General features: G+C 32.4%; 7 protein-coding genes and 1 pseudogene across 8 annotated transcripts; 3 read left to right on the top strand and 5 right to left on the bottom strand.

The window, feature by feature from the left end:
• The first annotated feature begins 3684 nt into the window (after positions 1–3684).
• On the top strand, positions 3685–4764 carry LOC146955254 (E3 ubiquitin-protein ligase RMA1H1-like). Its single transcript, XM_085720842.1, has one exon. The coding sequence runs from the start codon at positions 3811–3813 to the stop codon at positions 4438–4440; it is 630 nt and encodes a 209-aa protein (XP_085576968.1). The 5' UTR covers positions 3685–3810; the 3' UTR covers positions 4441–4764.
• Positions 4765–10969: 6205 nt separating this feature from the next.
• Positions 10970–11641, bottom strand: LOC146955255 (agamous-like MADS-box protein AGL29 pseudogene; annotated as a pseudogene).
• Positions 11642–17812: 6171 nt separating this feature from the next.
• Positions 17813–46781, top strand: LOC146955256 (uncharacterized). Its single transcript, XM_085720868.1, has 5 exons — positions 17813–17986; positions 18078–18150; positions 45825–46115; positions 46275–46303; positions 46450–46781. The coding sequence occupies exons 2-5, from the start codon at positions 18081–18083 to the stop codon at positions 46633–46635; spliced, it is 576 nt and encodes a 191-aa protein (XP_085576994.1). The 5' UTR covers positions 17813–17986; positions 18078–18080; the 3' UTR covers positions 46636–46781.
• LOC146955257 (uncharacterized) lies at positions 19985–21725 on the bottom strand. The gene is made up of 5 exons (XM_085720863.1): positions 21694–21725; positions 21558–21602; positions 21257–21329; positions 20629–21168; positions 19985–20522 (listed from the first exon to the last, which is right to left on the bottom strand). Exons 1-5 carry the CDS (start codon positions 21708–21710, stop codon positions 20253–20255), a joined length of 945 nt encoding a protein of 314 aa, XP_085576989.1. The 5' UTR covers positions 21711–21725; the 3' UTR covers positions 19985–20252.
• LOC146955258 (uncharacterized) lies at positions 22653–23905 on the bottom strand. The gene is made up of 3 exons (XM_085741420.1): positions 23834–23905; positions 23333–23689; positions 22653–23223 (listed from the first exon to the last, which is right to left on the bottom strand). The coding sequence occupies exons 1-3, from the start codon at positions 23903–23905 to the stop codon at positions 22972–22974; spliced, it is 681 nt and encodes a 226-aa protein (XP_085597546.1). The 3' UTR covers positions 22653–22971.
• Positions 34773–38977, bottom strand: LOC146955259 (uncharacterized). Its single transcript, XM_085720876.1, has 7 exons — positions 38355–38977; positions 38087–38309; positions 37107–37994; positions 36780–37058; positions 36403–36621; positions 35442–36299; positions 34773–35353 (listed from the first exon to the last, which is right to left on the bottom strand). The coding sequence occupies exons 1-7, from the start codon at positions 38955–38957 to the stop codon at positions 34773–34775; spliced, it is 3651 nt and encodes a 1216-aa protein (XP_085577002.1). The 5' UTR covers positions 38958–38977.
• LOC146955260 (uncharacterized) lies at positions 41560–45709 on the bottom strand. Of its 2 annotated transcripts, none has more exons than XM_085720854.1 (15): positions 45383–45709; positions 45218–45266; positions 45014–45038; positions 44315–44460; positions 43933–44200; positions 43759–43849; positions 43552–43676; positions 43373–43463; positions 43113–43275; positions 42797–42954; positions 42586–42706; positions 42342–42512; positions 42212–42253; positions 42056–42109; positions 41560–41959 (listed from the first exon to the last, which is right to left on the bottom strand). In XM_085720854.1, exons 4-15 carry the CDS (start codon positions 44453–44455, stop codon positions 41786–41788), a joined length of 1599 nt encoding a protein of 532 aa, XP_085576980.1. In that variant the 5' UTR covers positions 44456–44460; positions 45014–45038; positions 45218–45266; positions 45383–45709; the 3' UTR covers positions 41560–41785. The 2 variants fall into 2 exon arrangements, with proteins under 2 accessions (XP_085576980.1, XP_085576983.1); XM_085720857.1 differs by having other exon boundaries at positions 45242–45266; positions 45383–45703.
• Positions 46782–56485: 9704 nt separating the features above from the next.
• On the top strand, positions 56486–58875 carry LOC146955261 (homeobox-leucine zipper protein HAT14-like). Its single transcript, XM_085720884.1, has 4 exons — positions 56486–57036; positions 57411–57706; positions 57802–57881; positions 58418–58875. The coding sequence occupies exons 1-4, from the start codon at positions 56805–56807 to the stop codon at positions 58716–58718; spliced, it is 909 nt and encodes a 302-aa protein (XP_085577010.1). The 5' UTR covers positions 56486–56804; the 3' UTR covers positions 58719–58875.
• Positions 58876–71943: the final 13068 nt, after the last annotated feature.

Here is a 71943-nt window from a genome sequence, read left to right on the forward strand (position 1 = left end):
GTTGTTTTTGTTTTATGACTTTATGAGATTTATCACTCAGTATATTGAGATTGGAGATTTATTTTGGTGATGTATTATGATTATGTGACATGACTACTTTGGAGATTTTATTTAGTTGTTGATGATATGTTATGAGATTATTCCGCTACGATCTTTTGAAAAATTAATTATGCATGTTTTGAACTTATAGAAGAAGTAGCATCTAAATCCTTTATATGATTTGTGTTATCCGCGTGATTATGGCTCAAACTAGTGTTATCTTATGAAATTAGTGTTATCTTATGTTGATTTTCGTGCTAATTAATTATGTTAATTATGGGTATGATGAACTTTGTAAAATTAAGTTGTTTATGTGCTTAAACTTATGCTTGATGTTATAGAATAAGTTGTTTTTGAGATTTTAGAATAAATGTGTGAAAATCATGATGTTGCTGTTGATTATGGCTCAAACTATGTTTTAATTGCTTGCTATGTGTTTGAGTATGTTTGTATATTGAATTTTATGGAATGAGTTATGTTAAATGTTATGTTGTTGATGGTGAACTTGTGAGAAATGGGTGAATATTCATGAAATTGTGTTTTAGTGAATTGAACTTTGTGATTATGTTGGTGTTGTTGTTATGGTGGAATGGGTATGAAATTCTGTTTTGGTTATAAGTTTTGGGTTTGAAATTGAATTTGGGAAAAAACATGTTTTTAATTCAAAAGCCGTTTTAAGTGATTATGCGAAATAATCGATTTTGAGCTAAGTAAATTGAAATGTTTTTGAGTAAGAAGTGAGGTTAAATAGTAGGGTTTAAGTGATTGAAATTGTTTTGGCTCGATCGGGATAGAAAATGGTTTTGAAAACGGACGCCCCTGCGTGAAAACACAAAAATTCAGGAACCTTGTCAAGGCAGCACGATTGTGTGACCTGGGAGTACAGACCGTGGGTATGGTTTGCACTTGGTATGCACGACCATGTGGTCAGTTGGCATGACCGTGTGCCCTATACTGTGTCGGGGAAACTCATTTTTTTTGTCGTTTTTCGATGTTTTGAGCATACCATTAGGTCCCAAATACCTAAACTTAGTTAATTGATGTCTAATTGAGTACTTCAACTTGTTTAACTTGGTTTGGATTGGAATTGAATTGTATGGTGCAAACTTTTGAAAATAGACGAACTTTGACATTTTAAGAAATAGACGGATTTTGAAATTTAATGAATCATGTTAAGATAACTTGAGAATGAATATGTACTATTGTTGTGAAGATGAATGAGAATTGGTTTGATTATGATATGTATTCTTGAAATGTGGATTAGCTATCTTAAATGCTTAATTGTGTTAAAATGCCAATTGTACTAAATGAATGATTGTTGTTTCTTGAGGAGATAAATGGTGTTGATGATTTTGGTAAAGATGATTTATTGAGAATGTTAAATTCATGATGGTGTGAATGTGTATATGTGTATAAATGACGATGAATACATGTATATAAAGTGGTGAAGTTTATGATGGAGATGTTTTGTATGAAAGTATGGATTTAGTGAGTCATATGTTCATGCATTCATGAGTTTTGGAGTATGATATTTCAATATCCAAGTGGAGATTAGGATAATTTTATCCAAGTGATGATTTAGGATATTTCAATATCCAAGTTGAGATATGATTGATCGGTAAAATAACTCCGACATCCGAAAACGGTACCACATACATGTAAAATGGTGTCTAGAGCATTGCATGCATATGAATCCATGTGACATGATTTATACTTGATGTTGGTGAATGATGTGATATAAGGTGATATATGTAAATGGCGTGAATTATGTGCATTAAATGAATTATATGCATTATGTGGTTGTTTGGTCACCGCCTCGCCATTGAAAAATGGTGTAGACGTGCATGTATAAGAACGTTTGAGATGGCGTGAGTATTTGAGGAGTTGCTTGAGGCCTCCTCTTTTCCTTGCTTTTGGAGTCTAGATTAGGGCTCTGATTAGGATTTTTGGGATTCATTCTATTTTTATTCTGTATTGGAATTTTATGGAGACTTTGTTATCTCAATTTGGTGTTACAGACATCACCACATCATGCACTACCATATACCAAAAAAAATTGATAAAAGTATCCTTCAAACCCATCTGGTCTGGGAGCGCCATCAACATTAAGGTCAAACACCGTTGTTTTAATTTCAGAGGTTAACGACAAAATAAGTAACATGTTATTATCCTCTGGTGTCACCAAGGAAGGAATAACCTTGTCTATCAAGAGATTGGCCGTGCAAGCATTCTGATTACCAAATATATTATGAAAGTAATCAAGTATATGTGTTTCAATGGCCTCAGGGGTCCCTGGAACCGTGTCACCATCCATAATTGTAATTTGCTTACATGCCGCTTTGATCTGAGCAACACAATGGAAGTAAGACGTGTTTCTATCCCCGTGAATGAAGCTATTACTGCGAGCTCTCTCCCTCCAGAGTTGGTGCTGACAATTCAAAGCTTCCGTTAGAACCATTTGTGCTTGCAAGTTTTGCCCAAGAAGCGGTTCAGTTGGTCTTTCTGAATCGATAAGGTGCTGATGTTTTTAACTTCATCAATAGCAAGCTTAACTTGTCAATCAATATCACCAAATACCGATTTATTCCACACTTTGAAAGTGGATTTAATTCGCTTTAATTTCTGCTGCAAACACGCCATGCCCATGCCAACTAAAGGTTTCATCCAATTCTCCTGGACAAGTTGTTTACAATCAGCATAAGTTGTCTAAGATTTTAAAAATTTGAAAGGAGTAGCATGTGAAACTGAAGAGAACTCTTGGGAAACTAATAAGGGGTGGTGATCTGATTGGTGTCTAACCAAAGACCAACAAGAAATATTACGCCAAAAATCCAACCAATGATCATTAGAAATTGCCCTATCAAGACGGAGCATCACACTAAATCAATAAAAAGAGTGAAAAGACAGACACATGATGCGGTCACAATGCTAGTATTCAATAAGGGGGATTTCATTAATATTTCAATGGACATTGCTTTTACATTTTTTTTAAGGCTTTGTTTGCAAGTTTTGAGGTGAGGGGAGGGGAAGGGATAAAGGAGGGAAAGCCTTCCCCTTGTTTGGGAGTTAAAGAAACCAACAAGGAAAGGAGATAGAGGGCTTATGTGCTAATTTTACTATTTTACCATTTTTTGTCTTAAAATCAATACATTGTGTTATACTTTGTAATTTATCTTATAAATTATAATTGGAATTTTGAATTATTATGAGGACAAAATTGTCAATTTGTATGTTTAAACCCCCCTCCAATTTGGGGGAACTTTAAAATGGACAAATGAAGCCCTTCAAAACCCCCCCTAAACCTTTCCCTATTTTTTTAAAACTCCCAAACAAGGGTTTACGTCTCCATAAGCCTTTCCCTCCCCTTCCCTCCAAAACCCAACTCGCAAACAAATCCTTAGGGAACTTTTACATTGTTTTTTATTTTTGAAACAACTTTTACATTGTTTTTTTTTTTTGAAGAACTTTTACATTGTTTTTAAAAAACTTTTTTTTTATTTACCACAAAAACTTTTTTTTTTTTAAATTATAAATTGATCTCGGTGTATCCCCTTTTTCTCGTTCCCCAAAACAAACATATTTAACACCTATTGTTTGTTTATTTATTTATTTATTATGGTACATGGTTCTGCTTTCGGACTTAGATTGGCTTCACTCATACGCATGCTACAAGGTTCTGCTTTCTATCTACGCCGAGGTTTTAGTAACTTCTCTGCTCGGTTAGGGTTTCTATTTATTTCTATTTTGTGATCCCTCTTTTCTCAATTTGTGATGATGGAAGAACAAGATTCCGGTCCGATTCCGATGGACATTGATTCGTTTCCTCAACCCTCTGATAGAGTTGGTCGTAGTAATTTTTATGATTCTCGTACCTGGGATCATATTTTGGGTGTTTCTCGCAATGGAGATGCGGTTGCGGTACCAGTAGCTAGTAAAACTAACAAGGTTGGTGTTGCGGCATTGGAAAAGAGTAAGACATCAGAGAAAAAGGAGAATGTTGAAAAGGGTTATTGCAATGATAGAGGTTTCTATGATTGTAATATTTGTCTTGATTTTGCTAAGGACCCTGTAGTTACTTGTTGCGGTCATTTGTTTTGTTGGCCATGCTTATATAGATGGTTGAATACAAAATCACCATTGTCGTTTACAAGATCCTCTCTAGCTAAAGAATGTCCAGTTTGCAAGGGTGAAGTTACTGATAAGACTGTTACTCCAATTTATGGTGGTGGGAATGACGTCGAGGTTCGTGACGAGGATTCAAGTTCTACCACTCTGCAAATCCCTCCTAGGCCTGATGCAAGGCGTGTCTCGAAGGCTTCTGCTTCAAAGGTTCGAGTTACTAATTGGTCGTTTTCTTTTATTATTAACCCTCCGTTTCCTAGGAGAAACAGGATCCAGTAATCAGGAGTTCCGTTATGAGTTAAGGTAAGTCTGAACAATTCGTTATTTGGTTGATGGAGCTAATTAACTATTTGCTTTCAATTGCTTAGTTTCCTAATGTGTGGTTTACAATTGCTTTCTAAGGTGGAGACATTTTATTTGTTATTATTGTATTTGGTTTGCAAATGTAAAGGGCTCGAATGCACATCCAATGTAAATGCATCAAATAGCTGAGTTTCTATGTTAGTTTTAGTCGTTTTGAACTCTCAAAACCCTTGTTTATCGTAATCTTATAATGACTAAATTATTAGTGCATATATTTTAAGATATGTTTGTTGGTTGGTATTTTGTTGATAGTTATGATAATTTCTCTTGATTCATCTAAAGTGAATTTTGAATTTTGCGTAGTTAAAGAAAAGTAATGTTCTTATACTTCTTTATTATTCTATAAGAGTGGTTGTCTAGACATGGATAACGACATTTGCATGTAATTTATCTTTTTTAACACAGTATCCGTCCCACCGACTAATTTGATGGTTCAATCTCATCTTCCATTTGCGATGCCCCATATAAAGTATGTACTAGTCCACCGAAATTGGCACCGTTGGAATCGAATGTGAGTCTTTGAGAGGAACATACTTCAACGTCTCACACCATTAGGCCTCAAATTCATCTTCCATTTGCGATGCCCCATATAAAGTATGTACTAGTCCACCGAAATTGGCACCGTTGGAATCGAATGTGAGTCTTTGAGAGGAACATACTTCAACGTCTCACACCATTAGGCCTCAAATCTGTGTTTACAATCAACCTTTATCGACTAGGCATAACTCTTCAAACTAAAACCCTCTTTCATATATACAGAAATGATTTTTACGCAACCTTTTCTTTCAAAAATTTTAGAAATTTAAGAAATGCTTTCACAAACCAGCTCCACTGAAAACTAGCTCCTCTAACCGTGACCACACTCCAATTTAAATACTTTGCTCAAACCACGGCTCTTGCCGATTTAAGCTGCCACACACATATTCTGAAATCTTAGCCATTGGACACGCAGCACACTGATTTGAGGTCTCCTATGCCAAATTATAACTGCACGTCACAAGCTCGAAATTGTTTGTGTTTATCTCTGATCTGTGAGTTTGATGTAGGTTTTGTTCGTTAAGTTTGAGGTTCCGTTCATTCTAATTTTAATTTGAGTTCAGTAGAATGTGATTCCTCAGATCTCAGGTTCCACGTCTTGTAGGTTTATGTCTTGTGTTTGATCGAACCCTTCATGAATTTGATGTGCTGCACACATGAATTCTAAGCGCCCCACACGTCGATTTCAACCACCACACATACTCTGAAATCTTAGCTATCGGACATTCCGCCCGCTGATTTGAGGTCTCCTATGCCAAATTGTAACAACGCACCTCACAAGCTCGAAATTGTTCGTGTTTATCTCTGATCTGTGAGTTTGATGTAGGTTTTGGTGGTTAAATTTTAGGTTCCATTCATTCTAATTTTAATTTGAGTTCGGTAGAATATGATTCCATGGATCTCAGGTTTTAAGCTCCTTTCATTCCAATTCAGCTGAATTCGATGATGAGTTCATCTGCTTCCATGTCTTACAGGTTTATGATCGATGATTGATTGCATAACTTCGGCTTTTGGCTTTTCTTTGATCGAATCCTTCATGAATTTGATGTGCAGTTATGGTATTAATTTTACAAAAAAACAAAAAAAACATACTAGCTTGTGACAATCATCAAGGTGTTGGTGAAAGTATGCTAGTGGGTACAAACTATTGGTGATATTTTTGAAGTTCTGCGAAAAGGAACAATGTTGTGGCTAATGATCATAACGAACATAAAGGGTCATAATCGGTGACAATGCCTTAAACTAATGTAAGGCTAAGTTTTTCTTATGGCACAAAGAGTACAAGAAGTAGAAGTACTCAAAAGGTAGCACGCAGGACCCAAGCAATGAAATCCGTTTCCGCCATGGCGAGACAGACAACCTAAACCCCAAACACGACCATTTGATTGTTAAGGAACGGTCATTTAACATGATCTGAGAGCTATATGGTTATTGACTAGACACATGTTTGATCTTTGATAATTTCTAGAGATATCCACTGTTGGCTGCTTAAGAAGAAGAGGCTATTGCTGCTACCTTGTTTATTGTTAGATGGGTGCAAGAGTTGGTTTATATTTTAAATCTATCACTAGAAAATCTATGATTTGTCCCGTGAGCAGGGACATGTATTGTTATATGCAGGGGCCGGAGTTCGAACCCCGGACACCTCATTTATTCACTTTGAAAAAGGTAAATTTTAACTACTAGGCTACTTGACCCAAAAAAAAAAAAAATTAAGATTTACTACCATGAATGTGCTAGGAAGTTTGTTACCATTTGACTGAAATAAGTTTTATTTTGATTTTTTTTTGTTTAAATAAATTTATGTAAAAGATCCATTTGTTTAAAAAAATAACGAACCCATTCTCTCTAAAACACACACCGCACCACAATATCCGAAAACTCTCTCACTCCCGATCTTGATCTACACCGCCTCTCCAATCAACACAGTCGTCGTATCTTGCACCGATCATCACCGTCGTCGTAGCATGCACCAATCACCACTGTCCTAGCTTGCACCGATCACCATCGCCTCTCCGATCTACACCACCTATCCGATCACTACCGCCTCTGCGATCGACCATGTTATATCTGTCAAAGCCGACGCTCAATCTGTCGAGTTTACTTTCACTTTAGATTGAATTGAATCATGATCAATTTCTTCGAATTGCAGTAAAAATGTGTTTGTTTAAATGTAATATTCATTGAAATCCATCAAATATCACTTTTGTTTCGAGTTCAATTCATTCCTCTGCATAACTTTAATAACTTTTGGGTGCGTTTGTTTCAGCTTTAAAAAAAAAATAGATTTTGAGTTAAAAGAATCTAGAGATTTTTTTTAGAAATTTTAAAAAAATTTAAAGTTATTTATGTTTGTTTACTATCATAAAAATCATTTTTTTAAGATTTGAAACTCTTACAGTTGAGTTCCTTATGTTTAGAAAAAAAATAGATTTTGGAAAAGATACTTGAAATAGTTTTTCATTTTGAGGCTAAAAATGATTCGTTTAACAAAATGGATTTTTTAAAAATCTAAAACAAACACTACAAAAATAAAAAAAGTGATTTTTTTAGATCAAAAAATATATTTTTTTTAAAAAAAATCCAAAAAAACAGGCCCTTAATTTCGGAAAATCTAGACCATAATATAAATATAAAAGTAACTCTAAGTTGACCTTAATTTCAGAATGCCTGAGTTTAACTTTGTTAATTATTAAGGAGGTTTTGGTTCTTGTCTCCCTCCTTTTGTTTTGCTTTCCCTATTCTTAATATATTTTGGTAGCCTAGCACTTTGCTAGCTACTTGTTTGGTAAACGAAAAAAAATTCGGAAAAGAAAAAACTATACAGATAACTTTAGATTTTTTTCCACGCAAACTTATATTAAGCTTGTTAATGTATGTCTTTCAATTAATTTAATTAATGCAAAATCATAGCTCCATGATCAGCCCAATAATTTTCAATATATAATTAATGAGGTCTAAAACAAGATTTAATATTCCTTAAAAAAAAAATTAATATATGAGGTGATGAGCACTCTTTTGGCCCCCTATTATTTACTCTTTAAGCCTATAAAACAACATTTGAGAGATATCTCTCAATGACTTATAAACACACAATAAGTTGTTTCTGGAGTTACGAACTGAACCGCTATGAAACCAATAAATCGAAATTCTTTATTTTTATCAAAAAAATAAATATATGAAGTCTTTTTGTCTACGAGACACTCTTTTGTTTTTAAAAAACTAATGAAAAAAATTATAGGTTCCCTCAAATAAAAATACTAATGAAAAAAATTAAAGGTGGGTTTTGATAGCTTTATCCTTTGGCTGACAACCTTATATGATCTAATGTCGATCCCTTTCTCTCGTTGCCTATAACAAACTTATTTAACACTTTTTATTTCTCATCGCTTAACTTAATGTGGTTTCTATTCTCCATTAAGAGTTTTTGGAAGGTTTACTCAACAGCTTCTAACAGCTAGTCTGCAACCTCAAATCCACTTCACTTTTACTCAATGCAGGTTTCGAGAATTTTTCATTCAGCTAGGGTTTATATAATTTTTTTTTTGTGACCAACTAGGGTTTATGTATTTTGCCCTCTTTTTTTTGCAGTTTTATTTTAATTTTGTATCCAATTCAAAACCAATCTTATTTTTAATTTTGTGACTCATAAACCCAGGCTTTTTCTGAACACAATTTTGTTTAATAAACTTTTTTGTGATAAAGGCAATTTTTTTTACAGTTTTGTATTATTTGTTTTTTAAATAACAAAGGATAGAATGTTAATTTCTCCTTTGCCTGGGACTTTAACTCTTCAACTAGTTAAATTCGTTAGTTCAACCAATTGAGCTACCAATCCCCCAAAGTGAAAATTCAAAGTTCTGAATTTGGATATTGAATTTGTGATTTGAATATGCTTCTATCCAGAACAGTTATCAGGTGTCATGGCAAATGGAACTATGAACTTGATTGATTTGGTTGATCAACCTTTTGATAGAGTTGGTGAAACTAGCAATGGTGGTGTTGGATTGGATAAGACATCAAAGAAGAGGAAGAATGTCAAAAAGGGTGGTTGCGGTGAAGGAAGTGTTTTTTATTGTAATATGAAGTCAACTCGTTAATTAGATAAACAACAATTGTCTTTAAATACTTGTGCTTGTCATCATCAAAAAGGAAGAGATTTTTGAAACAAAATGGGTTTTGTATAGGAGGAGATCACATTGCTCGCATTGTTTCAGGTTTCTTCCATATCACCGATGTGTTGATTTTCTCAGCAATCACCTTTGTTTGGTAATGCAGGGTCTGGATGATGATGTTAAGCAACGCGTTTGTAGAGGTAATGTTGCTCGTTCCTTCAGTAGGACGAGGTGGAAAAACCATCACGGCCCTGCCGAAAGGAACCACCAATTGTGATATTGGATGTTGGATCTCAACCGTAGGGGTGTCGAGCAGAGACGGAGTGGTGGATAGTCTATTGCGGTTGATGCGGTGAACCTTGCTTCTCAGTTGAGTGGATGCATTGTCATCCATTCTGTAAGTATGATTTTTTTTTTTAATTTGAGTATTGTTGATCTTTAGTGAGCAAAAATATGGTGAGAACTTGGTTTCCCACAAACGCCGCCACAAATCTTGGAATGGATGGGGGTGTGTATCTGCAGGAACTTCAACTATCAACTCTATATATAAGCAAGAAGAGGGGTTAAGGGTAGAAAAATGTCGTACCTTTGGGGAAAGTGTATAGTCCCATTTTATTGAATTGCAGGTTGTTGTGTGGTTTACGTCGTTCATAGTCGTGTGGTTATGATTGCAAGAATCGTAACAATCAAGAGTTACAAAATCAACAGTTATATGGAGCGGTTACGATTCAATGGTTTTTAATTGTCGCTTCGTCTTGTTATGAGCACCCCTTGGGGGGAAGGGTGAAATGTAAGTAATTGGTATAATGTTTGAATTGTGCCTATGTTGTTAGGCCTTAGACCGTTGCGAGCATAGACGTTTGCGCAGTCCAGAACAGTAACATTGATCTATGTTGTTCAAAAACATTGGTGTCACATTACATTGATGTAATTTCATCCCTCATATATATATATATATATATATATATATATATATATATATATATATATATATATATATATATTCCATAAAAAACAGAGAGGGAAAACCACATGTGAGAAGAAAAAGAAATACACGTAGTTCTATTTTATTTTATTTTTTTTGAAATATATATATATTTCCATAAAAAACAGAGAGGGAAAACCACGTGTGAGAAGAAAAAGAAATACACGTAGTTCTATTTTATTTTTTTTTTGAAAGAAAGTTCTAAACTGTATATTGCTAATTGATTTTACCTCGTAAGCATATGTCTAATATGGACTCAGGTCCAAATGGTCAACCTTTTGACATTTTGTCCAAATGGTCAACCTTTTGACATTTTTGAGAGGTCAAACACACTCGTTATTTAATGTTAAATATGTATAATTATTCGATGACTTCCTTGTATGTCTAGAATAAATTTCTGTTGTGCTCGTGAGCTTAGTTCAGTTGGTATGAACAATGCATAATAATATATGCAAGGTCTTGGGTTTAAACCTCGACCACCACCAAAAAAAGAATAAATTCCCTTTTGAAAATGAGGAGTGGAAAAATATATAATTAAAAAGTTTACTTATTCAAATATTTATTATTAGCTTTTAATTTAAATGTTTACTATGAATAATTTTATTATTTTTAAAACTATTTTAGAAAATGTAAAAACTAATTATTTTAAAAGTAATTATGTTCAAGGCAGTAAAAATGTTTACAGATATCTACGATAAAAAAAGAAAACATTTTTAACATCAAAATTATAAGACTACATGATAAAACACTTTATTCAACACTCATATTATTTTTTCTCTTGTCTCTTTTAACTTGGTGGTACATGCACAACAAGGTTTTAAAGAGACAAGGGTACATAAACTATTCAAAAAAAAAAAAAAAAGGAGCATAAGTTGGTTTCATGCTGCAAATCATAAATTTTGTCTTCTTTTCTTTTTGGGTGATTACTCTTTTATTCCCACAACTGGATCCTGAGCTAGAAGAATCAAACATTCTGATATCTCGATATCACTAAGACGCAATTTTATGCAATCTTGAAGCTCTTGATATGAATCTCTCAATTCTTTAAGCTCGAGGAGTTTTGTCACATTGTTTTGCTTCGGAATCTCATCATGATTCTCAGCTTGCTTTTCACCTTCTTGAACTTGTCCCAACACCTCAACAAGTTCTAGATTCAATTTTTCCATATTCGGAGAATCAGAAGAGGAGTTTCCTATGGAATTCATGCGTTTAGGCTTTAGTTTCAAATACTTGGCAGCAACAACATCAACTCCTGGGTGACCAAAAGAATAAGGATTGTTCCCAGGAGAGAACACAACAATAGCAACTTCAGCTCCGCACAAAATGGACAATTCATTTGCTTTCTTGAATAAGCCCGTTCGACGCTTTGAGAAAGTGACCTGCCTCATGTTGGAGTCTTTCACCCTCTCTATTTTAATTTTGCGACGACCCATGATTCCGCAACCTGTTTCATTCAACGACCTACTAAAAAATAAACAAAAGTTTAGAAATGAAGAATGATTGTAAAAGTTGTGTGTATATGTTACACCAACTTCACTATTTATGTGAACATTTTAGAAGAAGGTTCATTGTATCTACCAATAATTTGAAAATATCACACTTTTAGTCATGCACATCATTATCTTTATTATTATTATTATTATTATTATTATTATTATTATTATTATTATTATTATTATTATTATTATTATTGTTATTATTATTATTATTATTATAGAAATATTTATTATCATTCTAACTTTAAATAATTGCCCCTAAAATTTTAGTATATTGTAATTTTTTTAATTTTTAATTCAATTGTACTAATATTGAAAATGCAGACATATCAGAAATATTGGAAAACGAGAAATCTAAATCTTATCTTTATTTGATATTAGAGGGGTGTTATTGTCAAACGCTCAAACACACTATTTTGGTCAAACAATATTTTTTTTTATTAACACTATACATATAGAACCATCCTTGGGAAGAGTACTAGTTCTATTGGCTAAACAAACAACAAAACAAAAAGTAGGAATAAGATCAAAAATTAAATTTAAATCAAACTAATATATATATATATATATATATATATATATATATATATATATATAGAGAGAGAGAGAGAGAGAGGGGGGGGGGGGAGAGTCAGACTCTGTTGACAGGAAATCTCAACCGTATAATTTATTTAATCAAAGGTTACTATGTTTCATGGAGGCCCTGTCGCCCTGTGACCGGGCCTGGTTGGATCACATGGACCTTACTCAGAAGAGGATATTGGTGGCCGACAGCGTCGTTTGTACTTACAAGACTGACGTCCTGTGTACCATGATGGCCGGCTATGACATGGTCCCGGGGGGTGTCTCTGAAAGTCTAGCAGATGAGGCGTCTGGTCTTTGGGAGGAGGAGAGAAGAGGCTTCAGGATATCATTGTTTCCCACCGGGTGGCCCTAAAGGAAGCCAAGGATACGGCAGCGAAGGAGGCGCGGGAAGTGGCCGAGAGGGAAGTACGTGAGCTTAACCAAAAGCTCATCGTTTTTAATTGCAAGTTTGAAGAGGCTCAACAGAAGCTCAGCGAGGTTGCTGCCGGGCTTATGGACGCGGAAAATGAGGCCGGAGATGCGAAGGAATTTCTTTCTTCAAAGACAGCTACCTAAAATTCCAAGCTGAGGAGGTTGATAAAAAGATCTCCCTTTTGGGGAAAGAACTGCAATCCCGTGCTGCGGTCAACAAACTCCTTTCTGGAGACATTGAAGTTCTCACTTATGCGGTTAAATTTCCGACGGGTAAGGAAGCACTGGCTTTGAAACAAGCTTTGGTTAGTAAGACATCGGCGGAGGAGGAGGCTTTGCTTCAACGAGAGTGGGCAGATGAGGTTGTGGCTCTTGCGGAACAGTGTCAGGGGCAGGGCTTTGAGGATTCCCTCGTCCAAGTGGAGTTCTTTCAGGTTCCTTTCAAGGTTGACCGTTCCAATGTTTATCCTGATCAGGAGGTTCATCGGTCTGTGTCACTCGAGGGACAGTTTGCTGAATCGGTGACTTCTAAATGAGTTGATTGTGTTCGCCTCTTCTGCTTCAAGCTTTTTTCTTTTTCTTTTTGGCTGTACTAGATGATGTTCCGCTGTGGCAAACACCCTGTAATAGACTATTGTTTTTGCTTTCCTTCTGCTTCAGATTTTCTCTTGTGCATTTTTAATTCATGCCGCGTTCATAGAAAGACTGCCTTCGATCGCGAGCCTTCTTCTCCCCCTCTATGCGTTATTGCATTTTTAATTCATGCCATGTTCGGAGGAGATTTCCTTCGATCGCGCGCCTTCTTCTCCCCCTCTATACGGATTTGCATTTTTAATCCATGCCGCATTCGGGGGAGATTTCCTTCGATCGCGCGCCTTATTCTCCCCCTCTACGTGAATTTGCATTTTTAATTCATGCCATGTTCGGAGGAGATTGCCTTCAATCGTGCGCCTTCTTCACCCCCTCTACGCGTGTTTGCATTTTATTTCTTGTCGCGTTCAGAGGAGATTTCCTTCGATCGCGCACCTTCTTCTCCCCTTCTACACGTATTTGCATTTTTAATTCATGTCGCATTTGGAGGGGATTTTCTTTGATCGCTCGCCTTCTTCTCCCCCTCAAGGAGTATTTGCTTTTTTAATTTATGCAGTGTTCGGAGGAGATTTCCTTTGACCGATCGCCTTCTTCTCCCCCTCTACGTGTATTTGCATTTTTAATTCATGCCGCGTTCGGAGGAGATTGCCTTCGATCGTGTGCCTTCTTCTCCCAATATACACATGTTTGCATTTTTAGTTAATGTCGCGTTCGGAGGAGATTTCCTTTGATTGCGCGTCTTATTCTCCCCCTCTACCCGTACCTGCATTTTTAATTCATGCCGTGTTCGGAGGAGGTTTCCTTCGATCGTGCGCTTTCTTCTCCCCCTTTACGCGTATTTGCATTTTTAATTCATGCCGTGTTCAGAGGAGATTTCCTTGCTTTATGCATTTTGTTTCATGCAAGATATGCGTTGTCTGCGCACCTCTGTTTGTCTTTATGCTCGGGGGTTCATGACCGGCCAAGGTATAGTCCCTCCTTTACGGGATTTAGGGGGGAGACACTCGTCCTGATGGGTGGCTAGCCTCGAGGTGGATCTTTCATGGTTGTCTAGGTTTTTATTCCACTTAAAAGCAGAAGCCGTAACAACCGTTCGCCATTGCATGCTCTTACGCGCTTTGTTTTCCTATTCCTGTTGGTCAATCATTTAACAACCAAGCAGAATTGTGAGCGGAAGTTTCTCATTTTGTTAATATGTGAAGGTATATTTACAGTGGTATTATTATGGGAAATCGTAGGAAATACTTAGTCGCATATTCGTAAGGAAGTTATTTGTCACCACTATGGTCGTGGGATCCGGGCGAGTCGTTGGTGCTAAGTTATGTCGAGTTCCTAGCGTGGTGGTAGAGTACCTCGGCGGTCCTTACCAGAGGGTGTGCGATACGCTTATACCTTAAATGGCTTTGTAGAGTCTCCGGACGCCGCTTAGGTCTGCGTGAATAGTCACAATCCGCCCTTCTTCGTTATAGTATTTCATTTTTAGATGCACCGTCGAGGCTATCGCGTTAGTGCTGCGAGAGTTGGGCGGATGAATACACGGTTGTAGGTGGAGGCGCCGGGAATTACTAGGAATAGAACTTCCATAATTCTCTTTCCTGCTCCATCTCCGAAAGTGACGTCTAAAGTAACGTATCCCCATGGACGCGGGTTCATACCGTTGAGGCCTATTGCCTCCAACCCGAAGTAGTATTCTAGATTTTCCCTCTTTAGCCCAATGCATTCAAACATGTTTTTGAAGGTGAGAAAAACACAAGAAGGGGGGTTGAATTGTGTTTTGAAAATTTCTTCGTTTCTCCTAAAAACTGAAGCACACTGGTCAGAAGCTAAGTGAGACAACTTCTGAAGTGATAATCAGAATCTGAATGCAGCGGATAAAAACAGAGAGAGAAAAAGAAAGACACAAAGCAATTATACTGGTTCCTTCCACAATCCGGAAGTAGTCCAGTCCTCCTTGCACTTCCAATGAGATTTCACTAAAAATGTAATATCTGATTACAATTGCTCAAGCACACAGCAAGAGACTTCCTTTGCGCAAGCAAACTTTGCAAGAGTCTTCCTATGCTCAAGAACACAATCAAGAGACTTCTATGCTCAAGCACAACTTCAAGAGACTTCTAAACAAACAAAATTACAGAGAAAAATGTTTGACGTTGAACACTTGATATACAATCAAAGGTGCTCACAATACAAATAAGATAAGACTCTAAGACTTTAGAATTTCTAAGATGAGACTTTGAGAAACAGAAATTCTAAGTGAATGCAGAACAATTTCAGCAAAGATTTGGCACTTGTAAAAATATTGAGAGTCTTTCGTTCAGCATTACCAAATCTCTAAGTCTTCACTCCTTAATATAGAGGTGTGAAAGAGACGTTGTGAAATTGCCAGCACATCAAAAGATTCATTGTTGAAGCTTGATCTTTCACCGATGATCTTTTGCCTGATTTGGTTGTTATCCTATGAAGAACCATTTTCAAATCCATTCCAGTTGAGAGGGCACATCTCTGCAGGGCTTGGTTGTACATTCAGAGCTGTTATTTTGTCTTGTAGCAGAGACACAAAACAGAGTAGTGGAGAAGGTGGTTGTACAGTTCGTACAAAGTACAATGTCAACGCTTTTGTTCCTTTTGCAAGCAAATGCCTTCAAACACTTTTGAAATGACCGTTGCAAAGTTCCACTAGTCTTCTGCTATCTTTAGATGAATTTCGATCCATGAAATAACTCTTGAATCCTTGAATTTTGGAAATTCAGTTGATCTTCAGCTTCTGGTGAAAACAGCTTATGACGAGGCAGCTTCTGACGAGGCAGCTTCTGATGACGTTGCACTTCAGGACCTCTAGTCTTCAGGAGCACTAGTCTTCAGGAGCTTCAGGTCTTCAGGAGCTCTCTAGTCTTCAGGAGCGCTTTGCCTTCAGGAGCTTCTAAGCTTCAATTTCGTTGATTTTGCTCTTTATTTGCTCATTCAGAACCTTTAATATAAATTTTTGTTTATGGTCTTGTACACTTGAACAAATATTAGCAATTCCAATTGTCAATATTTAATACCTTGTTATCATCAAAACTCTAAAGGTTTATTGTTAAACACATTTTGTCCCAACAGTTTTGGTATAAGATGTCTACAGGATTACATCCATCTATCTGACATCCTCCTACCCGGTACCCATGGATATTTGCGTTGACGACGAGCGGAAACGTCTTGTTAGGATCCCCGTTGACTTTTTCATCGTAGGTGAACCCCAAGGCCTACCTGGTTCTTGCCTTTTTCACTTTTGTGGTAGCCTCGTTTGGCCCCTATGGTCGACGGCCTCCCTCTTGGTCTTTCGGCGCGGTTGCACTCTTTCCTCTGAAGCATCTCTGCTGAACCGCGCCATCTTACCCTCCGCGATGATTTCTTCTATCGCGGCATGGAGCTTGTAACAATTATATGTATTGTGACCGCGAGACCGGTGATATAGGAAGTATTTTGTTTTGTCCGTTTTCGCAGCTTCTTTCAGCAGTTTTGGCGGGGTGATGCCTGCCTCCTTGAATTCTTTGTCGAGGCATTCCCGGAGGATGATGTCCCGTGAGGAATTTAGGGGAGTGAATTTCCTTCCTCATAGATTGACGCTCTCGTGGCGGGGTTTGCCATTGGGTGCCGCCCTAGACGGTTCCTTCTCTTCGCTGGATTTACAATGTTTGTTGTGACAAGTCGTCCATTGATTTGGAATGGCGCCTTCGGGAGAGTCTTGAGGACTCCCCGGCTTTCTTATTCCATCTGTTCTTCCTCTGACGGCTTTCTCCTTTTCCTTTCCGCTGGTGAGCGGTCCTCGGCATCTTGTTCCCGATTTCGAGAAGAATTTTTCCGCTGTTCGGGCGAGATCGCTTCCGACGGGGCTGAGGTGGTGTCGACGTCCTTCGGTCGTTAGGTATTCCGTTGATTTATCGTGACAGACACGGCGGGGAAGGCGTCTGTCATGTTTTGAGTTTGGACTGTTGCGGAGCATATCGCAATCCCTGCGGCACGAGACCTGAGGAAGCGGTGGTGAAGGGGCGACTTCCTCCCGTTGAGGAGGTGTGGGAAGGATTGTGGTGTCCAATGCGGTAGTAGCAGCGTCAAGGATGGCATCGTCTTTTTTTTGGATTCGCTGGTTCGTGAATCAAGATTGTTCGGTTCTGGAGAATTTGAGTCGTCGAACACGGTGTTCAAGAGGCGGAAGGACGGTCCATGGTAGTTCGGAGGAAGGAACGATAATTGTTAACCGTTGCGGTGGAGGAACGTGTAACTGAAAACAGTTGTGGCGGAAATGCGCGTAGCCAAAACTGCCACAGGTGCAAAACTTAGGGGTTGGTTTTGTAGTTTTTTTCTTAGGGGGCCAAAATCGCAACTTCGTGAAAGTTATGGGGCGAAAACTGCTATTAAGCCTTTTTAAAATTCTAATCCCATAAACCCCCTAAAAATTTCATCACTACACAAAGACAAAAAATACGGGTAGAAGTCCAGATTGTAAATGGGTCGGGTAGTCCGTTTTAAACCAAAAGGGTTGGGGATATTGAAATGCATGAGTGAGTGAGTGCCGTTGTTTCCAAGCAAATACGTTTGTATACCGTTGTGTCACTCACTCGTTACTATAAAGTATAAACCCAATCTAGGTTTTCTTCAATTTCTTCTTAAAATCTCTCTCTCTCTAGAAACGCAAAACGCTCTCTCTCTCAATCAATCGTCTTCAACCGTTCTTTGGTGGCATCTTCGTTTCTAACTCACAGGTAAAGTATCCACATCTTCCTTTGTCAAACAACCAAACCCTTGAAATCTTCTTAATCATGTTTTGTTGATTGATTTTGTTGTTCTAATTAGATAATGGCTTCTAAGTCTGGACGCATAGTGATTAGTGATGAAAGCAGCACCTTGGATCAGAAAAATCCCAAAAGTAAGGGTTTTTGTTGTGTTACCTGCTAATTATTAATGATTATTTAGAATATTAACATCGTTATCTTTATCATTAATCTAAATCATTTCACAGATTTGTCAAACAATGAATGAATTGTTTCACAACAAATTGAATTGACTGTAACATTATCTATCTATCTATAAGATTAGTTTTCAAAATTGTCTGTAACATTAATTAGTCTTTATTTTGATTATCATTATCTTCTAATTGTTATTACAGTTTTAATTAGTTTGTTTCAAAATTTCGTTTTCACTTGGTATCTACCTAGATGTTTACCCTGATGTTGTCAAATTAGAGCTTGTGAGTTCCTATCCAGCTAATTTTGTTTTGCACTATATTTTTGAAATGCTGGTAAAAGATTATCTCTTTTCGAATTCTGGTTAATATCAAATGAATATGGCACTTGTATTTGGGTAGAAAAAGTTTGGTCTCAGTTGCGGCAACAATAGAGTAATTTGGAGTAGTGGTTAAGAAGGTGTAGTATAATTTGAATTTGGCTCAATCAAGGACAATGTGCCTAATTATGTAGGTGGGGTGGTGGATACTGATAGTAGGAATTGATGCCTTGTTAATACCTTTTGGCTGCAATAATAATATCCATGATTTGGATATCTTGAAAGAGTAAGAGGATGTGAGAATATAAGTTTGAAGTGTAGCATGTATATTTGCGGTTGATTTCAAACTACTAGTTTTGGTCGAGTTGAGATCTTCTCCATTTAATGGTTAAAGAGTTGAGATATTGAAGGAGTTTAAAAGGGGTGATTACTAACATTTCTCTTTTCTCTCGAGATATGCTACTAGTACTAACATTTCCCTATAGGAAAACAAACCAACACAGCTGTAACAAAATTTACCTGTAAGGGTAATCTAACTGTAACATTATCTATCTATCTATCTATCTGTCAATTGTTAATCACATAAACTAGTGCTGTACCCGTGCATACGCACGGGTTGCGCCGTTGGCGCATTTTTTTTTGTCAATGTTTATAATTTAATTCAGGAGAGTAATATTGAAAGTATTTATATTTTTAGATGGGCAAAATTTTTAAAAAAAATCACCATTTCATGAGAATTAAAAATATATACTTGTATAATTCGCACGCTTAAGTGGTTATTAAGTTTTATATAATTAATTATGATATAACTGACCCCACTTATTAAGTTTTCCTGGATCCGTCACTGCATATAGATATGGTTTACTACAGACCAAACCACATGCAAGCTCAGTTTCTCTGTCATATCTTAGTCAAAGTATATAAAATAGTTTGACAGGGAGTTAAGAAACATATTACTCATACAAAGTTATAAACAAAATTTGTACATAAAGTCATTTGTATGCTTCAATGAGAAACGACCTAGTATCTAAACACTGAAATATTGTAAATATCATGGCTGGATATAAAGTTCAGCCATGATATATGTAATTGATTAAATAGAGTAAGAAAAAAAATTCAATTCAAGACAATTAATAATAGACAAAGGGACAAAAAAAAGTGAAGGTGGACATTGCATTAACATAACAATCAAAAGACATATCGAATAAAATAGTTAAGCAGGACATGTAATTATTGGAGTTGTGATAACAATTGATGGGAACAACGTTAATTGTTTGAAGATGATGCAGGTAAAACTTGTACTTCAACAACTACATAATATTGAAAAAGATAAACCTAAAAACTGTCCTAATCGTAGCGTGTATAATATTATAATTTACGATATAAGGAGTAAATGGCATTTTATGAGATGCAATGCATAGAGAAACTACAATAAATCTACCATTTATAATGTGAAGTTGGGTAAATCACATGTAATATAATGTCATTGGTAAAAGATCATATTTTTATGATAACTATGTTATAACATGCGGTGCACTTGATTATGGCATATAGTAGACAAAATGATTAAAGGATAGGCACTTCATACAGAAAGTATTTCAGACACAGTCATAGCACATAAAGTCATATATTGGAACACATACGTGATTGTCATGGATTGACATGTCAAAATAAACCAAAGATCAAAAGATAGGTGGTTTCAAAAGCATGTTACAATATAATACATGATAGTCAATAAGCTTCATCTTATTGAACACTATTTTGAAGAGCATTCCTGATAACTCGAACATGAAGATTCAATGGTGGGTGCTCCAGACCAAATAAGAGCTGATCATCCAGATTGAGGTTGAGATCTTTAGCTAGTTGATACCAACCTAATCCTATGGAGTACGCAACAGGCTTCCTTTTAGACCTTTTGACTTTGCATTTTAATCTAAAATTAGTTTCCTCATTAATTAGAATCATGTTATACACATTTGATAACCCAGCAGCTTTGGCAACCCACCTTGGAAAGTGCTGCAAGAAAATATATATGAAATTTGTTATAACATGGTAAGAAAAAGATATATGTGGAGTCATTTAAAAAATGGCAAGGATGACAGGTTAAATTGAAACATGTTACCAGGGTACATTGGCCTTGGGATGTAGCGGTTGACACATTTTGAAACCATTCGAAAGGATATTCAACATGGTCTTTAACATATAAACTTTCCTCTGGTTTATCTGTCGCTTGTTCATCGATAATAGCTTTGCAATTCATATGCTTCATGGCAAAACCTTTTGATATGAATCGTTTTCCATTATTTCTGACCAAACCAACATATATCGGATTGACATGTTTAGTAGGATCAGCCAGTTTGATTGCATGATAGTTAATAGGATGGTGAATACCAAAATAAGGTATATCATTTCCTTCAATATCAATTATCCTCATGTTGTAAACATTACCATGTGGTTGATAATCAAGAATGACTCTTTGTGGTTCTTGAAAACCACAATAGGTTGCAATAATGTTTCCAGGTCGAATAACACCTTCAGACAATATTTTTGAAGTATCAATCTCAAAAAAATTATCACAGGGATCCTTGATTGACCCAAAAATATCCATCCCAATTTCATACTTCCAATTTTCAATGAACACAGATGGTATTGATATATCAGCCTGGAATGCAAAGGATTCAGTAAATTACGATAGTAGTGTATTGGTTCAAATAAATTAAAGATTTTAGAAATTGAATGAAATAAAAGACCTGATCTGGTGTGATGATTGTTTGAAAGGATGTTGGATGTCTGGAAGAACTTCCTTCACCAGTATCAAAGTTTCTAAATATAAAATTTTGGTATTTAGAAAAGATAGTTAATAGATGATTTAGTAATAATTTATTAAATAAGCATAAAATTATAATTAATCTAAAGAAAAGTTCAGTAAACCTATGTTATGAAAATAATTTGATATTTGATGAATATTATTGAAAATTGATATTGAGTAAGTCAACCAATTACAATCTACAAATAGGTTAGTGAGTTGATAAAATTTGAACTGAAACAAACCTGTTTTTTGCAGGGTCCGTGGTTGATCTGTCCCAAATTGGGTATCTGAGTTCAGTGCATATAAACACATATAAGAGTGAATGAATTTAAGTAAAAAAACATTATTAATTAACATGATGTTAACAATAAAACATACAGAGCAAACTGCTTCATAGGAAGTCTTGTAACATAACTATAAAAAGAGAGAACATTAGACAATGTAAACCTTAAAATACAACATAAAAACTAATGTATAATAATATGAAAAATCAAACTGTTTGTCCTTGAAGAAGATTGTATATAATGATTTATTGTAAGATAGACAAACCTGCTTTCTGTAGGCACCATTGTTGAATTGTTGAAAGTTGTTATAGGATGAAAATGACGAAATTAAAGGGATGTTTAACTGGAAAAGGGAAAGTGGAATCCTACCTTCATCAAAAGTGGACATAAAAGCATTGGAACTGGGTATGGCTTGGATCGGTGAAATGTACATGGGTATGGGCTTGAATGAAAATTTCGACCCAAATCATTTAAGTTGGGCTTAGAGTAGTGTATATATTTGAGTGGATTGTATTTGGTAAATAGACAAACATTGCACAAAATGGTTTGTTGAGTAATAATGTAGAGATTTAGATATCTTCTTACATTATATTACTTATAATGTAAGAAATTGGAATAAATGCATATATTTGGTTTGTGTTTTGAAAATCAATAAGTGAGTTATGGTAGTTACGTATATGTCGAATAAATATTTGAAATATAAATCAAGAATTTTTGATAGGATTTGGAAATTTAAAATATTTGTTAAATTAATATACGGATAAACAGAATATTGTTTTGGTAGTCAATTAACGTTGTTTTGAAATAAGTAAAATTTTGGCAACTTATAATAATAATAAATTGATATTAATTGTAGCTTGTTGAGTAAGTAATAGGAGGCAAGGTTCCGATGTTAAAGTTCTGACTTAATAAATGAAATGTAATTAAAAAAAATATTCTCATTCAACATGGTACTTAGCATTAGCGAATAGTAGTAGTATTGACATGGTACTTAACAACTAAGACTAATTATAAAAATAAAACAGGTTTAACATCAACTTAAAGTCCATCAATTCAAAGACATACAACAAATAGGATGATTAAAGATTGAATTGGTATACAATCAAGGATTGAATATAGTTGGTTGGATATTTGAAATATAATTACTATGTATGTTATATGTTAAATATAACTGAAAAGAAGTTAAATATTGACTGCATAATAGGAACATATAAGGGAATTTGTTACATAAGACAAAAATAGAAGTTAATTGTTCATTACAGCACTTGGTTGGAAACTAACAGAAGCATAAATACATTTGAAAACAAAGGATACGTAGTAGAGGTGCATAATAACAGCTGGACGAAAACATACAACTTAATTGGATGGAAATCTAAGCATTGTTTTTAAAGACATGAACAAAATTACTAAGTTTCCCATCAAAGAACTTGAAACGCAGCACATCTCCAGTTTGATATCCACTGGTTGTGCAGAAATCCTCCCAACCGTGAATGAGTTTGGTGGTGAGTGTTTCAGCTGCTTGGTAATCAATAGTAGTCTTGACTATTTGACCATTGTCATTGGAGAGATACAAATAATCAAAGTCACCATTCCATATGAACTCATTGAAATCAGGTGGAAGGACCTGCATATAGACAACAATAAATATTAGCTTTTGATGCAAAAAGGATTGTAATTGACAGCCATTTGAAGATTGTAATAAATACATGGATTGGAATAGATTTATAATTTACCAATTCTGAATTGAAATCCATTTGCATAGGAGTCAAAGTGATGTCAAAAAAGAAAGACTTCTTATTCGGAAATCTTGTGCTTCTGCTATGGTATGAAGGAATATCAGCAGTGTTGACAATTGTTTTCCCAAGTGTGATAACAAATCTACTTTGACCAACATAGCTAAACATAATCAGCTTCATGCCTTCAAACTGGTAAAATTGTCTTAAGTCTGTCCAGCCATCAGTCAACCGTGGTAGAGTAGCTGAATTGTTGAAAGTAACTTGATGAGAATTCCCTTCAGCATCAATTAAATTCCAGACTGGACCCAAGTCATGAAATTCATCAGCGAATTTGGGGTTGATTTCTCCAAAGTCCTACATACACATTGTACATATGTAATGAGTAAATATTGTCTTGTTATAGATTCATATATATTTATATCAGATAAATACTTTTCATCATAAGTTGGTAGTAAAAAACATTCATAAGAGTAAAGAGCAGAAATTAAATGATCAAACCTTGTCTGGTAAATGGACAGTTCCAAAGCCTCCCAAAACCTTTCTCTTTGAGACTGCACGATATCCAGCCATGATGTTAAGCAAAGTTGAGAGGTTGGAGTGATATGTTTGATTGAGTATTATATAGAAAAGGTGTGTTGAGTTTTTAAATAAGTAATTTAAAAGTTAAGATGGATTGGTTATTGGAATGTTTCAAAGTAATAATTGATAAAAAGAATTTTTTGAGGAATGGATTAAATTGGAATCTGTGTAAAGATTCATGGAAGAACAAAATCTGGTTGAAAGATTTAGGTCCTAGCTAGTTATTAAGAATCTTAAGTGAGTTAGATAGTAGTTTATGTGTGATAGGATATAAAGCATTGTCATGTCTATCAAATTTAGAGTAGAATCCATTGAACTGTGAACCAAATAGATAAGCTTTCCATATTTACACTTTTTCACATTTCTTTGTAGGTGTCTTTAATCCAACGGAAAGTAATGCATATGGAAGGACTTGGCAACATAATAAAACTGATAATGTAATTAGCAGGTGTAATTAATCTCCACAATTGAGCTTAGGAAAAGAATAATAAACGGTTCAGTGAAGGAAATGTTACATTTGTATAATAAAACGTCATTATGGATTGAGTGGAAGTAGTATAAAATTGCATGGTATGTAATTTTAAGTTGAAAAGGAAAAAATAGCATAGGATTATATGTACTAATATTATTGTCCATGAAATACATAAATACAATCCGGCTATACAAATCGATCAGCTTGAATAAACGTTGTAGACTTGACATTTATGTACAGGATTAATAAGGGGGAAGTTGAATCTAATTATATCGTTTGGTTTAAAATTGTTTGATATTGCAAACATTTTCCAGCCCATTGGAGACTTAAGCTGAGTCTTGACTTCATTATCTTTGTTTTTGTCGACAACATCAAACAGCGTTATACATCCATTCTCACCGCACAACGTAATCATCAGATGAGGAAAATGTAGCTTAATATAGTTCGCGAAATCTTCTGGAAGAGTCTGCTAAAAGGATATTGTTAGTTATGCATATAAATGTAATAAAAAAAACTGGTAGTGATAATAGAAATGCGAAGGACTTAACTAAAGACATCTTGGCGAGTGTAGTGTGTTTGAGACTAATGTCAAAGTAAATTGCTATTGTTGGGTCTACATTTCTGCTATGAAATCGTGGAATTGGTGATGAAGAGTTCAGAGTTTTGAAAGATTTAAGTGTAAAAAAGCAACTTCCATAATAAGCTAAAACAACTATGACATTTTCTGCGAGATCGTAATGTAATTTTAATTTGTTCCATCCTTTTGTTAACAGAGGATAGTGGAAATCTTGGTTGAATCTGATAGTATGGAAACCTTCATCATTCCAAACACACCACTTGTTACCTAATCGAGAATAATATTTATCGACAAAAGTTGGATCAACTTCGGCATATGTCTATGAGATACGAAAAAAAAAACAGAGTTAGTATTATAGTAAAAATAATTTGATATGAATGAAAAGAAGTGGTTAAAAAGATGTTAGACCTGTGTATATAGTTGTGCAATATGAACATAGTCCATAGGATCAGATTGAAGAAAGTTTGTTATAGGTTCCATTTTAAATTGTATGATTTTGGGTTAGTATAGCCAGATGTATATATACAGAAAACAATGATGCAAAGTCTAATATTTTATATTTTTTATGTTAGGTATAAAATAATATAACGTGTACTATAATTGTGATTCATTATAAAGTCATTATGTCCGAAAGTAAAAGTAACCATATTTTGTAAAAATGATTATTTTGACATGATTATAATTTAAAAAATATAATCCATATAGTTATAAGACAATGTTCATATTTAATTTAAATTATTAAAATTATTCTTAGGTAGGTAAATTATAATGTATAATATATAAAATGAAGTATAAATTGTATAATCAAAATAAGCATTGTGTTTAAAATGAATTGGTTAACATTATGATTGATATAAGAATTATAGGGTAATTAAATATAAAATAGGAAAAGTTATAATTCAAAAATACATTTCAATGTTTACATTCAATAGATCATATGATTCTGATTTAATACATTAATCCAAACACAGAAAGTAGGTTTTCTTAAATACATGGACAGTACAAATATGTGGAAAAATAGAAAACTTGAATCTGATTTCGTTTGCCTCCTTGAAGTGATTAGCTTTGAAAAATTGTTTCCATCCACTTGTGATCTTGTATTTTTTCGAGTATTTACTTCTCTCAATTGAGCATTTAGTTGTTTTTGCATTGTTTCCTATCAATAATAGTTCCTTAAAACCCATGTTATGAATATAACCTCCAATGTGGTTGTCAAGTTCCTGTTTTAGAATGACATAGCAAAGTTAGAATATGTGAATTGATTGAATAGTTATGATGTTAGTAGTATAAGAAGGAACTTAACCAATTGATAATTAGTTGCAACATGAAACTTTGAGATAGTTATATCATAATATGGTGCACATCCATCTGATGTGCTTCTACTATGGAACCTTGGAATATAGATTGGAGATGTATAACCTCGGCAGATATGAAATTGGAATGTGTTTCGACCAAAGTATTGCAAGAACAAATTTTTATGTCCTCTGAATTTGTATACATCTCTTAATTTAGTCCATCCTTTGGTTAGGAGAGGGAGAGTGCTGCATTGATTGAAATAAATGATATGTATTCTTCCACTTGCATGGAAAAATCTTAGTTTCTTTGCCAATTTGAATTTACGTTTCATAAAAAAATGAGGGCATAGTTCTCCAAAGTCCTACATAAGAAAGGCATAAATATTAAATATTTGATGTAGTTTATAAAGTTGTAGTTGATAAATTCGAAATATGAAAAAAAACTATAAATTCTTGAAGTGTAGTTGAATGTTTTATGATATAATTTAACAAAATAACATTAAAGGTATATTAAAAATAATATAAATGAGGCAAAAAAAATAAAGAAAACTACCTGATTTGGAACATGACATAGATAGAAAACATCTAATATGGGGGGTTTTGGGCAGAATTTTTGTCTTGTAACCATGGAATGATTCATTGTGATGCTGATCAAAAGGAACTTGAAATGAGTAGGAAGAAATTTAATTGTTGAGTTTGCAATGGATAATAATGGATTTTGTAATTAGTTTGTGGCTTATATAGAGAAGATGTTGAATGATGTGATATAGATTAATCTTGGAAAATGGTATATTGAATATTAATTAGTGTATTTAACGTGATGTATGGTAGAACATATATAACATAGTGATTGAGAATCTTGGAATATGTAAGTAGTTAAAATGATATTTATTTATAAGACATGATGTATATATTATGAGACATGAAGTCTTAAGTTAAGATATTGGAAAACTACAAAGAAAAAGTGTTGAAGATTTAAAGAAAATTCTTATTTTTTATTCATATTGTATATAGTGGATATCAGTTAAGGAGGAGATTAAATGGTAAATTTCCGTAAAAAGATTGTAGAAAATATTTAGATGGATTAAAGATTGTGGTCAAAGAGGATATAAATGTTGGTTGTAGAGTGTAAGAGTAGTTGGAATAATTTTTTTGAGAATGGTGTTTGATATGTAGAATCTTCATGAGAAAAAAGAAATTTGATTGATTGCCTTTGATATGTTTAATCAACAATAGTGTTTGTATTGATTGTGTTAACTATTTGTGTAAGAATAAAGCAGAGGTAGATAAGTATAGAGATGTGGTAAACAAAGGAATGTGAAAAATTATAATTTAGAGTGGAATCGGAATAAAGGAATAGGGAAAAGAGATTTTACATAATGGGTTAAATAAATAATGTGTTGACCACTAAAAATTATTGAATAAATAAATAATAGAAAATGATCTATATATTTCGTTTGTTATTGTAATGAAAAAAAATTTAAAAAATCCGATGAAGAAATTCGCAGGAAAATATAAGTAAAACGTTATTGGTGGTCACATTTATATGAAGAAAATGTACACCATCCGGTGACTAATATAAGGAAAAGTGTGATTTTTAGTTTAATTGATTAAATGATGTATTTAGTCTTTATTATATACTACATACGTCATTTAATGAATGAACCTAAAAATCAAACTTTTGTTTATATTAGTGACCGGAGGTTGTATTTGGTTAATATATCGACAACAGACGCAAATTATAGAACGCGTATAAAAAAAGACATTACTTATAAATGTGACCAGATGGACTATATTAGAAGAGCAATTAAACAATGAGAATGAGACCATATGATGTAGGTAACATCAATGAATATATCTATTTTATAGGTTAGTGCAGAAAAGTACATATCTATAATACCTACTATATCTATGACAGTACTATTAGTAGCTTAGTTTTAGATAGCCTTGGGAATAAGAAGAATCTTAGAATTTTTCATGATGAAGCCTTTGAAATCCAAGTAGTAAAGAAACTAATAAAGGTAACTTGTATAGTAACCATCTTTAAAGAGTTGTAATAGTTTGAAATTGCATTTGATGCTCTAAAGTGGCGTGTGGTGTATATAGTTCATTCACATGATAATAAAAAAAAAATGTTCCACACAATTTCCCCGAATTATATATATGTATAAATTTAGGAGGAAAAAGATGAGGAAATAAATGTGGTTGCATGAATTTATTATAACAATGTTGGAACTATAAGACTGAGATGTATTTAGGAAATAAATACTGATATTTAAAAATATAATGGTTCTCAAAAAAAAAAGATCTCAATCTAAAATGTAATGAAAATTAAATAATACTTTGAATAAAAACACAATAGTCAATGAAATTTATGTTTACACATTCTTATAAAAGTTTTTCGAATAAAAACACAAAAAACTATAATTAAAATACATTTGGGTTTAGTTTTTTTAATAAGTGTGATTTTTTTAAATTTTTTTGCTTATAATTCGGGACTGAGGGACTATGTAATTAATTTATAATCTAAAAATGGAAGTACAAAGTGAGATTGTAAAAAAAATGAGACATAGAGTTAAATGTGATTTACATGTTATGTTGGTGTAAAATGTGCATTATTTAAAATAAGAGAATAAACTTTACTTCCATCATAAAGTTAAATGTGATTTACATGTTATGTTGGTGTAAAATTCGAAGTTTATCTCCATGATTATAATGTTATACGATTTTTTTGGCAATGCATTCTCTATTGCAATGTCTTTATACATTGTAAAATATAAATAGAATTGATATTTTCTTTTATATTATAAACACTATCAATGTATAATGTAATACATGGGTTGGGCCCAATAAATGTATATCATCAAAGTGTAAGTTAAAAGAATAAATTTTGATCTATGTTAATAAAATTTTAATTGTTTGGGATCGAAGTTAAAATAAGAATTCAGGACATGTGAAAAGAAATTAGTATCAAATTGAGGAAAAAATATAGTGAATCTGGCAAAAATATGAAAAGAATTCAGGATATAATTTTAATAGTGGTCATTGATGATCTGTTAAGTAGATGGTAGAGTGATGTTATAAAATATAATGAAGTGAAACAAATTTTCTTTATAAGTCAATGTGAAAGAAAAAACCTTAGATAGATACAACAACCTTGAAATATTACTAAATAATTAAATAAATTACAATTGTTTATCTATGATTTTTGATTGACTAAAATTAAGTGCAGTAAAAACATAGATCTAATGAGCAATATTATTTAAAAATATGACAAATTGTAAGATAACTATACGTCCTTTTTAATATACGATTAGAAGTAGGATTAGAGTATAGGAAAGTATGTATCTTGAATCCTTCATATTATTAAAAAGCAAATTACAATGGTATATCTAGTTTTCTTATATTTCTATAATATTGTATTATAAAAAAACTATAGTTAATTATATGAATCAATGAATAAAATAATACTTACCATAATGTATACAATACTAAGCAAATGTCGTTGGTATGGATGACTTATCAACTGGAGGCATAATAAAAATGGCATTATAATACTAAACAAATTACATATAATTGTTCAACATTATATTTGTTACAGAGACAATGATAGATAGATGTAAACACATATATCTGAAATACATACCATTGTACTTAAACACGAACAGAATTTAACATAACATATATATGAGACAATCTAATAAGATGGAAATAAAGGAAAGTTCATAACTTCAACACAAAGATACTAATTGGCAGAGATTCATAAGCAAATCACATTTTTGCAACCATTATAATATTTGAGATTTTATGATGGACAAATCGAAACTTCAAAACATCTCCTTCCTTAAATTTGTTCAACAGTGTAAACAAATTCCAGTCCTTCCCTAATTCAGTCCATGATTTGTTGCCTTTGTTCCTCTTCAGAACTTTGCAACTGAATTCAAATCCGTCAGGTCCAACAATTCGCACATAGTCATATCCAGTGCTTCTCACATAGTTTGCAAAATCATTCTTCAATGACTAAATAAAGTTGTAAAAAGATGTTAAATTAATCCTGTTTTATGTTGACAAAAACTAATGAATTGGAATTTTTAAGCAAAATATAAAGAAACTTACTAATTTAAATTTTTCGGCAGAAAACTTGGTGAGGGTAACTTGAAATTGTCCCGGCTCAAGGGCACTGTATCGATAGCTATGATAAGTTGGTAATTCCAATGGATTGAACTGGCGTTGCCCTACATCAATACCAAATAGATTGTCTCCATGATATGTCACCAAAAGAAACTTGTTGCCATTGATACCAAAAAAAGATCTCAAACCAATCCATCCTTTTGTAATTAATGGATGATTGTAGTTTTGATTGAACTCGACATTCATGCAACGGCCTCTGGTATCCATAATAGTTAAGGTGGCACCAAGTTGTGGAAAATGTTGTTGAACAAAAGTTGGATCAATCTCACCGTAAGGCTGCCATTGAATTGAACAAAGGAAATTGATATGTTAGTTTATAGTGTATTGAACAATAAAAATATAGGATTCATATCTAAAAGATGAATATATACAAAGTACTTGAAAAAAAAATAATGCATTTACCTCATCAATGATATGAGCAGTTAAAAAACATCCAAAGTTCCTTGGTTGCCATGTTGAATACATGTTGCAGTTCTAAAGAGATAAGGTAAAATTGAGAAAATTTATAGTTTGAGAAGTAGATGGAGAATAAGCAGATTTTATAACCAATATATTGCTTACTTATATGAGTTGTGACATAAATATATTAAAGTTAAATTGTATATGTATTGGATACAATATTCTCGATAAGAAGTATAAAAAAAAAAAGGTTAAAATTAAGTTGTATTGGATATTGTGGTAGAAAAAACGTTTAAACAAACTTATTAATACTAAATTTTGCTAGTTAAAAAATCTTTTAGGTGGGTTCGGCTCCGGTAACTACCAGGGTCAGGGCAGGCATCCGGACCCAAAGGGCACTTACTAAAGAACTTACAGATTACCCACCAACACCGTCATCACATCGGCAGCGGGAATCGAACACACAACCTTCATCTGAGAAGTGGCTCGTTCCTTACCAACTGAGCCAACATGTGTTGGCACTTATTAATACTAAATTTGAGATTAATAGTAAATAATATACTTATTATCATAGTTATAATTTATCTTATAAATAAAGTTGTGAAATGTGATTGAAATGCAAATTTTTCAAGCATAAACAATTAATAATTTTACATGGATATTAGGACTAAGGAATGAATTTTTGTACAACTTGTAAAGATAACTATTAATAGAGAATATAGTAATATATACTTAATAAAGACAAAGTTTAAATAAGGAAAAAAATTTAGAAATTGGATTATTAATAGTGTTATATTTGACGTATTTGTTAAATAATTTAAAAATTGGAAATAAATAAAATTTTAATTGAAAGAAGGTAAAATAAATTTAGTAAACGTTTAATGTGATATATAAAAGATGTCGGTGGTAAAACCGGGAGTTAATCATTTTAGACAAAAATGATACAATAGAAGTGATTAACATGCCAATGCATTCTCTGATACGTTACAATTATTTTTTGATTGACCAATTAATCAAAATTACATGAAAAATTAAGACCATGTGAAATATTGAATGATAGATTGGACTAAAGCAAACCACATATAAAACTTGTAAGCAAATTTGACATGACTGATATCACTATGTCAAATCTTCTATTAGATCATATCACATAAAAAGATATGGTTAAAGCATATATACAAACTTGTCATGGCTAATGCCTATTATAATTGATATTCCTTGTAGCATGTCTCTTCATTAGTTACTTTGGAACTAACCAATCTGCTATACATTGATAGTATGATGCAAATATTAATTATTTATTGGCATATAATTGAACAACCCATATCATGAAGCTGCTACAGGAGGATTGAATTTTTGAAGTTTCCGTCTTTAAACTTCTACCATAAAAGACAATGTAAAATACACAAACTCTTGTTCATTATATGAGCCTTATATAACTATAAAGATGTCGTCAATTTTCCAGTGAAAAATCAATTGGGTTTTTCAATTAATAAAGCTGTCCACATATATGTAATTATACTGACAAATATCGATAGCAAATACCATAATAAGCTTTGTACTAATAAATACACAAACATATAAATATGTTAACTACAACTACTTAAAATTATATTAAGAATAAAAATTAAAGTTCACAAATTTGTTTACGACATAACCATTATGAATCATTCATTAATACATAGACTTGTGCTGCTACATTTGCTAAATAATTTAGAAAAATGACTGAACATAATTTAGGAAAAGGACAACAACCTAAATAAAGGTTTTTCAACATAACTTAATATTGTCACGGATTAATATCTTGAACTAATGATAGTGTTATTTATTATGATTGTGATAATAAGTAATGAAAGGTATTATCACGAACTGAAATGTATGATCTTCATATACTTTTTTTTATCAACATAACTTAAAGTCATTATTTATTATATAATCTTCATAAACTATTTTTTTAGAACATCTATCATACATGCAACACTTAATACATATTTTAGGCATATTCAAAAAGAACTTAACATGACTAATTTAGCATACAGAACTGGGAAGACACATAAGTTAGGTAGCAGACTTCAACTAATTTACTTGAACGAAATACACAAACAAATTACATCTTCGTAACTTTTATCAGATTTGAACGATTATGATCGACAAATCGGAACTTCAAAACATCACCATCGACAAAGTTATTAACTGTGGCAGCCAAATTCCAGTCACTTCCAAATTCAGTCCATGATCTTCTGCCTTTGTTCCTCTTTAGAACATTGCACATTATTGGAATTCCTGTTGGTCCATATATTCGCACAGAATCATATCCGGTGTTTCTGACATAGTTTGCGAAATCTGTCCTCAATGTCTTACAAAAGTAGTAACAATCAAACAAATTAGTCATAATGGTATGTGAATTATAATAATCCGAAAAATGATTCTAAATGACATATAATAAGAAACTTACTAATTTATATTTCTTAGAAGATGTGAGTGTAACTTCAAATGGTCGAGGTTCCAATGCAACATTCCGATAGGTGTGATAAGCTGGTAATTCCAAGGGGTTTAGTTCTGTTGGCTGAGCTATATCTATAAGAAAACGATTGTTTCCTAGGTAAGTCATTAAAAGCATTTTGTTGCCATGAATTCCCAAAAAAGATCTTAATTCAGACCATCCTTCGGTGATAAGTGGATGACGGTAGCTCAGGTTGAACTTGACAGTCATAATTCGGCATCTTCTATTCATGACAATAAAGTTAACTCCAAGTTCGTGATAACGTTGTTGTACAAAACTTGGGTCGAGCTCACCGTATGGCTGCAATGAAGTTAGGGAGGTGTTGTTTAACATGATATGAAACATAATGCATAAGTTTTTGAAAAAATGTAAATTAACATGTAAGAGATGTAGTTGATTTCTTAAATGATGTAGCATGATACATACCTCATCAGATATATGAGCAGTGAAGAAGCTACCTAAGTTCTGATGTTGGCTGGTAAAAGACATGAGTAACTCTTGAGGGAAGGTCTTTGAAGGAGTATAAGATTGAAGTTGTGGAAGTGCTTGGTGAATAAGGTGAGTATATAACCATAAAAGAAATGATGGTGTTGCATGGATCTTATTCATTTGTATGTGAGGTGGATGGATATTTGACAAACGTATGTAAGTGAATAGTTTAGAACTTGTCTTCAATTGCCAAATGGAAGTTATATTGACAGCACTACTTGATGATATTATGTGTATATTTGGTTATATTATACTCCATTTAGGATAAAAAGGAAGTATAATTGTAGTTTTATAGTTTATCATAACAGAAGTAATATGAAAAAATATAATGTAACATAGAGAATATGGTTGCAAAACTAATTTTATGATACGGTCAAAATGAATGTTATATTACAAATCAAAAGAAACTAACTGAATGAATAAAATGTTTCTTAATTATAGCACAACACCTTATTATGTGAAACTAACTTGTCCACGTTAACAAAATAATTGATATTTTGCTTTGACTTATTCAATCTTAAAATTTCTTAGAAAATATGCTAGCAGCATCCAAAGACATGTTTTCAATAATAATTATAATAAACTTGTACATGATAATTACCTATAGAATAATAACTGATTATATAATAATAATCAGGAGCTAATTGTAATGGTCTCTAATGATATAAAACATGATAGATGAAATCCTATGATGATGATACACGCTATCATGTAATAACATCACTATAGTTTTTCATATAATACAATAAGATGTTATACATGCATAAGATTGGTTAACTGTCCAGAAAATGATATGCCTCATATGGCTGCAGTTCAAGCTTGATGTCTGGCTGTTTTAGCTGGTACACATATTGAAAAATGTAATTAACACTTGTTCTGAATAATATTCATGAAAGAGAGATCAAAATACAAACATCTCAACAAAACAGTACTTACATAACATTCTGGAACACTTCTTTGAATACAACATTAGTTGTAATATTGGTAGCTTTCTTTTCTTCATCAAGAATTAAAATCTTCAAACCTTTTTTGGTTTTAACTCTTGAAATAGCAACATATAACTGCCCATGACTAAACACAGGTTTAGGCAAATATAGACCAACACAATCCAAAGATTGACCTTGCGACTTGTTTATGGTCATTGCATAGGAAACAATAATGGGAAATTGCCTCCTAATCAATTTAAAAGGCCATGGAGACTGTGAAGGTGACAATTCCATACGCGGAATATAGACCAAATTCCCCTTTTGTTTACCAGACATAACCTTTGCCGCTAAAACATGTTTTCCAAGCTTAGCAATGATTAACCTCGTACCATTGCATAAACCTTGTGCTTGGTCTATATTCCTCATAAGCATAACTGGAGTTCCAACTTTTAGTTTAATTCTGTGATTTGGTAAACCTGAAGTACGAAGTGAATTTAAAAATTCAGGTGTAAGTACTTCATAGAAATTACCATCATTAGCCTCTGATCTATCAACAGAATCAGCACTTAAGTATTCAGTTTCCTCCCCTGCAATAATGGTTGATTTATTAGTGTATGAACAATATAATATATATATATATGATGTTGTAGTAAAAGACAAATTAAAATATAGCACCTGGTATTAATCCAAGAACATATTGATTGATTTCTTCCACAACTTCAATAGTTGAAGCTAAGATTGCTCGGCAACTCAAGAAGTCGTACTCTTGATAATGATCCAATAAATCAGGATATGTACTATTTACAATTGCAGTAATTGGATCATCAAAAACCTTGATTAGCAACTCATCTGGAATCTCTATATCAGCAATGCCATCATTTGGTTCATTTATCTTTCCTTCACCTACGTTTAAAATCCACTTCGAGAATTCGGCCATTTCATGTTTTTCCGACTCACTTGATCCACACTGTAAACGCATGTTTCTTGTTAAAGTGAGCACTTGACAATGATCCCATATGTCTGAAGCATTAATGGAAGCATGAACAATTTCAGACCTATTCCCTCTTGGAATGACAGGTAATATTTGTCGGAAATCGCCGCCAAAAACAACAACTTTTCCACCAAATATTTTTTCAGAGTCCCTGTATTCACTCATAACATCTTTCAAAGTTCTGTCTAAAGCCTGAAAGCAAAATTTGTGAGTCATTGGAGCTTCGTCCCATATTATCAACTTTGTTTGTTGCAGTAACTCAGCATGATCACTATCAAATTCAATATTGCAGGTTGAATTGTCTTCTGTTGGAACAGGGATTTTAAACTTTGAATGAGCAGTTCTACCTCCTGGGAGTAAAAGTGATGCTATACCACTTGATGCAACTGTCAAGACAATTTTAAGTTTGCATCTTAATGCACTGGCAAGAGTTTGCCACATGAAAGTCTTGCCTGTTCCACCATATCCATGAAGGAAAAATACTCCACCTTTTTGTTCATCAACAGCTTTCATTATCTTTTCAAATATTGTCTTTTGCTCATCTATGACATAAACAACAATAACCATTAATTACATTACTGAGTAATAAAACTAATTTCACCAAAATATTAGTAAAAAGAGAGTAACTTTAATTAAGATTGCCACCTGTCAACGCTTTGTACAGATTCTCGAATTCTTGTTTCAACTTTTGAGCATTGTAGTTTCTCTCATCATATATAAGTCTATTTCCTAATTGAGCTGTGATATAATCCTTTGGATAAGGCATAGGTTTGAAATCTGCTAAACTCCTTCTGTTTTGTTCCAAGATCTTCTCAATTTCAAGAAGAGTTAAGTTCATTAACTCTTCTTCTGTTAGCTGTAAATCTGTTTGAATAATATATTGTTACTATGAAAGGTTGACAACATTCAAATGATAGCAATGTAAAGTTGAGCAAAATCATATGTATGAGCTGATTATTACATAACCGTATATTATATGGTTATAGACTCAATTGAGAAACTACATGGTAGTAACAACTTACTTGGATTATTTGCTATCCTTCTCTGTAGATATAGTATTCCATCTGCCAACCAATGCCATGTCTTTTCCCACACATGCTTAGGTCTATCCATTATATCAGACAATAACAATACGACAAAAAGATATCGTAATGCATGACCTGATCCCCAATCTTTGGCCTCTCCAATGGCTGAAATGAACTCTTGATCGTCTCCTAAAAAGCCAAGTGCAAAGCAAGCTTCTCTAAAAGTAAGTAACTGCACGCCAGCCACATTTTTTAATTGGTCATAGGTGAGGGGACCTTTGACAGCCGTGAGCATCATTCTTAAGTAAAATAACTCTCCAGTACATGGTGGAACCCAAATCAATCTACCAATGGTGAACCCTCTCTTTCTTGGAGTCCAACACCTGTTTTTCTTGTTATATACAAATTTAGAAACAAACTGACCGTATGTCAATTTCCTCGCTTCTGAATAGTTTGCATTTGCTTTAAACCAGGAAGTGAACATCGATTCGGTAACACTTGGTTTTTCAAGAACATGTTCCATTCTCTGATTGTCTGTGAACACCACTGGATTTTCGCCAATTAAATGAAAGAACATGCGTTCAACAGCTGGTCTTCTACCATGAATTGGAAAAGAAAACATTCGCCAACTTGCTTCACTTGGAGAAACATACCTGCAATCTAAATACTGCTTGATCTCATCAATTTCAACTTCTTGATTAAGATTGCATGGAACAACCCTGGCAGTTATACGATCATAACCTTTGTGTATATACTTAAATAAGTATTTGATTGATGTACGCTGGTTACACCACTCCATATTTATATGAGCTTGGTACTTTAGCAACAACATGGGGTTGTAAGGTACAACATGCCGGTTGTCAAGGGTAATCCCACATTTTGTAACAGTGTGGGCATTTGAACTTCTTCGCCTATAAACCGGAAAACCATCCTGGTCAACAATTGTCTCTTCCTGCCAATTTTTGGGAAAAAATTTAGAGCATTTGTTATTCTTCATGCACGGTGACGACAACTTTGATAATCCACACGGGCCATGAATCATATGAGTTTTGACCAAATGATAAAGCTCTTTTTGAGTATCTGGATTTGGTATTTCAGCTGAAATGATTCGGTTGATATCTGCAGGGTTTGGATACTTGCTAGATGGATGTAGGAAAATTAGAATGTGAGCATGTGGCAACCCTCTCTTTTGAAATTCAATAGTATACAAATCTGTAAAATAATATAACAGGTTGTCAGTTATCTGAATTAATCTAACTCTTGACAAATGAAAGGAACACATGGGAATGGAATATATCACTTACATGCCAATACTTTTCCAAGAATGTGATTTTTTGTTAAGTCCTTCATTAATGCATCAAATTTCATCTTGAAAATCCTTGATATGATATCAGGTCGATCGTGAGGTTTCAAGTTATCCTTGAGGAGACACCTTTGAATTTCTGGCCAGTTTGGATTGCAAGTGAATGTGATAAATATGTCTGGGAAACCAACATTGCTAGATATAGCCATACCATCAAAATACAACTGATCCAGATATCTTCGACTTCCAACAAAGGTAGATGGAAGAACAATCCGTTTACCTTTTTTTTGTTGAGATGTTTGTCCATCATTGCCAGTTTTGTTGCTTAACCGATGATATTTGGAAACTCGGAGTTTTGATTGGTTTCTTCTCAACCAATTGAGTCTTTCTGCTTCAATCATTGTAAAACCATCAACCATGAATTGGTGTAACAATCTCCTACTACATAGCAGAGTTCGAGCCTCTCCTTTCCTGCTTTGAATCCGGAATGAGAACCACTCTTTTATAGTGAGACGGTTTTTACTTGTGACTATGACCTCGGCTCTATATTTATGCAATATACCATCTCTATAACCATCTTCACCATAAGGGAAAATGAGAGGATACTGGTAACTTAAATAAGCAGCATGAAATTCATCAATCCTCTGGAGCTGACCATTAGTTTGATGCAAAATAATATCTCTTTTATCGGCCGTATCAACATCACCTACTATGAAAGCAGCAACTTCGGATACCGTAGGTTCATTGTAAATCCTACCATCAGATTTCCTCTCTGATATAAGTCTTAATTTCAAATCATGGATATGTCCTCCCTTTAAGATTTCACGTGCCATCCTGAAAGACTTTGCATGAACATTATTCTCATCCAACATTTTGGACAATCGTTTGACAATGTCTTCAGAAATATTTTTGGTATTCCTGTTGAAAAAATGAAATGACAATGATTATGTTTATAAATACAATGATCAAGAGGTATATGATTTATGTATATTAACCATGTTATCATAACTTTGATTCCATGAAATAAATATATACCCAAATCCTTTAATTCTGTTTTGTATCTCATTCTCGGTGTCATATATGTAAAGTTGGGCATATTTGGGTAGTTCTCCATCTGGCGGTAACATGCTACCAATTCTGTGACATGTCTGTCCTTGTATCCTCATGGTTGGTGGCCCTCTACCTTTAGTAACCTTATCATCAAATTTCATGCCTGCTGAACTGAAAGCAAACATTGAATTATACATTCTTGTGTTTTGTTGGAAATTTTTGGTATCTTCTGATTGATGATCAAAGAGTAGATGTTGAAGCACAGGAGGAGGTTGTCTTAGAAGAGGAAGTTGGACTTTCCCATTCCCGCAACACAGTTGAAATAAGGGTGTTGATGTAGACTTAGATTTATGTTTCCTTTCTAAATACCACATTTCTGCTCCACATTGTTGACAAATACAATCAGGATCTCCGACATCAAAATAATCTACAAATAGAATTCAACATAAGTGGATATGTCATATAAATAAATGAAGAATGTATGAATGACTTGACAATCATATTACCTTGTAATGAAGGTTCTCCTCCTTGTATGTTTGTGGCATTTGTATTTTCTTCAGATATATCATATTCAGAATCTGAATCAGATTCCGTAAGTTCCTCGGAATCACTTCCACTATCATCTGTGTCTGAGTCAGAGGAAATATTGGAATCAAATGATTCATGTGCTGAAGTTGAAGCTGCACTGTAAGATGGAATTGAAATTCCTGGACTTTTTTCATTGGCAATGACATCATTTGGTTCGACTTGTGAGGTTGGAATAGGATTTGCTGTAGCTGCAAATTTGCTGAGAAGGTTTATGCCACTCTTAGACTGTCGAGACATCTTACTATGATTTTGATCGTTGGGCTGAGTAAATGTATTCTGCGACAGAGTTTTGGTAACATGAGTCTGCTCAGGAAAAAAGAATTGTTGAGCATTTGTAATATCTGATAAAGGAGTAGTGTACGCAATGGTTTTTTTTGATGTAATGGGAGTATTATGGATGGAATTAGATGGTGAAATACTTTTATCATCAAAAACTCTTTTTCTATTATCTCTTGAAGCGGTAGAGTTTTCTTTTTGAGAGTGTATAACATTGGATTGTAATGAGTGTTTGGATATAGAGTAAGGATTATCAGGACCTGTTGATGGCACATCTAACTTGTTCTCTTGAATAATTCTTTTTCTTTTTTCTCTGCTTAAAGCTGCGACCTCGGGTAGATTTTTGATGACATTGAAAGGTTTTGGAATAGCTTGTTTAGGAGAGGGAACACAAACTTTTTTGGATGCAGCAAGTGCCTTATTTTTGTATAGAACCCTTTTTCTATTTTCTCTTTCTGTTGCTGCATTTGATTGTTGAAGCAATGATTCAGCCAAACTAATAGGTTTAATGAGTTTTTGTTTTGGAATGACTGCAGAAGTATGTGTATTAATTTTAGTAGTCACACATATTTTCTTTCCTTCTAAGGCTTTCTTCCTTCTTTCTCTTGAACTCGACTGTTGTTGTTGTTGACTATTTTGAAGAGGATCCATATTGTATTGTACTTTAAGAACTTGTGTGTAGTTAGTAAAAGTGATCCCATAAAGGTTTTGATGTTGTTCTATGACTACATAATATCCACGATTTTGGAATACTCAAACTATAATACAATATACTTTGACATCTTTTGTTTTAAAAAAAGAGACTTTGACATTTACCCATAAAATGGTACAACTGTACTACAAAACCTTCTTGGAAATAGTAATAGAAGGAAAGGACAGTTAGATTTTGGTAGAGTATATAATGTAGGAGAAAGTAGGATAAGACATTACTGTTCAATTAGGTTTATTGATGATGACAAACTCTATTATATATATTGCTACACATAAGTCTGATTTGATATGTTGGGTATGGATTGTATTGGTCATTGTACTATTTCATCATTTCTCTCAAAGATGTTTGGTCATGGTTTTGCAGACATAGTTAGAATTCAATTAACATAATTGTTGTAGTTAGTAAACATGAACTATGAAATATGAATGATTGAATAAGTCTATGAGGCAAAGAAAGAAATTTCGATAAGATATCTACAGTAAGGGAAAAACAACATGGATATAAACTTCTAAAATAACTATCATAATTTTCTCATAAACATGTTTATAAAAAATTTAAATGATTAATGTAATTGCTTGATAGACTTTGAAAATCTCCTTATATACAAAAATTTAAATGAATAATGATAATAATTTATGAAAAGTTCCCTATTCCTCTAAATAATTAACTGGTATAACATCATATTCGTACTTTTATTATATGATATAGCTGAATATTATTTTATGAAATAACTTGTATGGAATTAACTATAATGAAACAATTTTTGCTAATTCAAAGGTATAATAAATTGTTAGATAGATAATTATTCAAAATTAACTTATAAAGAAGGTTTATATGATAAATAAGCATAGGTTTAAACAGAGATACGTATATGTTAAATAGAAGTTGTTCTTAGGTAAGATAAGACCAAATGCAACAATGTTTGAGGTTGCTGAAATATCAGATTAACTGATATTCAATCAAAATAATAGAGTACTTAGAGCCACATACGGCTATTAATTAGATAATAAGTTAATTAGATAATAAGTACTGCTGATGTAGTTATATAGAAGTGTGCATGACAAATATGATAATTCAATCTTTCTTTTCTCTCTTGATATTTCTCCTGATCTTAGTTGAAGATTGTTTGGTTGAGCACGTATCTGGGCTTTCGAAATCTTTGGTAGGAAGTTCATCTGCAACTCTCTTGCCTGGTGTGAGCGAAGATTGGCTTTCAGTTTCATTCTGATTTATAGTAGATGGTGTTGGCTGCAATTACATTGATGAGGATGAAATTAGCAATGAATGACAAAACAAAAAGGATGTATAATTTTAAGAAATTGTCAAACAATTATCACAACTTACAGTTGGGATAGTTGACATGGTCTGAAGTTGAGAAAGAGTGGTTGTGTCTGCAATCTGTGGAAACATCGAAGAACAATTGTTAGAAATAATCCAACATTGTATATGGTTCCCCTGTGGCAGCGATATATAACTCTGTGAAAGCTAACTTAACAGTACCTCTGCAATTTCAACATTCTCAACAGCCAGAATATCATCCTCCTAATGTAAAATAAAATCATTGTCATGATACTACTTTTGAAATTTGTTAACACTAATGAAAGTTGTGAAACTGATATTAGAAGAGTACCTCAGTCTTTGGGAACAATGCTTTGATCTTTTCAACCAAGCCTTCATCCTCCTTAATTGCTTGAACAGAACAGCTGTCCCAAGTTGGCTGCCACTTAACTTTACAAACAAATTCTCTGTTTTCCAATTGGTCCAGATGAACTGGATATTCCAAGGGATTTGTGACACCGGCCTATATGCAACATATACATAAGATACGATCAGTATTTAATCTCCCTGTAAGGTACAAAGGTGATAACCAATACCTCAATCATGACCCTCTGAAGATCAGCAGCAGTAGTTCCAAGCAATTCATTGCACTCACGATCCCAGAAGAAAAACTTAGTTGCAACTCCATTATATTCGACCTCCACTTCTAACTTAAATCTGCATAACAAATTCCAATAACTGAATACGCAGTTCTAATTACAAATATTTATAATGGAGGAATTAACCTACTACATTACTCTTTTGTACCTTAGATTGATAGCATTGGTCTCATGTTTTTGGTCACAAAACAGTGGTAAAGTATCACCCTTTGCAGCCCTGTTGCATTTGGTGCATGCTTTGTAGTACCACCCATTCTTGGAAGGTTTCACTTGATTGATCTTCACAACAGTCACACACACAGTTGTCTTCGGTATATATACAAAAGCAAAAAGGCAACAACTTCAGTTCTAATCAAATAACAATGTTCATTGTATATACAGGTTACTCAATTACATAATGTAATAAACATCAATTTATTTCTAACCTGTGAATTGACTATGAATTAAGCAAGAATATGAAATACCTCCGTGAGTTGCATAATCTCTTTCAGTGGTAGAACAACAGCACTGCCAATGAACCTTTCAATAGATGAGTATTGCGTCATACTTGACGAAGAGGGGCTAGCAATTTGAGAAGAGAGACTTAGTTGCTGAGTCTGTGAGAATGCTGGGTCATCAAGAGGCAACCTATACAGGTTATAAATAAATTTTTAGTTAATAAACATTAAGAGTAAGTACTTTGATCATTCAATTGGTAAACCACTATATAGTAAATATTAATTACCCTTGTTTGAATTCAAGGACCTCGGGGAAATCAGGATTGAAAAAAAGCTTGGTAGCATTCCATGCATTAGAGACCCCGAGCTCATACTTTTCTATAGAATGATAAGTATATTAAAAACAAAGCATATCATGTAAGGAATTTCAAGACTAATATTTATTGAGTACTTCATTATTAATAACCTGTGGCTTCCTTAATCTTAGCATTGTGAATAAGAATGATAGTTGGTCCAGACTCAGCTTTGTTGGTAAAGTTAAGGAATTGAAGACCAAAGTCTTCCCACAATGTACAACTTAATAATGTTCCCCTGTACATAGTGACAATATGGATGAAAATTTGTTATAGAAACTAAATGACTTGTAATGTCATTAAAAAGATTAAAAATGTACTTTAGGTCTTTCATCCAGAAATTGATTTGTATTTTCCTAGATCCTTGTTGAGTCTGAGTGTATCCTAATTCATGAAAGGCTCCAATGACATCTATAAAACACATAATTAATGTTAATAAAAAATGTTTAGTCGTAATTTTACAAACTGCAAAAGGGAAAATATGTCCAATTTACCTATCAGGACATCTGGCCTTACTTCTCCCTTCTTGATCTCATCAAAGTCCTTAAAGTTGAAGGATGGTTTGGGAATGTCATGCTTGTCAATGTTGTCAACACTTGTTCCACCATTAAACACCAACCTAAATGGATGATCAGTTGCTTTTATGGACATCTCATTTTTCTCGACATCAAAGTTTTGCAGAGTAAAGGTAGTGTTCTCAGCAATTCTACCCTTAAACTGATCTTTTAATTCCGCTGGAACAATGACTTGAATACGATCACCCTGATGACAATTAGAAGTGAATTATACATACTTATTAAAAAAAATAGTTTGTATTAAATAATAAATATAGATGAGTGATGTTGTAACAATTTAGTTTAGTGATGTCAAAACCACCTCTTTGTCACACAACACCATCTCAATATGTTGTTTGTTCTTTGAATTTGCAACAGTCCACATGTCAACAACTCGAACTGCAATTTTCCACAGAGATTTGGAATCATTGAGGTTCTTGATCTTTTGGAAAGGCCTAGCCATTGTTGCTGCAAAAAAAACATGTTTTCAACAGCAACAGAATGATTTGAAAAACGTGATTATGAATACATCTATTATAATGATATAGCAGGAATAACACGTTGAAAGTTAAACATGAAACACAACCAAACTTTGTCTCTACATAATGTTAGACACCCAACTCCATTTTTTTTAAAGTTAAACATGTAACACAACCAAACTTTGACTTTTACATGGTGATTATTGATATAATTTGTAAAATATTTGAATTATAAACATGTAAAACAACCAAAGTTTGACTTTGGCATTGTGCTTAGTAAGTATATTTGCAATATTTTTCAAAAATAAACATGTAACACAACCAAATTTTGAACTTTTACATGTTTGATATGCTCTGTTCAGGAGGGAAATTTTCCCAAAAGATTACTTTGGAAAACTGATTTCATGCAAGCAGGAACCGATCTATGATAGTGTTGTTCTAAAAAAAATGTTGAACAAACATTAAAATGAAAACATGATTATATACAAATTTCAACCATAAAAATAAAAAGTTGTTACTGAAAAAATGTATAAAATATATACCAGGATGAAGAATGCTTGAAGGAACCTGCAAAATGAAAAAAAATAGTTTGTATTAGTTAATGCAAAATAACATGTTCTTTCAGGTTAGAACCTTTGCATGCAACCGGTCTATGGAAGTGTTGTTCTCAAATAAAGGTTGAACAAAAATGAAAAGAAGAACATGATTATATACAAATTTCAAGCAGAAAAAGAAGAAGTTGTTACTTGGAAAATGTACAAAATATATACCAGGATGATGAATTCTTGAAGGAACCTGCAAAATGAAAAAAAAATAAGAACAATATGAGATGAATTTAATAAATGCTTGAGGATAGAAATCGAAAATGAATGGGAAAATATGGAGATGAAAAGAGATAGAGAGAGAGCTACCAGATTTTGGATTGTGAAGAGAGAGAGTGAATGAAGTGTGTTTGGAAGGAATAGAAGTTTAGGGAGTATACATTTCTCTGCAAAGTACAACCCACTCCCCCCAATGAAGTGACATATGCTTTTTCCAAATCCTTTTCAAAATCTTTGTGAATATTTCCCTCCTTTCCCTCTTCACGTGAGCTAAACCCTTTTCTCTTTGGAAGCTAACAGTCAAAACCCAACAGGACACGTGGCATATAATGAAGCTATCCATGTGCCAAGCAAAGCCGCAGCCAAATGTCGCCTTGTGGTGCAGCGTGCACTCCTTTCTTATATTATAAGAGATTACAAGTTTGTTCAAATTCTGGTGTGCAACAATGCTATAGGCTAATTAATGTAGCCACTATTTCACAACATGTTTTTGCCCTGTTCTAATCTCTGTTTTCTTTGCTTGCTTTGATAGACCCTGCTGTATCGAAACGAAAGCTAAAGACAAAGCGAAAGAAAGGAAGTCGAAAGGCACCAAACGATATAACAAAGGGGCCTAATCAACCTGCAGCCTCATCAAAAGAATTAACTCACAACAAGTGCATCGATCCCCACAATGATTTCAAGCTAGATCTTAACGATATTGATATTGATATTGATATTGATATGATAAAGAAGGAAAGGTCTTCCGAACATGATCAAAACAAGTGCATTGAGGCTCAGCAAGCTTCATGGAATGCTTATGATCTACTTTTGGACCCATATGGTAAAAAACTATATCTTTTAACTCCATATTTGACACATTAATATTATATGCTGTGATACTTATGTCAAAAGTTTAGTTAAGAGTTGATTTTGATTCTTCTTCTTCTTATTGTTACTACTTTATGTTCATAACTCTCATAACCATATTTTATTTTTACAGATCCCTTTCCTTCGCCGGAGCAGATTAAGGTATTGTGTTATATGATGCCTTTTTTACTCTCCACTTTCGCTTCAGTTACAAACATGTCTTTCAAGTTAATATAGTATTTCTTTTTGTTTGTTGCTTAAACTTTTCTGTTTTCTCCTCTTTTTTTTTTTGTCCCTTCTGTTTGTAGGATCCTAGTTCCCCTGAATGCTCCGACCCAGAACTTGATGAAGAATTGACATTGCTCGATTTTCCACAAAAGTTGTACAGGTCAAGTCCTCAGAGCTCTACTCTTCTACCATTCATGGAGGAGAGCGCTAGAGAAAAACTGTGCAATATTATGGAGGATTTTTCGGAAGCAGACATCGATGGATGATGAAGATATGTCATCATGTCATTCCATGAATTAGATTTTTATAATCATTAGTTGGCACTAAAATTATTTATATTTCTTAATGTGTTTCTGATTTTATAAATTATTATTAATGTGGAAAAAGACAATGATATATTGTTAGTTGCTTATATTTGGAACAAGATAACCAAGCCATCATCTCGATCGCATACAGCATGACTTTGAAGTCAAAAACAAATTATTTGCTCTCATCTACATAATATTGAGCTGAATTAGTATGCAGAAGACTATTTTGTTTTGTGAAATTGTTTGACCAAGTCACTTTTTGTCATGTGAATACTTTTTAAAAAATAAAAAACAAAGGAAGTTTGCAGCAGAAAATTAAACCCTAAAGAAATATTAACAAAATTGAAAGTAGGGAAGTTCAAGTCTATTTCTAAAAAAAAAAAGTCTTCAAAAAATTTGGACAGGTATTTGGTTCCACCAAACAGAAGAATTCAAAGACAAACGTGAGTTTGCATGCTTATGAGCAGAATGATTTTCTTTTCTATTGATATGAGACACAATGATAGGCATGTAACAATTTTAGATGACTTAAATGCCAAGGAACACCGGCATTGGCTCTTTGATGAGCGATTTCCTCTGCAAATAGGGCACCAATAATCTCAATGTTCAGAGAGTTTGACACTCCTAAATTAATAGCAAAGGCTCCTAAAAAAAACAGAGTTGCAGCTTATGAACAATCCACCACAAGCTAAAAACCATGATTACCAATTGAAGCAACACGTTGATGAATGTGCCTTAGGGCAGGTTGATTTTAACTTTGAAGATGATAAAATTTGTGATGGTATTAACAGACAAATTATTATGATTACCAGTTAATGAGGTTCCTAAAATGACGAGGTTGATTGTAGTTATTGGGTTGATGGCCCTATTAGAAAATCTCCTTTGGTTTCTGCAATACCAAATGTTGTTGAAGAATTTGTAACCGCAACTAAGATGACCAACTTAAACTGTGGAGACCAATTTCTATCGTATAAGTTATGGACATGATTGAAAGTTAAGAAATTGTAGTGAAAATTGATGGAATAACCTAGCCAGTTCCAAATGCATTTTGCATAGATGCAATCAAGGAATGAATGAAAGGAAGTTGTAACATTGACAACACAAAGGATGAACATAGAAGGAAGATTACAATCTTTTCTTGCAAGAATGTCGTCGGTAACTTGTCTAGCAGGGTTCTCCACAAAAGTAAAGTTTTTGAAAGAGGGATTGCAAAATGTGTTATTGAAACCAAAAACTCTCATGACTTTGAGAAGGAAGTTCCAATCTAGAGTATCACAAACTTTAGCAATGTCAATCAAATGTTTTTTTGTGAAGGACATTGATTGCCTCGAATGTCAAACTAATGCAGTAGTCTTTGATGTTTCTCCCTTTGATAGAGCCTCATTATTGAATTGGAGTGATAGCATACGTAATTTGTGTGGCATAATTTTTGAGATAATTTTAAATTTTAAATTTGTTATAGTAATAGGCCTATAATGGTTCATTGAATCTGCATTGTTAGTTTTAGGAATAAGAATAATATTGCTCGAATTAAAATTTTGCAAAATCTATCCGGATCTAAAAACTACAAAACTACTTTTATCACATCATACCTGATGATGTTCCAAAAGGTTCGACAAAATATTGCTCCGAATCCATCTGGTTTTGGAGCACTATTTATTTAGATCAAATACAACTTAAAAAGTTTATTCATGATAACGTAACATAGTCAACATGTTGTTAACTTTAGTCAACATGCCATTGTCAGTCACTATATTGTTGCTATTGAAGATAGAAGTGAAGAGATTAAACACATTAGCGGAAACTTCAGCTGGATTATTGAGGAACTAATAACCATTTATCAAAGTAGTGATAAGATTAGAAGCATTTTTTATACCTTTGCAATCCTATGAAAATAAGAAGTGTTTATGTCACCATTACAATGCCATTTAACCTTAGTTTTTTCTTGCCAAAATATATCCTCAATGTTAAGTGCATTTTCCAAAACCATTTGTGCATTATTTTCTTGATGCATTGGGGCATTAGTGTGCCCTAATAACTTTTCTATCTCTTGTTGTTGCACAACTTCATATCCTCATTTAATAACTTCAACTTTTGATTCAAAATGTAGATAAGGCAACCAATAAGAGATGAAATTCAACCATGCCTAATAACATTTACAAAATCAGGGTTAGCAATCCACATTTTCACGAATTTACACTTAGAAAGTAATTCGACCTTAGTGAGAGTTGAATAACTCACTAATTTACAGGAATTGAACCAATATTGGTTACATAAGTTTCATGTTTCCCTTTTCTTGGATGAATTAGGTTATTGTTATCAGTCCAATTTTGAAAATCCAATTGACAATTTAGCTGGAAAGTAGATACTTCTCTACTCATGAACACCTAAGACGGTGCTGAAATCACTAAAACAAAACCATGACATGAGAACTTGAAATATTGGCAAGGGTTTTCCAGAATTATCTACTAATATAGAAGGTAGAGGTATAAACAGCTAAAATACCAAAAATTTCGACATATTTTAACTTTTAAAAATATATGATCAGTAAAAATGAAGGTAGGATTCAAAAATATGGAATAAAGGCACTAAAGATTAGGAGTGACGTTGTGATAACCAAAAAAATGTTGGTTATTACCATTGATTTAATTTCTCCCCATTATTTAAGAGTCTTTTGAGTTATTGTATGAACTAAATATCTTATTCTATGTCTATTTAGGATTTTACGAGTTTATTTAGTTTTTTATTGTTATTTAGTCATTTAGAACAATTTATGCTCGTTAGTGTTGGTTGAATAATTTTTTTTCTTTTGTTTCCTTGATGGGTGTCTCATGTAGTATCAATTAACATGACATTTTTTAAAATAGAATCTTGTCTTTTATGAAAATTAAAATTTGGTCAACACAACATCATAATCATCCATATGCGTGACTTTGAAATTAGGTATAAGAAAAAAATCAAATGTTTTTTTTATAATAATTTGATTGTTATGATTGATTGACGATGGAAAAACTACTCCCTTATAATAGCCATTTTTACAATAATTTAAGGATAAGTGTTGATTTATGCTTAATTGATTAATAACAACATGTGCCTTAAGCATTGCTTGGATTGATGGAATCCGATGGAATGGAGCGGAACAGAATAGTATTTAATAAGGTTTCATTGTTTGGATTGTTAAAATATAGATGGAATGGAGTGGAGTGGGACATGATGAAATACATTCAATCTCATTCCATCATTCTCTCTTATTTTCCTTCCCTCCCAATTTGGGGCGTATAGGATAGAATGAAACCTCTTAATTACATAATTATCTTTTTACCCCTATTTTTTATTTCACAAAATTGTAGCATTTCTTCTTCTACCTCCCGTTTACATTTTTTTATTCTGGTCAATTTCTTTCTGTTTTTGCATTGTTTCATGTATTTTCGTTTCCCTTTCTAGAATTGTTTCATGTATTTTCGTTTCCCTTTCTAGAATACATACAAGTACAGCTCGTCATTTGTTGATAAACTAAACTATTAAGATATTTTCTGCGTTGTTTCATGTTTTGTTGTCACCCTGTTCTTATATGCACATAACAATAACTAATTGCAATTGTGATTTTTTTGGTTTAATATCTTTTAAACGGTCTTTTGGGTTGATAATTAATTTAAATTAGGGTTTTTTTTTTTTTTTACAATTGTTGTTATAAAAGTTATAACATTTTAATTATATTGATAAAAGATAATAACAGTAAAAATGGAATAAAAAATTATATCATATTCCGTTCTCTTTCTAAATAATGGAATAGAATTTATGTTAATTTATATTCCATTCCACTCAATTCTACTACTATTACGTTTCATTCCGCTCGTTCCGTTCTCTTCCATCAATTCAAACAAAACTAAATGTAAAAATTTATCTCAGAAATTGTACATTCAATTTCTTAAAAATTTAAAAGTTTTTTTTTTAATCGGCAAATATTATTAAACGTCATTCCCGCAAGACGCAGGATATGAACGAAACAGGATACAAATGGTGCCCGCATATAGACGGAACACCAGAACCACCTAAGAACACCCCTGAAAATAAACCCACCAAAACACCATCAACACCTAAAACAGACTCCAAAAATACAAGCACTGTAAACACGGTATGCACCACTGCTCATCGTCACTACTCACTCTCAAAGAACACCCTCAAAATAAAACACCAATACCCCAACACCAAGCTAAGCCACATTTCGAAAAGCACCTGACCGAAGGATCATGCTGCTGCCACAACCTCGCGACCCCTGATCCACCGAAAGAGCACAAAAACAAAAGCCGAAAAACCAGCTTGAGTCAAAGAACTGACTCCCGATCTCGAATCAAAAGTGATCGGCCTACCAGACTTTAGAACCAAAAGTTATTTTTTTAATATAAAATTTTACTTTTAGTTCCACTTACATAGAGTCCAATAACACTTATCCTTAGAGAATAAGTCAACACATTACTCCTTCTGTTCCACGGTAAGTGTTTCATTTGTAAAAAAAAATAATTGTCTCCAAAATAAATTATTCATTTCACTTCTAATGCAATATTATTCATATTTTTCAATTATAAACTCTAATTAATACTAATTTCATCACTCTCTGAGTAGTATATCATTTTCTATTTATATTGATAATTATGAATGTACCATCACTCTCCAAAATAAGAGTGTTGAAAATAATTTTTTTTCATTTATATATTTTTTTTAACGTGTAAAATGATCAAATTTTGAGACTAATCAATTCAACAATTATTAATTGATTTGACATATATTGAAGTAGTAGTACTAATATTCAACCCTTGTTGTTTGTCTAGTCCAATTCACGAATCTCGTGCATGATTGAGAAATGAAAACTTGTGATTGTAGAAAGAAATTGGGAGGGTAAGAGAAGTAGAAGTCGAAGACCCTTGTTCACGGTTAAGTGGGGTATGTTATCTTTTTTAACATTCCATTCCATTTTCATCAACAATTATTAGATGATGGTCACTTTTTGGCAAAGGTTCGTTTTCTGAAAGCAAAAGGGTCCCACCCAATAATTCACACATCTTTCTCTGCAGCTTATCATTAAAGCCTGCATGACTTCAATTATTGCAATGATCCCAAAAGCATGACATATCTGACCCTCCTTATTTCCTCTGTGTGCCCTATTTTAAAATAGTTCAATATTTATTTTCTAATTCTAAAGCTAACACGCGCAAGGGACCACTTGTTATATTTTTCTTCAATTTCATCAAATTCAAATAAACTAAGGGTAAAAAGGAGGACCTATATATAATATTCAATTTGATTGGGGTTACCCCACATGACCCTCATTTTACGGTCTCTATGTCATTGGATACCAATCTTTTTTTATATACATAAAATACTAAACAAAACTACCATTCAATAGTTTTTCATGTTCATTATCATTATGAAACAAGTTATAATATTGCTCCAAAAGAGTACACAAGAAACCTTAGCTTCCCCTTTTTATAAACCATGATTTATTTGCTTACTTAAACAATTGCAAAGCAAGATTAAAAGCACAAAACTTTTCTTGGAATAGTAAAACGTGGTCGGTTTGTCGATCTAATTGACACTACAAACAACAATAACAAAACAACAACAACAATAATATGTTAGGATGCCATACATTTTATTTATAAAAATGTTTAATGTGATATTTAAATCGTAAACTCTTCATATAGTGGATTTGAATGCAATTGGGTGGGAGATGAATTTGTTGATAATTTTTTATCATTCAAAGAGGTTTTGCGAAGGAAAGATTGGTAGGAAAATGTCTCATCTAATGTAGTTAGCTATAACATGATGCATTTGGTTGAAGGGCAATAACGTTTTTTTTAATAAGAAGGTTGTTGCAAAGGTAGTTGATAGAACTAAACGAATAGCATGGTCTTGGTTTATTTGTAGAAAATGATGAAATAATAATATTGTTTTTGTTAATTCCATTTTCTTGTTTTCAATGTATTTGACTTGATTCTTTTTTGTACGTTTGAGGATCCATTTAATCAAAGTAGTAAAATCCTTTTGTGTATAAAAAAATCATTGGATACATTTTTTTTAGAGAAAAAATCATTGGATACATGAATAAGATATTTTTAAAATTTTAAATATATTGGACAGACCTTTATGATAAGCTCTCAAGATATACATGATGTGTGGTGACTATTGTGACCCTTTCGTTAAATCAAGACTTCTAGATTTTCACAAGTTACAACTTTAAATTTGTTAATATATTTTCAAATGTGAAACTTCCAAGTATACAATTTTCTTCTTTAAAAAAAAAGTATACAATTTTCTTAAAAGCAATTAGGAGGTTTTTATTGCTTTACTATCATGATTTATATAATTATATAAGGAGTTATTTACATTATTATTTAAAAAAGGGTCATGTTAACTTGTGCCCTAAGGGCACATGTTAAGCAATCCTAAAATAGAAATATTCCATTAACATTTGTGCATTCAACTAATTAAAAGTCAACAAATTAAATGCAATACACGAATTCTAATAAAAAGTTTCTACATTTGACTCATTAACTTGTGCCTTGAGGGCACAAGTTAACATTTCCCTTTAAAAAAATAATGAAAATCGTTAAGTAATTCTTTAATTAACAATCTTGTCCTAATGAGAAAAATACATAGTAGTAGCTAGTTAGTATCTTTGTTTTGTCGCTTAAAATCTCCAGCTGGAAGCTACCAGAGTCATTTCACTTCAACTGGTCAGACATTTATATAACCTATTTGTATTTTTGTTCAACTTGGAAACTGCACAAACCATTTTCCCTAAATTAATAACTTTTGATAGCAAAAAACAAAAAACATTGAAACAGGACTGTTCAACTGTTTTTATCATGCCTTAATAAATACTATATCCCACAATCCCACATGATTCTTCTTCAAATTGGTACCCAAAGACAAATAATCATTCTTATCATATTGTCATGCATAATGAGAATAAGAATGAGTATGATGGCGACGATAGATGATAAAAACAACATATATACTTGCTAATCAATAAGACAATTGGAGCAGGTTAATAATCTCAGACATATCTTATAGGATGATATATCATTTTCTTCTCCTTGTCATCATGATGTTATTGGACCCTGTTTTGTTTGGTGCAACCTCTTAATTATTTTGTGTCTTGTTTGGTGAGCAACAAATTGCATAAGCATTTATTGGATTGGAGAGCAACCCTTTGGTTTAATTAGACTGTTTTCAAGATTGACTATATACTAAGTTTAGTTCAATTCTACGGTGTATAAATGAGTTAGATCTTTGCACCATGCAAAAAACTTGTTTCCCTATTGAATTAATAAATCTCATCATTGAATCAAGGTTCCTTATAAAATGAACCTATGAAAATATTGGTCCATGATGGACCAATTTTTTCAATGGTTAGATTATATGAACCCCTAAATCTTATCATGGTCTATAAACACTAAATCTAACCCATCTTTTCTTATCATTTTATAAAAAAATTCATTTTTATCCTTTATAATTATTATAATTTAAAATGTTACATATTGTTACGATAATTGTTTTTTTTCTTGACAAATTTGTTACAGTAATTTTTTGTTGTTGATATTTATACTTTTTTTAATGAATTTGTTAAGGTAATTGTTGGACAGCAGCATATTGTTATTTGATTTTATTTCTACGAAAGCGTACAAGTTTTTTCAAAAGAGAAAAGGACATTTTTTTTTTACAAATGGGAGAAAAGGTACATGTTATTTTTTTTTAAATAAGAAAAGGTACATTTTTTTTTGAAAGAAAAAATATACATGTTATTGTTACCTGATATAGTTCAGGTACCGTTATCAATTATTTATTTATTTTCATTGTTTTTTTGGAATAGTCATATTATCCTTTCCAAAAGAATAATAATAGCAGTAATAATAAATAACACATTCTTTAACTGTTCATTGCTATCTTTTATAAATAATTAAAAAGCTTTTCATTGCTATGTTTAAGTAAATGAAAATAAATATAAAATAAATTTTTGTGAGTAAATATTAATTTAATATTATAATATAAAAGATATGTTAAATTATTAAATTTTAAATATTGATTAAAAACGATGGGTTTTCATTGAAAACAATTGAAGATTAAATGTTGACATTTCAGAAAGAGAGAGAAGGCAAGAAAATATTTTAGAAAGAGTAAAGGAAATAATTAGATGTGTGAGATGTATTGTGTTATTATGTGTACATATAAATCCAATGACTATAAATATTGGTCCATTATGGACCAATACTTACACAAGTCCAGGCTAAATGGCACCTTGAATCAATTACGATAACTTATGTTTGTTAGATTGTGTAAGAAGTTTTATATTTCTTGTAAATGGTAAATCGTGGATACATAAAAAATAACTCGTTTATCTAATTCCTTAAGATTTGAGATACAAATATGGAATCTTCATCTATTATAGTCTTTGAAGCATTGGTTTGTTGTTACTTTCGACACTCTCCAAAATGTCAACGATGTAACATATGTTCAAATACTAAAAAACAAAGTTGTCCATGATACAAGATCAATTTACTGGTCCATGTTAGACAAAACACTAATTTTAGAGCAATGATAGATAGACACCCCTAATGTGTACACTCTTTTGTATCACTCTGAAAAATTTAAGTTAACCAAATATATGGTATGTGTGACCACTATTTATTTGGTTAACTAAGTGGAAAAATAGTGGTCACACGTATTTTAGTTACGTTACCACATTTTTCAGCTTTTAAATGTTGTAAAGAATAGTGGTCACACAACATGAATTTCTATATACCGATTTTCTTCATACTACTTTTCTCTCAAACAATTTTTTAAATTTAGGTTCTAGTATACTCTTATTTTGATCCACATCAGCTTCACCAACCCATGAAATTTAAAATGGAAATAAGACTTATAATCGTATCTTACCCAAAAGACCGTACAATGAAAATAAATCTAGAAACTCCAGCCGATCTTTTCTGACCCGTATGATTATTTTTCTTCAAATATTTACTTCGTCAAATTGATAGAAAAAGAATTCAAAGGGAAAAATTCTATTATTTTTTATTGAAAAGAGAAAAATTATATAATAACATAGCACTGGATAGCCATTTGATTTTTCTTTAAATATTTGATACCGCACGACTAATTTATGTGAAAAAATTGGTATATGCATTTATAGATTTTGTTAAACAACAAAATAGTTTTAGTTCCTTCAAAAAAAAAGTTTTAGTTACTAATGTTTTTTGAACAAGGTTTTAGCTCTATCAATGACATTTGTTATATGTCATTTACAGATTTTGTTAAACAAAATAGTTTTAGTTACTATTGTTTTAAAAGAGCTAACATAAGGAGAAAGATCAAGAGTGTCCCCTCAAAATACTATTTTCTCATCCTCTATAAGAGTGTCCCCTAAAAAAAGAAAAAGTTGAAAGAGTTAAATAATCAAAGCCCAAAATATGATGAAGGAGAAAATAGTACCATAACCAACATAAGGTATACAATTTCTATATTTTTTATACCTCTATCTTTTTGCACTTATACTAACTTAAATATCGGAATACTCTAAAATATGATATATTCGTAGTTTGAACTAAGTTAAATAAAGTGATATAACTTGAATACTTTTAAATGAGCTTTTTAGTTAAATATATTTGTTAGTTTGCATAAAATCAGATGCATAAATTCTTAAAAAAGTGAAATATAAAATACCCTCCTATAGAAAATTCTTAAAAGTAGTACATATATTTTTTTAGGGGATATACATATATTTATTTGCTTGTAAAAAAAAGTATACTCCTAGTACATAAATAAGGAGGGGTCTCCCTCGTGGATATTTTTATTCCCTTCTTTAGGAGGTGGTGGATGGGGAAAAAGGTGTGAGAACTGAGAGAGAATGGTTGTAATAATTATTATATACTCATACTAGTATTAAATTCATTCACGTGCCTTTGTCAACCTGTGTTTGTCGGTCAATCTTTACTCCTCCCAAACCCTTTCAAACATCACAAATATAAACCCATTATTCCCTTCTTCATTTCAATTTGCACTCTCATTGTTTTTTTCAAACAAAACTCTAGTGTTTGTTATTACTAGAATTTTACCAACAACTTCATAAAATGGAACTTGCTTTGAGCTTAGGTGACACACCAAAATTACCTATCTCTTTTCTTGACAAACCCACCAAAGATCCACTACCAAGTTTCTTCTCAACCCAACAAGGAAAAGCTTCAGAAGAAAAAAGAGGTTCTTCAGATCCACCTATTCAACTAGACCTTCTTCCTTTCTCTCCTGTTCTTAGATCTCCTCACCCTTCTTCTCACCTCCCCATTCCTTGGCTCACCCAACCATGTAATTTTCTATCTACTATAAATCCTTTTCTTTCCTCTAAATGGTTTTATATATTTGTTTAATATCTAGATAAATTTGTTTAATTTTATTTTGTTTTTATAGATTTAATTTTATCTTTTTTGTTTTTGTTTTAAAGTGCTTGAAAATTGTGGGTTTGAATTTGCACCCAAGATTTGGTACAAGGTTTTGCATATTCTTGACTAATGCATATTGAAAAATATTTGTTATGAAATGTCAATTTTTTTAATGGATCTTAGTTGCTTTGAGATATTAGTCTTTGCAGTTGCGCATCAAACAATTTTATTATCCAAAAAATTTTAAAATATGTTTAAACTTTTGTATACTCAATCATTTTTTGTTTTTGTTATCATCAGGTAGACCGGTAAGGGAGCTAGACGTGAACCGTTTCCCGGCGGCGACGACCGAAGACGTCGACGACGGCACCTCATTGTCATCCCCCAGCAGTTCTGTGTCACCATTTGCAATGGATTTCAGTATGAGGAATAACAATGCTGAATATGGAGGAAGAAACAAGAGAGAAAATGAAGGTGAAGCTGAAAGAGGGAGTGATGATGATGAAAATGGGTCAACTAGGAAGAAACTAAGACTCTCTAAAGATCAATCTGCTTTTCTTGAAGAAAGTTTCAAAGAACACACCACTCTTAATCCTGTAAATTTCTTATTTAATATTTGTTTATTTACTTGTTTCTTCTTTTTAATTAAGGTTTATTTGTTAATTAATCATGTTTATTTATTTGCTTGTAGAAGCAAAAACTTGCACTGGCTAAACAGTTGAATCTTAGTCCTCGTCAAGTTGAAGTTTGGTTTCAAAATAGAAGAGCAAGGTGAGTCTTATCCTTCAATATTTTTGTTTTAATTTTTTATCTAGGTTTAAATGCTATTCATACCCTAAAAAATATCTTTTTTTTATGCTTTTAATCATTGAAAATATTATTTTATTTTAGCCCTCATAAATATATGTCATTTTGTCTCTTCAGATAGAAATGAATTTTTCTAATATTTTATTTTAGAGTTTATTTTGAAGAATTAAAATCAAATAGTATGTATCCTAATAAGTTAGAATATGAATAATTTTTGTTTGAACTAAAACAATGATTGTGTTTAATCCTCAAACTGAGCTTCGTTTATTGCTTACAACAGACAGTATGGGTGTTACTCATCATCGCGGCCAGTATTTTTGTGTTTATTTTTTTTGCTTTGCCTTTTTTTCATGGAACCAAAAAAAACAAAACCATAAGATAAAGAAATCTAATACTACTAGAATTCTTTTGATATTTGTTGGTACCATTTACTTATCTATTTAAGTCATCTTTAATATTTTTTTTATTAAAGTTTTGTTTTGGAATGTATGATTTTGTAGGACAAAGCTAAAGCAAACAGAAGTGGATTGTGAGTATTTGAAGAGATGTTGTGAGACACTAACAGAAGAAAATAGAAGATTACAAAAAGAACTTCAAGAGCTTAGAGCTTTGAAAACTACTCAACCATTCTACATGCAACTTCCAGCTACCACTCTCACTATGTGTCCTTCTTGTGAACGTGTAGCAACAAACCCTTGCAACAACCAAACAAACACCAACAAGTCAAGAATACTGCCATTCTCTAATGCTCAAGCCCAAGCCCATCAGGCTCAAGCCCAAGCCCATCAGATTCCTTCATGACCTTATAATCTTATAGTACCATCACATGGAAAATTTTCTTTTTTTATTTGCTTTTCAGATAATATATATGATAGATAATATCATAGAGGGCGTGACAAGGTGTTAATTAGTTTCACTGACTTATTTTCCGTGTGTATATAATTTTGATTTTGACCTAGACTTGTTAATTTTTTTTTCCTTTCATTCTAATCATTTTGAGTTAATTTTTTTTCCTTTGTGTGACATGGAAGAATGATCTTTTTTTGTGTATCATTTTGGTGGTAGAATTGTGAAATGGAACATTTGGTCTGTTTTATTTTATTGGTATTTGTTTGTGTTACTCTTTTTGACCAAAAGAGCATATTGGTTATTAATTGATGCTATGATGATTAGTTTAAAGTCTTCTAAAGTCTTCATGCTCCAATGGACCAATAGTACCACTACTTTTGCAGCCACCAGTGTTATTCCTAACCATGTAATTTGCTAAACCACTATGGTATTTTTCTTCTTTTTGGTGTAAATAAACTCCCAAAAAAGAAAGAAACATGGCAGAAACATCATAAAAAACATTTTTGAGTATTTTGAATTGGTGGTCATTTTATGTTATTCACAAGGAGATAAAGTAATCGTTGTAGTAAAACAATTACAACAAAATGAATGGATCAAATTATTTTTAACCTTAAATTAGTCCATATCGAACCACAAACCCACCAAAATCAATGGTACAAAAAAAGTTTTTATGTTTTTCTTAAGCAAATGGGTGCATATAGGAAACTTTTTGGAAACCTTAAATATGTTAAAACGAAAATAATAGGAAATTCAAAACACTGGGGGTGCAAAAAAAAAATAGTGGTATATGGTTCAAATTCATTTTATGACAGTTGCCTTGAAAAAAAATAAGTGGTATATAGTTTAATATATTTTTGGGAAATGTTAACCGGTGCCCCTGGAACACGGGTTAAGGAATCAAATAGGGTAATATTTGCATTGAAAGTTGTGTAGTCAATGCATTAAAAACTTAAAAAGTGTTATTTTTGAGTTAAAATTTCCTCTTTTAGCTTCCTTAACCAGTGCCCGGGACACCGGTTAACAAACTCCCATTACAAGAGATGAAATTGATCCACTACAAACTCATGTGAAAACTAAAATAAAATCCTAAAACCAGTAAAAGTAAAAAAAAATCTTAATTTCAGAAATTTTCAATGCTAGTACTATGATTTAAAAAAACACAAAAACATGAGATCATAATTATGTTGGTGATGGCTTCTCGATTGAAAAAGGGGTCACTTCAGTTAATTTTGGAAATTAAGTCCATCTCTTACGTACAGATTATGAAACTTTGTCTCTCTGCCAGGGTACATGAATAAAATTTATAAAGATCTGTGATGATGATACTACTACCTAGTAAAGTTATTATTCTGCTGTCAAGATCTATATATGAGATTTCCACACCTCCTGATGGGGGGCTATGATGTTCAAGGAGTTTACTTAATTAGATTTTGCATATATGGTGTTCAAATTCATTGGATTGATTAATCCCTACTCAAAATATACATATGAACCTTTTCGATCTCGTATCAATTTTTATGGTGTTCAAATTCATTGGATTGATTAATCCCTACTCAAAATATACATATGAACCTTTTCGTTTCAATCTCGTATCAATTTTTTACTAGAATTTATGCTGGGGTTAACTCAACGATTACAAAATCGATTTATAAAGTGAGAATTTTCATGTTTTGACTTCATTGTGATTATAGTGACTCAAGCGCTAACTTTTAAGTAAAAAAATTTCTACATTTCGGATGATTTTAATAATATCTTAAAATTTGGGTTGAGTGTTATTCAAATTTTATTGAAACGTGAGAATTGTTTTCATATATATACTCATTATCGATGATTGTTAGGGTGTCTCAGGAACAACAACTGATCAATGCTCACAAGTGAAGGAGACACTACATCAATCAATGCTCACAAGAGAAGGAGACACTACATCCTATACTTGATCAAAACACCAAGATCCACTCTGGCTCTCCACCAAACCGATCTAGGGCTTTGTTAGCACTTGTTGGTGGTGTCTGAGGAGTGTCGTGAGCTAAAAAAAACCAATACTCTAAGATCATAAGAGATGGACATCAAATTTCTGGTTGAACAATTTATGGTCGATGTAACCACTTACGCTTAATCAAATTCAATACTAGTGTTGAATGTGATACTTTAACATTATATAAGCAAAAAATTACTTTTTAGATTCATTCAATAAATGATGTATGTGGTGTATTTAATAGTCCACATACATCATTTATTAAATGAACCTAAAAAGTGAATTTTTGCTTATATTTGTGACCGGAAGGTATATATTTTTTTCAAAGGAATTGATAATCATTGTTACAATAACTGGTTAGCACCTGATCAGAATTCTTAGACAAGCTAGTTATGCAATATTGCAGGATTTACTTACAACCTGAACCTGTACTGTTAAATCATAAATAAATGGTTTGAATTGAAATGACAAAGCAGCATTAAAACGGTGTTCGGCCGTTCTGTTGCTAGGTTAACGTCCAATCAACACAGATTACTTTCTTTAATTTCGACCCAAATATTGAGGGGTGCAGACACAGTGCCCAGTCAATAACAGCATGCTGCATGTAACGTTTTATTACTACATAAATAAAAGTATATTAATTAGTAATTTTTTATTTATAAAAAAACATTAAACTACTCCCTCCGTTCCTTTTTAATTGTCACTTTTAGAGAAATATTTTGTTCCTATTTAACTGTCACTTTCAAAGTTCAATGCAACAATAAATGTTATTCTACCAATATTACCCTTAGATATTTATTGCGGAGAGAGAAACATATGGAGTAAAATATTAAATTAATAAAGTCATTATAGTAAAAGTAAAAACAATTGTATCAAAAGTAGTAACATTTATTGATTGTCTTGGTTTGTGTCAAATGTCAAAGAGTGGCAATTAAAAAGGAACGGAGGTAGTATTTATTTTTAGTTTTTGTACGAGTCAATAACAGCATGCATGTAAGATTTTTAACCATGAATTCATTATTCATGGTACGTAACAGAAAGAGGAGCAATTTCATTAATTATACTAGTCCAGTTAAAGGCTCTGTTTGGTAAAAATAGCGGATAGCTGATAAGCTAGCTGATGACTGATGACTGATAAGCTAATTGAAGTGTTTGATAAAATTAGCGGTTGAACTAGCTGATAAATGTAAAATTACATAAAAGGACATTATTAATTCATATAAAATTTATACTAAGATATTTGATAATTTAAATATTTTAAATTTAATAAATGTTTGTATTTTATTAAATTATTGTTTTTCGGTAATAATAGATGCTTATAATGAATATTATCTTTTGAATTATTTTTTTTTGAATGTTACATGTACTATATTATTAACAACGGAAGGTATATTTGATCCTTCAAAAAAAAAACGGAAGGTATATTTGAATGAAAAAACTTATTAAAAGTTGACGTGCTGAAAAAAAATAATGGAATGTATATTTATAATTGAATGAAATAACGGAAGGCACGCACGCAGTGAAAAAGATATGTGCAGCTGGACTATTACACAGGCAATGAAATAAACAACATAAGGGTAAAAGTGGGTTTTGATAAAAATAATAAGGGTAGAAGTGGAAGAAATATTAATAAGCTATAAGCTATAAGCTCAAACGCTACTTGGAATAGCGTCTGAAAAATAGCTTATAAGCTCGTGGAAATTCGTGAAATAAGCTATAAGCTCGTTGTAAAAAATGTTACCAAACAAAGCTTATTTTGTCAGACGAGCTCATCCGCTATAAGCTATAAGCTCTTTTTATGGCCTTATCAAACAGAGCCAAAATTATTTTAACTAGAAAAAATTAAATAAGATAAGCAAAGTTTACAAAAACATAAACTTTTCTCTTTTCGATAGGCACTGCACTGGCACATTGAATTGGATGTTGGATACAATATAAACACCGTATCTCTGGTAGATCTTTTTCCGCAGGTCTATAATCTATTTAAGGATCTCAGCTATGTCATGTAGCTAGGGTTCGTCCTTTTGAGTGGTAGTTACAGTACTAGGAGCCCGTTTGTTATAGCTTTTTTAAGAAAAAAATCACTTATTTTAAAAAAATAATCACTTTTAAGAGTATTGTATCCGTTTGTTACAGATTTTAAAAAAAATCAGAATCTAAAAATAATCTAAAAACAGCTTCAAATGAGAAGCTGTTAGGAGCAGCTTAAAATAAAATAGATTTTTTTTAGAGGAGAGAGAAAATATAATTTAAAAGATTGAACTAATTTTGTAACAAAAAAATCCCTTTTATATAGTTGTATCCAAACAAACTAGATTATTTGTTTAAAAAAAGTGATTTTTATTACAGTAAACAAACACAAAATAGATTCTGATTTTTCATATAATCTCTAAAATATAATCTCTAAATTATTTTATATCAAAATCACTTTTATTTTAATCCGTAACAAACGGACCCTAGATTACGCTAAACCAATCACGTAAGTCTACTCAAGCTAATACTAAAATGCTTTACTCCCTCCGTTCCGGAATATCTGACCAATTTTCTAAAAAAAAGTGTCTCAAAAATAACTGAGTCATTTCAATTTTTAATACAACTTTCATCATTTCCAATACAATATAACTCTAATTAATACTACTTTCATCATTTCCAATACAATATACTCCCTCCGGTCACATTTATAAGCAAAAAACACTTTTTTAGGTACATTGAATAATTGATGTATCTAACATATAAATGTGACTAGATACGTTAACTATTCAATGTACCTAAAAAAGTGTTTTTTGCTTATAAATGTGACCGGAGGGAGTATTCCATTTTCCCCTTTATTTATACATTTTTCTTAATCTGTGTGAAAAACCAAACTGGCTCAGATAAAACGGGACGGAGGGAGTAATTTGTTTGACATTTTTTTTTTGGTACATTTGTTTGACATTTTTTTATTAATGAAAAGGTTAACCAAGTTCCCAAAGGCATTAGTTAAGCATCCAAATTAACAAGTAAATTTTTTATGAAAAAATTGTGTAATCATTATTTGATGAAAAGTAATTCTCCAAGTCAGAATTTTTATTTGTAAATTTCTTAGCTATTATTTGACCAAAATATATTTCCAAGTCAAAATTTTTATTTGTAAATTTCTTAGCTATTACTTTGAGGGCACCGGTTAACAAGACTATTGCTTATTTTTAATTCCTCCTCTATAGTAGTAGTTGAGTATTCAAAAACTCTTATCTCATGTTCTCATGTATAGTTCCGGTGCTAGATTACGCTAAACTAAACTAATCACTTTCCGTCTCCTCAAGCTAATACCAAACTTATTGGTAGGCTTAATTAATGAATTTGCACAAATCCATTTTATATTCCCTCCATTCTCGATTAAATGAGTAATTTATTCATTTTACACATATTAAGAAAAATGTATAAATAAAGGAGAGAGAAACATGATTTTAAGTGCTCTTGTTATGTATTGGTGTATTCTCCACTATCATAATTGCAAAGTGGAATATATTGAATTGGAAGTGATGAGAGTAATATTAATTAAAGTTATAATTAGAAAAAAAAAATAATTAATATTGTATTGAAAAGTGAAATGAGTCGGTTATTTTAGGACAATATTTTTTTTACAAAAGGTTTAATTATTATGGGACGAAGGGAGTAGTTGATATTCAAAAATAAAAATAAAATATTATTGTTTTTTAAATATCAATAATAATGTAGTATTTCTCCTTAAAAACAAATAATGTAGTATTTCTATAACATATTCCAAATTTGACTTGAAATAAACCTTCCAAATTATTTTTTCTACTTTTTTTTTTATCACTACTTTTTTTTATCTACTTTAGAGGGGTGATTTAATATCAATTTTGACTTGAAATAACCCTTCCAAATTATTTTAATTAAATAATTGATTTTAACATATTTTCAGTTTTCTTTCATTTGTTTTCATGATTTCACCGTCTTAACACGATTATGTTTTTTTTTTCCTACTTTCCACCTTAGTGCAATGTGTGTTTGATTTCATGTCTTAGTGTAGTGTTTCTTTTATTTTCCAGGCTTTTATTTTGTCACTTTCCTTTCCTACCACTTCAACTTTATCTATCGCCAACTTTAAGGACCAAAGGTAATGATCGAATATATCCCTTGGTAGGACACATAAAGCCATAATCCCTTAATTGTTAGATCACTCCCCCGAAATAAGGACTTTATCAATTTGACTCACTACACTTCCATTTGAGTTATTCCAAGTAAATCTACGCCATAAATGGGTCACATTCATCAAGTCTATCTCTCTCGATAAATGTTGAAAAGATTCATTTCCAACACTTGTCCCAAAAAAAGCTTTCAAATTTACCCCTTAGTCTCTCTTCCGGACTATAGACTGCATTGAAATCACCCATAAAAACCAAGCTCCTTCTCCAAAAGAGTTTCTACTCAACAAAAGATTTCCCCACAACCTCCTTTTTGCCATTATATCACATTTGGAATAGATATTAATGACCAATCACCTTCTTTTTAAGAATCCCTCACTCCAGGCATAAACTTAACCTCTTACTTTCCACGAATATAGACTATAACCTCTACTCATTGATGATAGATAAGCTCAATCACAATCCTCACCATTCCACAAAGCATAACACAAGGAATTTGTAATAGCTTCTTGTTTAGTTTCTTAAATTGTTAAGAAATCCACCTTAATTTTGTGAACCAACTCGTTAATCTTTGTCAACTTACATGATTTCTTCGTGAATTACATAAAAAACACATCCTAGAATTGGTATGTTTCGGGAATAATAGAATTACAAACTAAAATATAAAAAACATTACAAATGTCCCGAAATCATAGACAATTGCTCTAATTTTCCTCTTCTTTGTAGGTAAAATCTACTAAAAATGACTGAAAAACATGCTAAGAATAACGTAAGATGACATGTCATCAACATGAATATTGTTTTTTGAATCGACATGGTTCTAACAAACTTTAAAATTGTCCAAAAATATATATTTTTCCTTTTACTATCACAAAGGGTTTAAAAAGTAATGATTTTAAAAGAAAAAAACAATGACAAGTTAGTTACGTAATATACAATTATTATTATGATTATCAAGTTTATGATATTACCTCCTTTCTAATTGTGAAGGGACAATCACAACCCACTGATATACTTTAGAGTCATTTATTAATGATTATAACTTTATGAATGTTTATTGAAACTTCAAAAAAATTTAAACTAATTAATTATTTTGATGAGAGCTTGAATTTTTTTACTATAAAGAGATAGAATCATATAATATCAATTATATGCAAAGAGTTAAAATTATGGTTAAAATTAGGAAATATGTTAATGTTCCGATTCTATTTCTTTCCATACTTCTTGTCCTGATGGTATATGGTTCTAATTATTCTCCCACGCCTTTTCCTTGTATGTTAGATATAGATTGTACACGAAGAAAAGGTTTCAGTGTGACGTGTCGTAAAGGCTTTTGTGTAGAGTTCAAACATTTTAAGTGAGACTAATGAGTTCTTGCAGTAGAAAAATAATTGTACAATATACCTTATGATAGAATATTCCACAAGCCATCATTTAGTTTTTGTTTATGCACCAAATAATAATATTTTTACCTTAATTTTATGCACCATGAAGTTATAATTTTGTAATCTAATGTGATTGCAATGAAATAAAATAAGGAAGTGTTTTATTTATAGCTAATATATACACCAGTGTCAAGCACGAGTTAGAATTTCATCATACTTTCAAGAGACAATACCATGATGTATCAAGTGTTAGTTAAAGTCCAAAATTGGATAAAGATGTTGAGTCACATATAAGTGAGATGGTTCATAAACCTATTTCTTTAAGACTTTCGGTAAATATGTGATGTCAAACTCCTTTGTGTGGTGCTCTTAGCTTAATGTGAATATGTGATGATATAACACAATATAGGTTCCCGCGGAAGACCCAACATTGTAATGATTGTTTTGTTAGTATTGGGTGTCATTTGTTTAATTTTTCATCTTAAATTTTATTTTTTGTATGTCATTAACTTTCAAGAATTTTTTTATTAAATTTCAATTATTAAAATTTCTTTATTTTTTGTCTTTGGTGGGATCTAACAATGAATAAATGCATATTTGTTTTGCTGAGTTGATAAAATGCATGCTTATTAGATATTTTCAATTGATGTGACTTTATTTTAATGAGACTATTATTTTGGTAGCACAATTACCTTGCAATTTTCTACCCGCTCAACAAATCCATAATATCAACATCAACTAATTTTATTCTATATACTCTCGCGGATTAAACACACACTCCTTAGTTTTCCCCCTTATCATTTCTCTTATACATATTCCTTTTTCATCTTCATTCTTTTTCTAATTTATTTCCTATCTTCTCATGAAAGAAAGGAACAAAGACACCTCTGTATAAAACCACATAAACCCACATTTTTTTTTACCATGTTGTGTCTCTGACTTTATTTGCCTATATCACTGTATCATAGACATAGAGAGTCTCACACTTAATAGGATATGTTAATATGTCATGTGTGAGCTAAACTTTTCTACATTTGATTCAAAAGTAGATACTGAGCAAAACATAAGGAAGGTGGCTAATATACCTAATGTCTTGAGACTTCTACATTTGATTCAAAAGTAGATATTGAGCAAAACATAAGGAACATGACTAATATACCTAATGTCTTGAGATTTTGGATAAAGTTTTGGTGTCAGTTTCACTTGTAGGGTTTACGTTAATCAAACGCGATGATTCAACGCAATGTTGGATCCCTCAAAACTCTGAACATTATGACGAACTGTTTTGTTAATTTTTGGATGTCATTTGCTTAATATATCAATATTAATATAAGTTTTTGGATGTCGTTCACTTTCATACAATAACTTTGTATGGACACATGTGCGAAGCACGGGCTAGAAATTCACCTAATTCTTTTTAGGAATTGAACAAATGTTGAACCACATATACGTATTTTTCCTTCAAGCAGACACTTGTTTCCTTAATTATTAACTAGTTACATCCACAATACACATTATTTACAAATAGAAACAAGTAGTTCTACAAACGGGAAGCCCTAACAACGTCTGCCTTACCAAGGGTTTAAGAGAATAGTTCTATTAGGCTACGACTTATTTCCTTCAAGCAGGCACTTGTTTCCTTAATTATTAACTAGTTACATCCTAGGTTCAACAAATTTTACATATTAGTAATGTCACCTCCTAAGTACTTTCTATTAGGGTCAACTCGCTTTCGTTATCTTTCTCTAGTTATAACTAATTACTCCCTAAACATATAGATATTAGTATCAAGGGTTGCACTTAAGTATCTAATCTAGGGTTGTGCCTACTACGTAAATAAACTAAGGAATTTCCTAATAAAACATAATAGTGAACAAAAGATAAATAAAACAAAAACGACATTAAATTAAATATATATCCAACATAATAAATAGAGGTTCATCTTATAACTCTAACCTAAAAAGAATTAGTTACACATGGTAACTAAAAACAAATTATTAAAGATAAAAACATACCCTAGAAAATCAAGGAGAAGATATAAAACTCCTCTGAAGCTTTAGAATTGCATTCCTCTTGAACTGCCACAGTTCTAAACGAGAAATTTTGAATGAGGAAAGCTGGTATTTATGGTGAGAGTTTCTACATGGGTTTGGACTAATAGTGCGGGCTTTACCCACAAAAAAGCAGGAAAAGACGCGTGCTCCCCACGCTTTTTAGATGCACGGGGCACATGACTAGTGTGCCTAGCGCATGTGAAAGCATGGAAAACCATGTCCTAGGCTCATGGAAAAGCCCTAGGCACATGGTAATTGTGCTAGGCGCATGACATCTCTTTCCGGGCCTGAATTCTCCATCGTTTTAGGTATTCGTCTTGAAATAACTTGTCTCGAAACTTGGGAATAGAATCCTCGCTTTTGTAAGTCTCCTGCTAAAACCTACTGAAAAAAGCTGAAAAATATGTTAATAATATCGTAAGATGACCTGTCATCAATGACTTATTTAACTAACAAAGAGAGAAAATCAATTTGGAAGGTTGATTTCTAGTCAAAATTAACCCTAAATCACACTGAGAAAATAAAGAAAAAGGAAAATAGTGACGACTAGAGTTTTAGAATAAGAGAGATAAAGTTTGTGTGTTATGTTAAGTTGGTTTCTTCATTAAATTTGTAAAGCATTTCTTTTATTCATAATCAAGTAATGCATCTTACTTTCCTCAATTGATTTTCAAAATATAAACCAATATTAATCTTATTAATTTGAATTAAACCATAATGTAATATATGTTATTGTAGCATATAGGACATGACATACTAATACACTAGCCTCAAAATATTTAAATATAATAGATGTTATCTTATTTTATGATAAAAGAACATGGTGACATACTAGTCTCAAAATCTTGAAATATAATCATACAATCTACTGAAGGTGAGAAAAAAAACAAAAGGGAGGGGAACCGTTGAATTGTGTTGACTTTCTCAAACTTTTTCTAAATGTTTCACTAGTCTAAGTCTGAGTAGTTCATAGTCCGAGTGCAGCAGATAAAAACAAACACATATATATATATATATATATAGGTATGTATGTGTGTGTGTGTGTGTGTGTGTATATATATATATATATATATATATATATATATATATATATATATATATATATATATATAGGGAGAGAGAGAGAGAGAGAGAGCAATTATATTGTTTCATCCTAGAATCCAGGAGTAGTCTAGTTCCCTTGGAGTTTCAAGGGATTTTCACTATAATCATTAAAGATTACAAACGCTCAAGCACACAAGCAAGAGACTTCAAATGCTCAAGCACACAAGCAAGAAACTTCCAAATGTTCAATCACAACGCAAAGAGATTTCAACAATCTAACTTCACCAAATAAAATATTTTTTGGTTTTTACATTGGATATACAATCAGAGGTGTAAACAATTACAAAACAGAGTAAGACTCTTAAAACTTAGAATTTAAAAGATACGAACTTTGTAAGATTTTCTTAAGAACGTTGAAAAAGGAAAGGATTTGAGAGACGTTGGAGAGGTGCCAGCGCATTATTTGAGTCTTGAGAATTTTGATCAAGAACGTTGAAATGTTACTTGATATGGATAATATGGTTGATGGGACATTTCAAATTCATTTGCTGCAACTAGAATTATCTGTTCATTCCTTTTGTCTTTGAAGTTTCTTTGTTTGTATCTACACGTGATCAAAAGTGGACAAGTTGTACTATCCGAGTTTGATAGAGACAAATTCAGAAAAAGACAAAGTCTGACATGGCCTTCAGAGTGTTTTGTCTTTTAGAGTTTGATGACCTTCATGTTCTGGTTTTCCTTATAGACTTATGCAGAACTTCAACTTCTCTAGTTTCCAAATGCTCTTGTATATATTATTCCAGGATCAAGACATGATTTTATACTATAAATTTTAATATGTAGTCCTGCACACTTGAATATATATTAGCATATCCAATTTAGAGGTATTGTACACATCCAATTTTGTTCCAACAATCTCCCCCTTTTTTATGATGAGAAACATAAGTATTTAAGAAAATTGTTGTTGATTTAATTAACAAGTTGACATCAGAGTCCGAGGTTTGTAAGCTCCCCATGAGTCTTATAATCCAGAGGGGGAGGTTTGTAAGCTCCCTCTAAGTCTTATCTATGTTAATTAAATGGTTGTTTATAACACAATATTGACGAAACAAGAATTTGGAATCTGGTTTTAACTTAAAAACTTTCAGGTCCTGAACTTATCATAGTCAGGATCCTGACTTAGTTTTATTTAACCAGATTCCAAAGTTTAAGTCAATAAAAATTTGCTAGATTAAAATTTCTATGCTCTCTATACGTTCATACTCAGACATAAACACTTTCTATCTACTCCCCCTTTTGTCATCAACATAAATATAAATATAGAATAAAATAGCACATACAAGATAAAGATATGTATATATAAGCCAAAACAACCAATTTTAAGTTATGCAGATCCAAATGTTACTTGTGCAAAACAAAAAGTAAATAACAGAAAATGAAAAGTGTTCCTAACGTTTTTGAGTGAGCAGCTTCAATAAGGTCTTGATATTCATGCTCATCTCATCCTGTTGTGCCTCCATTTCTGACTAAGTATGCACAATTTCATCCATATTTTCTTCCAAAGCTTCTTGCTTTCCTAAGGTTTTTGAGTGAGCAGCTGCAATAAGGTCCTGATATTCATACTCATCTCATCCTGCTGGGAGTTCATTTCTGACTGAGTATGCACATTCTCATCTATTTTTGCTTTAAAAGCTTCCTGCTTCAGCCTTTGAGTTGCCAACTCTTTTCTTTGCACAACCAAAGCTGGGTTCTCATAGACATCTCTTCTAACAAATAGATCTTTAGGTTCAAGGCTGTACCACCCTAAACCCATTGAGCGATAAATTACGCAAATAATACAATTATTCAAGGATCTAGATGTTACATCTTCAATAATTCACCAAGCATGCATAAATAATTTTCTCAAACATCGCACCAGAATAGAACATCATTACATCGACATCTAAATAAATCATCTCAACAGTCATTCATAATTAAATAAATCACCAAGTAGCCATGTCATCATACAACTCATATCATCATCAATACATAGTCTCGAAAATCTCCAATATACATAATAAATATAACATCAAAAACCGACCCCTAATCAGAGCCCTAAAGTCTAAGACACCAAAAGCAGTAAACGAGGTAGCATCCAAGCTATCCTCAAGCGACTCACCATAGCAAAGCTAACTAGTCCTGCACGCAGTCTACCCATCCATACAAATAAGGTAACAGTCAACCAAATGACCACTGGGGTTAGTTCACAATTCATAATCAAACATAATCAAATGAAATAAAATAACATAGTTCAATTCCATATGAATAATAATTTCTTCAAATCCATAAGTCAACAAGTATATGTCGCGTCATTTTTCGGAGGTCAAGGCTATTTGATTAGCTTATTGACTCACTTTTGATTTCACGACCGAACATTTTAATTTTCAAGAAAAGGGGAAAAAAGTTCAAACACCCCACATTTTGAAAAGATTTAGGGTTCGGGGGTTAGTTACATAAAGGGAAGGTGTTAGCACCCTTTATGTCCGTAGTACTCTACGGGAACCTCTTGGTTTTATTTAATTAATGTGCTAT

Source organism: Medicago sativa, chromosome 1, assembly GCF_051527215.1.
Source record: "Medicago sativa cultivar Bolivia chromosome 1, Bolivia_mono, whole genome shotgun sequence".
Lineage (NCBI taxonomy): Eukaryota > Viridiplantae > Streptophyta > Magnoliopsida > Fabales > Fabaceae > Medicago > Medicago sativa.

Bases quoted from the DNA above. Each gene is read 5' to 3' on its own strand.
- LOC146955260 (XM_085720854.1), bottom strand. From the start codon at position 44,455: ATGGCTAGGCCTTTCCAAAAGATCAAGAACCTCAATGATTCCAAATCT. The intron at 43,464-43,551 runs GTTATTAATAAT...ATCATTCTATAG, and splicing joins TAAGATTAAGGAAGCCACAG to AAAAGTATGAGCTCGGGGTC. The intron at 41,960-42,055 runs GTAAGTTGTGAT...ATGTAATTGCAG, and splicing joins CCATGTCAACTATCCCAACT to CCAACACCATCTACTATAAA.
- LOC146955258 (XM_085741420.1), bottom strand. From the start codon at position 23,905: ATGGCTGGATATCGTGCAGTCTCAAAGAGAAAGGTTTTGGGAGGCTTT. The intron at 23,690-23,833 runs GTTTGATCATTT...ATGTGTATGTAG, and splicing joins CTGTCCATTTACCAGACAAG to GACTTTGGAGAAATCAACCC. The intron at 23,224-23,332 runs GTAAATTATAAA...GTCTATATGCAG, and splicing joins TGGATTTCAATTCAGAATTG to GTCCTTCCACCTGATTTCAA.
- LOC146955259 (XM_085720876.1), bottom strand. From the start codon at position 38,957: ATGTTGGATGAGAATAATGTTCATGCAAAGTCTTTCAGGATGGCACGT. The intron at 38,310-38,354 runs GTTCTTCCATCT...TATCTGGATCAG, and splicing joins AAAAAAAAGGTAAACGGATT to TTGTATTTTGATGGTATGGC. The intron at 36,300-36,402 runs GTGGCAATCTTA...TTTATGTCATAG, and splicing joins TCTGTACAAAGCGTTGACAG to ATGAGCAAAAGACAATATTT.
- LOC146955254 (XM_085720842.1), top strand. From the start codon at position 3,811: ATGATGGAAGAACAAGATTCCGGTCCGATTCCGATGGACATTGATTCG.
- LOC146955257 (XM_085720863.1), bottom strand. The intron at 21,330-21,557 runs GTTTGTTTCAGT...TTTTATATTTAG, and splicing joins ACGGACCCTGCAAAAAACAG to AAACTTTGATACTGGTGAAG. The intron at 20,523-20,628 runs GTAACATGTTTC...ATTTTCTTGCAG, and splicing joins CCCAAGGCCAATGTACCCTG to CACTTTCCAAGGTGGGTTGC.
- LOC146955261 (XM_085720884.1), top strand. From the start codon at position 56,805: ATGGAACTTGCTTTGAGCTTAGGTGACACACCAAAATTACCTATCTCT. The intron at 57,037-57,410 runs GTAATTTTCTAT...TGTTATCATCAG, and splicing joins TCCTTGGCTCACCCAACCAT to GTAGACCGGTAAGGGAGCTA. The intron at 57,882-58,417 runs GTGAGTCTTATC...ATGATTTTGTAG, and splicing joins TTTCAAAATAGAAGAGCAAG to GACAAAGCTAAAGCAAACAG.
- LOC146955256 (XM_085720868.1), top strand. From the start codon at position 18,081: ATGGCTTCTAAGTCTGGACGCATAGTGATTAGTGATGAAAGCAGCACC. The intron at 46,116-46,274 runs GTAAAAAACTAT...TTATTTTTACAG, and splicing joins TCTACTTTTGGACCCATATG to ATCCCTTTCCTTCGCCGGAG. The intron at 46,304-46,449 runs GTATTGTGTTAT...TTCTGTTTGTAG, and splicing joins CTTCGCCGGAGCAGATTAAG to GATCCTAGTTCCCCTGAATG.